Genomic DNA, 72,089 nt, shown 5'->3' on the forward strand with positions numbered 1-72,089 from the left:
ACTGGCTCTATGCATTTTGGTATCCTTTCAACTGTTATTTTTTTTCTATTTAAATAGATTGTCTCTAAATTGCAAAATATGAAATTTTGTCATATATATAAACTTTTGGGGAGACTCCCAATTTCTTAGTTTTTGTCTAATTGTTCCCGTATAAACTGACAACATAATATTATTTAAAGTTTGTCCATTTGTTAAGGGAGATGTCTGCTTTTGTTTTAACCTGCATTTTTTGATAAATTGTGAGGTTGAACAGTTTTTCCTATGTTTATTGGTTGCTTGTACTTGTAAGTTCTGAAGTCTCTTCACATCCTCCATTTATTTTTCAAAATAGGCTTTTGCTGAAATTCTTAACTAAACTGGTTATGCCCTTTATTTGTGTTATTCTAGTATGAATATTCCATTCATAATTTGTACTCGCATCAGTTTAGCTTCTCATGTAAGAGGACACATAAAATGCCCTGTGCATACAGTTTAGTATCTTCTATGTGCTTTATGATTTTAAAATATAAAGAAGCACCTATGACAATGGAAATTATCAAAGAATAAGTAAAGATTTTTTAGGAAAGAAATGCATGCTAACGATTAGGATTTTATATCTTAAAAGTGAATGTTTCTAATTCACTGAAATTATAGCAAATCGTATTTCCTCTCAACCAAAGAACTTAAAGTTACTTATAGTATTTCCCATGGTTTGAGCTTCTCTTCTTTATTTTTTAAAGATTTTATTTATGTATTTGACAGACACACAGCGAGAGAGGGAACACAAGCAGGGGGAGTGGGAGAGGGAGAAGCAGGCTTCCTGCGGAGCAGGGAGCCCAATGCGGGGCTCGATCCCAGGACCCTGGGATCATGACCTGAGCCAAAGGCAGACGCTTAATGACTGAGCCACCTAGGCGCCCCGAGACCTTCTTTTTTCTTAAGCTTAAACATTCTTTAGGGTTCATGTGATTTTTATTTGGCATGATGCAGTATAATTGAATGAGATACTTACTTCCAGATGATAGATGCCTGTGATTGAGAAGAAAGTGCTTTCTTTAAATTATATCTGACTTATAAAGATAAAAGGCTTGTTAGCCTAAGTAGCTTTAGATCTAGTCAAAAAAAGGCAGACTAAAATATCTAGCAATTCTAGAATATTGGCATGCTGAGTATGTGTATGTGGCTGTGTGCCATGGGAAAAGGGAGAGACTATGTGTGTAAACATACATGCACAAGCACGTGTGGGCGTGCATGAGCACCTGCACACATACACGTGTGCGCGCACACACACACACACACACACACACACTGTAGAGAAGGCAGTGCTCCATGGTAGAAATGCATACAGATACCCTACTGATATAATGGTGATTTTGGTTTTTAATAACCAAAAAAAAAAGCTGATGGACAAAGGTAAAACTCACTTTCTTTGCTAGGGAAAAACAGTAGTCAGTAATTTTAATTTATGGAGGTCACGAAGAGAATTATTTCATGTTGATATATGTCAGAGCATAGGGATATGTATACCATATGTGGAAGCTAGTTTCCAATGGTGACCACCATCAATTGCTTCCTTCCCTGTATGTGCTTGCTGCACTTCTCCTTGAATCCAAGCTTGACCAATCAAATGCAGTGGGAATGACATTCTGAAACTTCCCAGGCTATACCGTAACAGCCCTGTTAGCTTCCTCCTAAGTTCCTTGGAAAGTTGATCCTTGGAGTACTTTCTTCCAGAACCCATTCTTCATTTTGTGAGAAATCCAAGCTACATAGGAGAAGTCATGTGTAGGTCCCGCTGGTTGATAATCTCAGCCAACTGCCAACATCAACTGCCAATCATGTGAAAGAGCCATAATGGATATCCAGTTTAGTTTGGCCTTCTGTTCCTACTCAGCCTCCTGAGAGCCTCCTAGCTGAGACAAGTCAACACATAAAATTAAAATACTAAATTATTGTTTTAAGCCACTGTTTATTGGAATGCTTTGTAAAGCAGCAAAAGATAACTGATACAGTCTAAAACACTTTATGGTAATGATTTTATAGAAAATATATCAATAGGATCAGTAGGTTTAATATATCCCAGAAAGAAAATTTTTCTGTCTTTCCAGCCTCCACCAAAAATACCCAAGGAACATCCTCCTAACTTTCTCAGTGAGTGAGGTCTGGACCAGACCCTACAAGTTGGAGCCCAGAATCTAGATTCAGTGCTTCTCCAGGTATGCATTATTATTTTTTTATTTTATTATGTTATATCAATCACCATACATTACATCATTAGTTTTTGATGTAGTGTTCCATGATTCATTGTTTGTGTATAATGCCCAGTGCCCTTGCAAAACGTGCCCTCTTTAATACCCATCACCAGGCTGACCCACCCCCCACCCCCCTCCCCTCTAGAACCCTCAGTTTGTTTCTCAGAGTCCATAGTCTCTCATGGTTTGTCTCCCCCTCCGATTTCCCCCCCTTCATTTTTCCCTTCCTGCTATCTTCTTCTTCTTTTTTTTTTTTTTAAACATATAATGTATTATTTGTTTCAGAGGTACAGGTCTGTGATTCAACAGTCTTACACAATTCACAGCATTTGCAGGCATGAATTATTAGTGAAGTCAGTAAATAGTACATTGAATATAAGCTCACAGGGTAATTCAGACATCTGAGGAAAAAAGCACTATAAAAGAGTAATAAATTGAATAATTAGAAAAGATAAAGCAAGGAACCAGTTTAAAATATATTTAAAACACACATAATACTGGGGCACCTGGGTGGCTCAGTTGGTTAAGCATCTGCCTTTGGCTCAGATCGTGATCCCAGGGTCCTGGGATTGAGCCCTGTATCAGGCTCTCTGCTCAGCTGCAAGTCTGCTTCTCCTTCTCCCTCTGTAATCTCTCTGGCTTTTGGTCTCTCAAATAAATAAAATCTTTAAAAAAAACAAAAACACACATAATACTTAAAGAGGATAATAAAATTCCAAATTGACTATAATAAGGATCCCCCCAATAGAGAAAACATATAAAGAGGGAGAAATATATGAAAAAAATCATTGAAGTTTTCCCCAAAGTAAAGAAAGATGCTGGGCAGAAATGAACAGAATTCACAGGAACAATTAAAAATAAGCAACAAAATAATAATAATATTGCTAAAGGCAAAAAAGAGCAAATCATCTACATGGAACAGTGTCAGACTAAAACTAGAGTTCTCTGTGGCAATATTGGATTAAAGAAAAAGAATGAAATTAGCAGAATGACAAAGGAGGACTCTTTAGAGTTCATATCCAGATGATTTGTTATTTAAATGCAAAGTCAAAATACAAATACGCTTATTTGTAAAATGCCTCCGAGTTCTCTATACAAAGACCTCCATTGAAGTGCACTTTGAGGAAGCTTTCCAAAAAGGAGAGGAAAAGATTCAGGCAGATACTATGAAATATTTACAAAGTAAGAGTAAGAAAATAATTCAGTAAAATTTACTGTTTTCTAAAGAGTAAGCAACTGATCAAAAATATATTCAAAACAATGCAGAATAAAACTCTAGATCAGCACTATCCAAAAGAAGTCTCCGAGATGATGAAAATGTTCTATATTTGTACTCTATATATCTGTTGAACACTTGAAAAATAATTCATGTGACTAGGAAACAATATTTGTAACCTTAATTTTAATTAAATTTAAAACTAGCCACATGTGGCTAGTAGCTACTATTTAGTGAAGTTCTAGATGCTATCAACATAGTGATATTGGGATGAATAGAGAGGCTCAAGGGCGTAAGAGACCTGAGGGGCTGAGAGCACACTAATCAACCCTTGCCTAATGTAGAATTAAAATTAGAACCTGATAAGATTAAGAAATGTATAGAAAAGAGTAAAATGTAAGTATATCTTAATAGTCAGGGGTAAACACATAGAAACTTAAAAGATATAACTTTCCAACCAAGAGTTGGAAGTTCTATCAATATATACAGAGGATAAAAAGAAGATGAAGAAACACAAATGCATGATAAATAGAAACAAATAGAATGTCAAAAAAAGTCTCGCTATACCAAATTATTATGAATATAATATTATCATGAATATAAAGTTTAAACCACGATTTAAAGAAATTTTCAGGAGGCACCTGGGTGGCTCAGTTGGTTAGGCATCTGCCTTCTGCTCAGGTCATAATCCCGGAGTTCTTGGATTGAGCCCTGTGTCGGGCTCATTGTCCGGTGGGGAGACTGCTTCTCCCTCTCCCTCTGCCTGCCGCTCCCCCTGCTTGTGCTTTGTCTCTGTCAAATAAAGAAAATCTTAAAAAAAATAATAAATTTTCAGACTACATTAAAAAAATTCACCAATATATTGCCTACAAGAGGCATATTTAAAACAATAATATTCAGAAGGTTAGAAAATAAAGTGATAGAGAATGCTAGATAAACACAAATCTAATGTGATCTGGCTTAGCAATTTTAATATCACTCAATATGGAATTTAAGTCTAAAACCATGTAAGTAAAAGAATAATATTATATTAGGGGAAAAACTGGTGTATATCAAGATGTTACAAGTGGTGTCAAGAATCACAAAGAGGAAAGGATAGTCTCTTCAACAAAAGGTGCTGGGAATACTGGATATCCACATGCAAAAAAATGAAATTGGACTTTTTCCTTAAGTCATATGCAAAAATCAACTCAAAATGGTTTGAGACTTAAGCATAAGACCCAAAAGTAAAACTTCCAGAAGATAACATAGGGGAAAAGCTTCATGATGTTGGTCTTGGCAATGAATTAATGGATATAACACTAAAAGCACAGCAACAAAAGCAAAAATAGACAAATGGGACTACATCAAACTAAAAAACTTCTGCCTGGTGAAGGAAATAATCAACAGAAGTGAGAAAGCAACATTCAGAATGGTAGAAAATATTTGCAAATTGTATATCAGATAAGGGGTTAGTTTCCAAAATATATAGGAGCTCAAAAGTAAAAATACAAACAACCTGATTTTAAAAATGGGCAAGTGACTTGAATAAACATTTCTCCAAAGAAGACATACAAATGGCCAATAGGTTTATTAAAAGATGCTCAAGAGGTGCCTGGGTGGCTCAGTTTTTAAGCATCTGACTCGATTTCAGCTCAGGTCATGATCTCAGGGTCCTGGGATTGGGTCCCAGTATGGAGCCCTGCGTTGGGCTCTGTGCTCAGCTGGGAGTCTCCCTCTGCCCGTCCCCCCTGCTCATGCATGTGCGCTCTCTCAAATAAATAAAATCTTAAAAAAACCAACAAGATGCTCAATGTCACTAATCATCAGGGCAATGCAAACTGAAGCCACAATGAGATACCACCTCACACCTGCTCTGATGGCTATTATCAAAAAAAGGCAACAAGTGTTCATGAGGATGTGGAGAAAAGGGAACCCTTGGACACTGTGCAAGGAAATGCAAAATGGTGAAGCCACTATGGATACCAGTATGGAAGTTCTCAAAAAAATTTAAAATAGAACTACCATATGATCCAACAATCCCACTCCTGGATATTTATCCAAAGAATTGAAATCAATATTGATCTCATGGTCATGAGTGGGAACCCCACATTGGATGTAGAGATTATCTAAAAATAAAATCTTAAATCCTGCAATATTTGAAAACATGAATAAACATTTAGGACATTATGTTAAGTGAAGTAAGGCAGTCAGATATAGACAAATACTATAGGACTCCTTTTAGGAGGTATCTAAAATAGCCAAATTAATAGAAGCAAAGAGCAGAACAGTGGTTTCCAGGGGAGGGTGAGATAGGGAGTTACTAATCAATGAGTATAAACTTTTAGGAACGAAAGATGAATTACTTCTAGGGATTTTCTGTACAACTTTGTTTGCCTATAGTTAACAATACTGTATTGTACACTTAAAAATCTGTTAGGAGAGTAGATCTCATGTTAAGTGCTCTTACCGCAATAAAATAAAAATAAAAATAAGTTGTGACAATCAACATGACCATATATATAACTAAACTACAGCCTCGAAATACAAAAAGCAATAAATGATACAGACCAATAACAACCACAACTGAAGTGTCCATATCTTGTTTGTTTTTTTTTTTTTAAGATTTTATTTATTAGAAGAGAGAGAGCATGAGCAGCGGGGAGGGGCAGAGGGAGAAGCACACTCTCCACTGAGCAGGGAGGCCAACTAGCGGCTCAATCCCAGGACCCCGGGATCACGACTTGAGCCAAAGGCAGACACTTAACTGACTAAGCCAACCAGGCACCCCCATATCTTGGTTTCTAATAACATTCTTCAATGAAAGGAACCACAACCTTTGTAGAAATGACTTATTGTAGGACTGAGGAAGGAAATATATAAGATGAGCCTAGAGCATGTTGTAGGGCCACAAAATAAGAAAGCGCTTTGAAAATTCCCCAAACAAAACAAACAGCCACTGACCTCCACTGATGTGGATTTGTCAGGAGGCACAGGAGCCAACTGAAATAGTATCTGATGGCCAAACCTGGAACAACTAAAGCAACAAAAATAAAGTAATATTGGATTATTATGCAAAGCATAAAAATAAATATTCCTGAGTTCATACTGCTATAACTAAGTGATTGAATAAATTAACAAAAGGAGAAGAGACATATTATCCGTGCAAAACAATTTCAAATAATTCCAAATAGTTCATGCAGAAATTATGTAATGGTACAGTGGAGAAATCTGACAAACTCTACTTCAGCCAGGTGATCAAGGTCAATATCAACAGTCATGAATCATGTTGATAAGATGTGATGAAAATGTCACTCTACGCTATGACCTTCCTCCAAAAAATTCATAATGCCTGACTAATGAGACAAAGTCCAATAGAGGGACACCAAAACTGTCAAGGTCATGAAAAACAAGAAAGTCTCAGAAACTGTTAGTCTGGAGGAGTCTAAGGAAACATGACAAATAAATACAACGTAGAATCCTGGATGGAGGGCACCCAGGTGGCTCAGTTGGTTAAGCGACTGCCTTCGGCTCAGGTCATGATCCTGGAGTCCTGGGATCGAGTCCCACATCGGGCTCCCTGCTCAGCAGGGAGTCTGCTTCTCCCTCTGACCCTCTTCCCTCTCGTGCTCTCTATCTCTCATTCTCTCTCTCTCAAATAAATAGATAAAATCTTTAAAAAAAAAATCCTGGATGGAATCCTGGGACAGAAAAAAAAGACATTAAGTAAAAACTAAGGAAAGCTGAATGATTTAGTTAATAATGTATCAATATTAACTCATTAATTATAACAAATGTATCATATTAATATAAAATTTTATTAGTAGGGGAAACCTTATGCAGAGATATATAGGAGCTCTGTATTTTCTTTTCAATTTTTCTGTAAATCTAAAACTTTTCAAAACATAAGTTTATTAAAGAAAGCAACAAATAACAGTTCTACTTGGTAAAGCAAATAGGTCAAAAATTTACTTTGAAAAAAAATTACTTTGGATACTTTAACATATTCAAGGAACTTGGAGAACAAGCAGACAGATATTAACCAACATGCATGTGCAGAATAAAAAGAATGCATTTTTTGTGCACACATGGAATATTCATAAAAATGTGACCATATGCAGGGCCACAAAGGCTCAACCTCTGAATGTGGCATAGCACAGGACTCACCTCCAGACCACGTCCTTCTTTGTGTTTACTCCTCTCCTGTGAGACTGACTGAGTTACTGTCTTTAAATACCAGCCATGTGCTGATGCTGTGCAGTAGCTCCTCCCCTAAACTCCAGATTTGTATATCTGCAGCAGATTTAACATCCATGCTTATTTTTCTTTTTTAAAAGATTTTATTTATTTATTTTTGCGAGAGGGAGAGAAAGAGAGAGCTTGGGTGAGAGAGCACGAGCAGGGGGAGGGGCAGAGGGAGAAGCAGACTCCCCGATGAGCAGAGAGCCCAATGCTGGGCTCCGTTCCAGGACTCCGGGATCATGACCTGAGCCAAAGGCAGATGCCTAACCGACTGAGCCACCCAGGTGACCCCACGCTTATTTTTCTAATAGACATCTTGCAATTGGCATGTACCAAAACCAAACATATACTTTTCCTCCACAGGCTCATAAATGACCACACCACCCTTCCAGTTGTTCAGGCAAAAAGCAAAACAAAATAAAGTACATGTACAAATGAAAACCTCTTCACCTTACACACACCATGCAATGCTATTGGCACTGACTTCAAATTGTTAATGGCCCACTGAAGTTTGACAACCAAAGTGGATTTTTTTAACATCCTCTATCTACCTGCCAAAATTGTTTTCAGTAATAGTCATTAAATAAAAAGATAATAACAATGAAGTAAAAAGAATAATAGTAATGACCAGAAAAGAAATGCAGTGATTTCTTTTTCTTTCATTGAATCTTGTATATAAATTTATGCCAAAAATAAACATTACAAGAAGTAAAGAATAAAATAAAAATTACACTACAAAAAAGAAAAAGAAAGGATTAAACTATTTAATATACTAATAAAAGACAAAGAGCTAGGAGCACCTAGGTGGCTCAGTTGGTTAAGCGCTGACTCTTGGTTTCCACTCAGGTCATGATCTCAGGGTTGTGACATAAGAGCCTTGAGTTGGTTCTGCGCTCAGCGGGGAGTCTGCTTCCCCCCTCCCCCACCCCGGCCCTCTCCTTCTGCCCCTCCCCCCTCTTATGCATTCTCTCTGTCTCTCTAAAATAAATAAATATTTAAAAAAATTTTAAGACAAAGAACTATATATTTTTTGCATTAATGAAGTTTTGTCTCAACTTTTGCAAATTCATCAGTGACTTCAACAAAGTTGATTTTCTTTATCCCCTTGTGTTTGGTAGAGTAGAGCCAGATTTGTCAATCTTTATGGTTGAACAAAGAACACTTTATAAATTTAAATTAGATGAATTAATAAGTGCACATATGGCCACAAAAGTCTTAAAGATAGAATCCCATTTCACAATAAAACCCAGAAATTTTAAATGCAAAAACTTCACATGGTCACACTGAATGACAGACTTGAAGTCATTCAAGTTCTGCTTTTTCATCTTTATAATCACTGCACTTTTGTTTCTTTCGAATCTGTCGTTGAACTGCAGGAACCGGTGGTGCTCCTGTCCCACCCGGGGGATGGAGGAAGGAAGTGTTCCTAAGAGAGCACAGGTGGTTCCCAAACCCTCTGTGTTAAGTGTCCTTTCACAACCAGTGCAGGCAGCGGGGTCCATCTATGTGTGTTGAAGCCCAATTGGGTAACAGAGTTCTCTGAAATAACTTCCATCTGACATACAATGTTTATTAAAGGATAAGAAATAAGAATATATTCAACTGAAGCTCCCAGGTATATTATTAAGACTCAGCTGAACTACAGCAGTTGTTTAGAATTTGAAATAATAAAAGATTCTTTTCTCCGAGGAGTATTTTATCACTGGTATTGTTTAAAATTGCAGGGTCTTAATGACAATAAAAAGGAGACTCACTTTTAGTTAGTTTTAAAGTCATTTTTGAGTTCTCAAAAGACAATCCCCCACTTTATCGCCTGTACCTGGAGCAGACCGTCTTGGGATTCCAGAACAGATTATAGCTAGAATTCAACTTTTCTCCACTCCTAGTGCTAGTGGCTCAGTCCAGGAAGCCATCATTTCTTACCTGGTTGATTGCAGCTGCATCCTAACTTTATAAACGGACTCACTACTTAAACTTTTCCCTCTCTCTTATCCATCTGAACACAGTAGCTAAGGTGGTCTTCTAAATGCAAGTTAGATCAGCTACCTTTCTTCTCAGAGCTGAAATGGGATTGCATGTCATTCAGAGTAAAACCCTGTGAAAAGATAAGCCACAAACTAGGAGGACATGTTTGCATATTATATGTCAGATAAAAGACTTGTATCCAGAATACATAAAGAATTCTCTGAATTTTGTCATAAGAAAATGATCCAGTAAAAAAGAGGTAAAAGTCTTGAACAGACAGTTCACCAAAGAAGGTATAGAGATAGCAAATGAGCATATGAAAAGATGCTTAACATCATTAGTCATCATATAAATGAGAATTAAAACTGCAACATGATACCACTCAATACCCATCAGAATCTGGGTGACCATCCCCAGTGTCGGAAAGATATGGAGTAACTGGAACTCTCCTGCTGGTAAGGATATAAACAGGTACAACCACTTTAGGAAATAGTTTGGCAGTTAATTCAAAAATTAAACCTAGGGGCCCCTGGGTGGCTCAGTTGTTAAGCATCTGCCTTTGGCTCGGGTCATGATCCCAGGGTCCTGGGATCGAGCCCCGCATCCGGCTTTCTGCTCCGCGGGAAGCCTGCTTTTCCCTCTCCCACTCCCCCTGCTTGTGTTGTCTCTCTCTGTCAAATAAATAAAATCTTAAAAAAAAAAAATTAAACCTATATCTACCATTTGACTCAGGCATTCCTCTTTTAGTTATTCACCCAAGAGAAATGAAAATGTATGTCCACACGAAGACTTGAATGTTCATAGCAGCTTTATTTGTACTTACAAAAACCTGGAAACAACATAAATGCCCACCAAGGAGGGATGGATAAACCAATTGCAGTTTATTCATGTGATGAATACTACCCAGCATCAACAAAAAATAAACTATTGAAAGATATAACAAGGGGCTCCTGGGTAATTCAGTCGGTTAAGCATCCGCCTTCTGCTCAGGTCATGATCCCGGGGTCCTGGGATTGTGCCCTGATGTTGGGCTCCCTGCTCAGCAGGGAGTCTGCTTCTCCCTCTCCCTCTGCAGCTCCCCTTGCTTGTGCTCTCTCACTCACTCTCTCTCTCCAATAAATAAAAATCTTTAAGAAAAATAAAAGAGGGATAACAATATGGGTGAATTGCAAAATAATTATGTTGAGTGAAAAAAGCCACACAAAAAAGAGAACACATTGTATGATTGTATAAAATTATCAAAAGTGAAAACTAATCTATAGTGACAAAAAGCAAATAAATGGTTGCCTGGCTATGGGACAGGGCTCCCATGCAGAATTTCTTCTCTCTTCCGGGGCCCTAGCACCTGCCAGAACCACTGCCACTTTGGTCGCTGCCATTGCCGCTACCAATCTGGACCCAGCTGACTCTTAGGCCCCCAAAGCAGCCCAAACTGTCCCACTCAAACTGCTGTGTTTATGCCACGGACATGGGCCTGAGTGCACACTCGTGTGGGCTACACAGCCCACTACACAGCCACTACCGAATGTCTCCAGAGCTGACTACCCTCGAGTGTATCTCCTCCACTCACAGGCATGCTATGTTATCCCATCTGACTTCAGTTACAAAACACAAGTTCAAAGATAAAGTGATTTCAAGATGGTGATAGGAGATCATTAAGTCAAGCATGGAGCCCGTTTGGCTATAGATGTTTCACACCCATGAAGCCATTCTGGATTTTGTGATGTGAGGAAAATAGACTCATCATGCACTGTTGTATAAGAATCAACTAGTGCACACATCCCAGAGAAAACCTGATGTTATTTAGCCAGATGTACAGATTCAACAACCAAGTAATTCTCCTCTGCATAATAACCCAGAAAACATCCACTCTAGGTGCATAAAAACATGTATGAGGATGCTTATTAAAACATTACATATAGAAGTAGAGAACAGGAAGAAAGTGAGGCATCCATCACCACAGAATGAACGAATGAATGAATGAAAGAATGAATGGCAGTAGAAGCATGCTATGGAGTGATTGGAAGAAATGAACTTGATCAGTGATTCTTACCCTGGCTGCTCACTTGAGAAACTTTTAAAAATTCCTAATGCCTAAGTCCCTGTACCTGAATTAATTGGTCTAGGGTGGAGATTGATATTTAAAAGTTCCCCAGGTGATTTTAGAGTTGAAAACCAATGAGTAAGACGGTCATACAGCTATGTGCATTTTAAAAAATTAAAATATATATTTTACATTCTTTAAAAACCCAATACAGGGTATACATAAATCAAAGACACACACACACACACACACACACACACACACACACACACACACACATATATATATATTTACACACAAATGCACACACCCCAAAGGATGTTTCTCTAGGAAAAAAAAAAAAAAAATATATATATATATATATATATCTCCAAAAACATATTAAGCAGGATAGCATGATTGTCAGAGAGGAGTGAGGATAATAAGGATGTGTTGAGTATCAACCGAGGGAGGAAATGAGAAAATAGATTTATCCAAATTGTTGATAATGGAATCTAATTCTCTGAACCTAGGTATAAAATAAGTAATAGTCACTAAGGACTGGCCGCATTCAAGGAATTCTGCTTTCTAAGTACTTTAATTGTATTATTTCATTTACTCCTCATGTGATTCTGTAAGATAGGTGCTGTTTTATCTCCATTTCACAGATACAGAAATGGAAGGCCAGAGAAATTAAATGATGCATATGTCATCACCAGGCTTCGTGGCTGAGCTATGTGTGACCTCCAGGCAGAGGGCGCTAGAGCTCTGCTCTTGACCACTGATTGCGTTTCCTAAGAAAGATGGGGGGAAAGAGAGGAAAAGATACAGAAATGAGAGAGAGATATTCCTCACCTTTTATTTACTATCAAGTAAATCTTGGACAAACCATGGTTAAGAAATTAGCAACTCAAAGGTGAAAGTTGACAAGTATGTGTTTAGGACAAAGGAAAAATGAGAAAATGGCACTAATCTGAGCATAGAATTATCGTTAGAAAGACTAGAAATTAATGAGGGATAAAAAAGGCAGAAAGTAGACAGACTTCTTTGACATGAATATCACAGAGATGACCTGCTCTTCTCAGTGCATCATATAACAAAATGCATGACGTCAATATGGTTTTTTACTGGTGATGTGAGCCTTCCTCTTTGGGATTGTAGTATCTGCCTGGTATCGCCACTGTAAAGTTTCTGTTTTTCCCTTTGCAATTAATAACTATTCTGGGGGAGACACGTTATGATTTATGGAGATACCCTGCCTCCGAGCAAATGTTCACTTATTTTAGCATTCACCAGTGGACCTTGTCTGTTATATTTCCAGTTTTCTTCATTTCTTCTAAACTCAGTAATTGGAATTCATCTTCAAAGAAAAGCTATTCCATTTACTTACTTCCTTACTTCCTTATTAGCTTACCTATTGATGTCAGTGTGGCCTTGTTGATATTTATTTGATTCCATAGGTTATTTGCAATACTGTCATTATTTTTTGTTGTTCTTTATTCAAATTATTCTAGCTTTGGCATATGAGAGTTCTTCCTGTTTCCTGGGCCCTTTCTACAGGCCGTATCTTTTTGTAAGCACTTCCTTAATTTTTGACATAAAATACACCAGGCTCATTTAGTGTTTTCTGAACCACAGACCTGGAATCAGCTACATACTAAGGTGTCTTGGATCCTTTTATTTAGAACCCAAGATCTGGGAGCTAGATATGTTCATTACTAGTGAGGTGTAACTACTTCTAGATCCTCTTTGCAGACACAGCTTGAATATGTGTGTGGGTACTAATCCATGAGAACATGCACATATATTAATTTCACTACCTATCTGCATATATAATAATAATAATAAAAAGAAATTTATATTGATACTGCCCATTCCAATCCAACAACTCAAGTTCACTTTAGCTTCCCCTGTCCCTAGTTTTAACTTCTTTCTCCAACAATAAGAAGCCTACAGTATTTTTAGTTATTTGTTCAAATCTGATATATTCATAAAATAGTTCCAGAATTCCCAGCCCATACCCTAGTTAGAAAGAAAAAAATAATTCCTTGAGGGAGCCTGGGTGGCTCAGTTGGTTAAGCATCTGCCTTCGGCTCAGGTCATGATCCCAGGGTCCTGGGATCGAGTCCCACATCGGGCTCCCTGCTTGGTGAGTAGACTGTCTTTCTCCTTCCCCCTACCCACCCCCGCTCGTGCTCTCTCTCTCTTGCTATCTCTCTCTCTTAAAAAGATAAATAAAATCTTTTAAAAAAATACTTCCTTGAATACAATAATTGTGTTTAGTTATTTTTGCATTTTACTTTATACCATCTAGTTTGGCTTTTTTCACTTAGCAAAATGTATTCAAGATTCATTCAGGTGGTTTCATGTATCAATAATTTATTACCTCTTATTGCTGTATATTGCTTATCCATTTTATGGATATACCATTCTGTTTATCCATTCATCACTTAGAGGACATCAGGGTTGTTTCTACTTTATGACAATTAGGAATAAAACTGCTGTAAACATTCACATTATAGGTTTTTATGTGAATGCATGTTTTTATTTCTTTGGAAGAAATACCTAGAAGTAGATCTACTGGACCATTGGTAAGTACATGTTTAACATTTTAAAAAATTGTCAAATTGTTTTCCAAAATGGCTGAGCCAGTTTGCTTTCTCAAGAGTTCATCAGGGTCTACATCCTCACCAGCATGTGGTATTATAGCGATTTGAAATTTAACTACTTAATAGACATGTATCTCATTGTGATTTTGATTTACACTTCCCTAACATGATTAATGATATTGAGCATATTTTCATGTGTTGATGTCCCATTTGTATACCTTCTTTACTGAAGTCTGTCCAGAACTTTTGTCCATTTTTACATAGGTTGTTTGATTTCTTCTAGTCAAGTTAAAAAAAATCTAGATGGCAGTTATTTGTCAGAAATGTGATTTAGTTTGCAAATATTTTCTCCTTTGCCATGGCTTGTCTCTTCATCCTTTTAACAGTGCCTTTTGCTGAGCAAAAAGTGTTAATATTAATAAGTATAAATTATCAGTTTTCCAAAAAAAAATTTGACTCATGCTTTTGGTACTATATCTAAAGAACTCTTTGCCTAGCCCAATGTCACAATTATTTTCTTATATATATTCTTTAAGAAGTTTTTGTAATTTTACTTTTTATATTTAAATCTATGACCTATTTTGAGTTAATGTTTATTAAAGTAGAAGGTGTGGGTGTAGGTCATTTATTTGCACATGTATATCTACATATTCCCATATATGTTATAAAGATTATTTTCTTCCCGTTGAATTGTCTTTGCACCTTTGTAAAAAAAAAAAAAAATCAGTTGACTACACGTGTGTGGATTTATTTCTGGGCTCTCCATTCTCATATTGATCTCATGTCTGTTCCTCCTGCCAATACCACACTCTCTTGATCACTGTAGATTCATATTAAGTCTTAAAATCAGATAGTGTGAGTCCTCCAAATTTGTTTGTCTTTTTCAGAATTGTTTTGACTATTTCAGCTTCTTTGCCACCTTCCACACAAATTTTAGGATTGGATTTTCAATATCTACAAAAACCTGTTAGGTTTAGATTAGAATTGTGCCGAATCTATAGATCCACTTGGACAGAACTGATATTTTAGCACTATTGCACCTTCAATCCACAAATATCTTTCTATGTGTTCGTCTTAAAAAATTTATTTGGTGTTTTGTCATTTCCAGCATACTGATCCTACGTTATTTTTTTTTTTTTTTTTTTATTCGAGAGAGAGAATGAGATATAGAGAGAAAGCATGAGGGGGGAGGGTCCGAGGGAGAAGCAGACTCCCTGATGAGCAGGGAGCCCGATGCGGGACTCGATCCCAAGACTCCAGGATCATGGCCTGAGCCAAAGGCAGTCGCTTAACCAACTGAGCCACCCAGGCACCCCCTACATATTTTTTTAACATTTATATCTAAATATGTCATTTTTATTGATTGCTAATTGTAAGTTTTTTTTTTTTTTAAGATTTTATTTATTTATTTGACAGAGAGAGACACAGCGAGAGCAGGAACACAAGGAGGGGGAGTGGGGGAGGGAGAAGCAGGCTTCCCGCAGACCAGGGAGCCCGATGCCGGACTCCATTCCGGCGCTCCAGGATCATGACCTGAGCCGAAGGCAGTCGCTTAACCCACTGAACCACCCAGGCGCTCAGCATTCAGCTTTTCATTAAATGATGTTAGCTACAGATTTTGTATAGATGTTTTTTATCAGGTTAAGGAAATTCCCTTTTATTCCTAGTTTGCTGAAAGTTTTTTTTCCTAATTATGTTGAAACTTATCAAACGTTGTTTCTCCATCTATTGATGTAATCATTTATATTTTTGTCTTTAGTCTGTTAATATGGTAAATTGTTTGTTTTAATATGGAAGAAGCCTTGCATCCTTGGGGTAATTTCACTTTCAATCATGTATTATCCTTTTTATATTTACCTGGGTTTGATTGGCTAATAATTTATAGAAGATATTTGTATCTTTGTGAGGAATATTGTTCCTCTCTAGTTTTCTCTTATAATGACTTTGTCTAGTTTTAGTACTAGGGTAATGCTGACTTCATAAGATGAGTTTGGAAGTGTTGCTTCCTTTACCATTTTCTAGAAGAGATTTTGTTGAACTGGTACTATTTTTTTCTTTAAGGCTTGGTAGGACTCACTGTGGAATCACCTGGGCCATTAGTTTTCTTTGTTGAAGGTTTTAATATTTTTATAGATTTGGCCTATTCCGGTTATCTACTTATTTTTTGAGCAAGTACTGGCACATTATATCTTTCAAGATATTGGTTAATTTTATCTAAGTTTTTAAATTTATGAACATAGAATTTTTTTAGTATTCTCTTATTATTCTTTTATTAACTTTGAGGGATCTTGTATAATATTCCTTCTATCTTCCATTTCTGATATTAGTAACTTGTTTCTTTTCCATCTGTTACTTGGCTAGTTTGGCTAGAGGTTTATTAACTGTAGTGATGTTTTTTTTTAAAGAAATAGCTTTTGGTTTCACTGACTTTATTTTTCTATCTCCAATTTCACTGATTTCTTTTTTTTTTTAAGATTTTATTTATTTATTTTTGTCAGAGACAGAGAGAGTGCACAAGCAGGGGGAATGGGAGAGGGAGAAGCAGGCTTCCCGCTGAGCAGGGAGCCCGATGTGGGACTCGATTCCGGGACTCCGGGATCATGACCTGAGCTGAAGGCAGACGCTTAACCAACTGAGCCACCCAGGCATCCCCAATTTCACTGATTTCTGCTTTTATTGTTTTCTTCTATTTGCTTCCTTTGGGTTTAATTTGACCTTCATTTCTTAGTCTGTTGAAGGGGAAGCTTAGATTACTTACTCTTTTTTTAATACAAAATTCCTATCTTATGAATTTCACTCTAAGCACTACTTCAGCTTTATCCAACAAACTGGTATGTTCAATTTTTACTATTATTGAGTTAAAATATTTTCAATTTTCCCTGAAATACTCTTTTTTTTTTTTTTTTTTTTTTTTTTTACTTATGGGTTATTAAGAACTTTGAATTTTGTTAAATCTTTAGAAATACTTAGGGATTTTCCGGATGTCTTTCCATTATTGATCCATAGTATAATTCCACTATTGCCCAAGAACTTAATTTGGTATGGTTTCAATTCTTTTAAATTTGTTAAGATTTGCTTGTGACACAGAATATGGTCTATTTTGATGAATGGTCCATGTACACTTGAAAATAATGTACATTCTGTTGTTGGCTCAGGTGTTCTGTAAATATCAATTAGATCAAATTGGTTTGTAGAGTTATTAATTTCTATCATTAATTTTCTGTCTATTCGTACTAAAAGAAGAGGGTTATAGTATTTGTGGGTTTGTATATTTTTACAAACCAGGAATTTAGAAATATTTGCTTTATGAATGTTGAATTCTGTTGGGGCATGCACCAGTATGGAATTGTTATGTTTCCTGGAGAATTGACCTCTTTATCCTTCTGTAACATTTGTCCTGGATAATCTTACTTGTTTTGAAGTACACTTTGTCTGATAGTAATGTAGCCATTTCAGCTTTCTTTCTTTTTTCTTTTTAAGATTTCATTTATTTGACAGAGAGGGAAAGAGAGAGAGAAAGCACAAGCAGGGGGAGCGGGAGAGGGAGAAGCTGGCTCCCCACGGAGCAGGGCCCAATGCAGGGCTCCATCCCAGGACCCTGGGATCATGACCTGAGCCGAAGGCAGACACTTAACCAATCTGAGCCACCCAGGTGCCCTACACTTTCTTTTGATTAGGGTTTGCATGTTTTATCTTGGCCATACTTTTATTTTTAACCTATCTCTATTTTTATATTTCTAATGGATTTCTTGAGACAGTGTGCCACTGGAACTTGCTTTTCTATCCTATCTGACATATCTTTTATTTAGTGTATGTGTTTAGACTAGTCACATTTAATGTAATCATTAATGTGCTTGGTTTAAAATCTATCTTCTTGATATCTGTTATTGATTTGTTCCATCTGTTCTTTGTTTCTTTTTCCCCTATTTTTCTGCCTTGTCTTGGATTAGGTAAGTATTTATTATTATTCTATTTCATCCCAACTCTTAACTTATTATTTATACATTTTATTATATATTTCAGGGGTTTCTGTAGGGTTTATAATTTTAATCAGTGTCTACCTTCAAATACTATTGTACTACTTAATGTTTAATTAAGGACTTTAAGATTCTTAAAAAGTAGATTCCAAATTCTTTCCTCTCAAACTCTGTGTAATTGATATCACACATTTTAGACTTATATTTGCTATAAACACACAATACCTTGATATTTTGTTCATCTCATATTTTAGATGAGTGGAAAAATTTAACAGAAGGGAAGTCCATTACATAATTCTAATCCTAATAGTCTTTTTACTGTAGTAAATAACAACTAATAAAATGGTTTACTATTAATAAAAGCATTAGCAAATATTTTACAATTGTGAATGGGAATCATATCTATTAATGATAATGGATTGCAGTAGGGTTAGAAAATATAAAATACAGAAATTTTAGAAATTATTTTAAATCAACACATATATTTTGTGAATTTTATATCAGTTGTCTTTTATATTACTACATGGAGCTAATATATACAATCATATATGAAAAAACCTGTTGAAAAATGACCCTTTTTGAGTTTTAATAATAAGAAGACAGAAAATATATCTCTAGACCCTTGTTTTGAACTGATGCAGTCTATTCTTCTCCAAAGGTCAGATGATACATTAAGAATTCTCCATTTTGGGGTGGGGGGGTTCAATTTTCTATTGAGCAATGTTCCCAAAAGTAATAGAATGAAGTAGGGAGGGACAAGATTGAGAACTCTTCAAGGCTGGCTACAATTATGGGAATAAGGAAATATTTTCATTTTTAGTTCTTATCAGAGATTCATTGTATTTAGATATAAAACATGATAACTATCCCACCATCAATTTAAAGCTATAGTTAGATCAGAATATTAAAAACTACTTCAAAATGAAATTATTTTATCATTTTCAGTTCTTTATTTCTTTTACAGAAAAATAAATGCTAGTTGGGCTGCAAATTATAGAGGATTATCTTTTCTCCTTATAAGAGCTAGCAATATGAATATTATTTTGTGGGGCATTTGATTTGGGAATTGAGAGAGTAATCTTATTAGCATCAGACTCCATTGGCCAATAATCTCATGACTATGGAATTTATGGAAAATAATATATATATTTAATATATATTAAATCCTTTTCATATTCTTGAATGCTCTGTTCTTTTTTAAATTATTCTATTCTTATTTTTATATTTTTTTCAATTTCGGTTTGGATAATTTGTAATGACTTGTCTTCCACTTTACTGATTCTTTCATAGTCTATATCAAGACTACTCATGAACCTATTAGTTTCATTGTCTCTGTTACTGTGCTTTTCATTACTAGTATTTCCATTTAATGATATCTTATAGTTTTTGAATCTCTGCTGAAATTTCCATCTGATCATGTATACAGGTCTTCCTCCTGTTCCATTAGATCCTTTAGCATACTAATCATAATTAATATTAATTGTATTATTTGACATATTAATCATAACATTTAAATTACCTCCCAGTTCCAACATTAGTGTCATTTCTAAGTCTGGTTCTGTTGATTGCTTTGTCTCTTGGCAATGTATTGCTTTGTCTTGCCTTTTTATATGTTTCAATTTTTTTGGTTTTGTTTTGAAAATGGGACATCTTGTGTTGGACTATAGAGGAAGAGATAAATAGCTTTTATGCCTGCAAATGGACATGATGGCTTTCCTTCTGCTAGGCCTTTTTTCTTTCCTCTTCTAGTCCTTTATATGCATGTTTAAATTAGTCCAGCCAAGAGTCAAAATGTAATCCAGGTTTGTTGTTATTATGGTTACTCTCAGTGCTCCACAGGCTTCAAATTCCTGTAAGGATACTTGGTTTTACATGGGGGCTTGTTTGCCAATAGGTTTTTATTTAATATCTGCTTCATCCTCAGCTTTAGACCTTCCTTTTGCATTGCACCTCAGACGGTGTCTGTCTCCATATTCTTTCAACTACTTCAACAGTATTCTTTTTTTACTTTTCAGTGTATGGTTGCTAGTCTACGCTCTGGTTCAGTCTCAGTCATAGCAGGTGCTCTGTCTGCTGATCTCAGGTGGAGCCCTTGACTGTAGTTCTAAGTCCAGCACATATTTCTGATCTTTTCGCAAGGGTAGAAGGCTTTATTTTCTTTTCCTTTCCCATGCTGCAGTGGGTTTTCACCATTGCCCTCAGGGGAAGAGTGCTGGCTGTTCTTCACCTCCTAGATTACAGATTTTTTTTTTTTCCACAGAAAATACAGGGAGAGGGTGTGCTTCTTCCACAGTGGCTGTTGCTTCCTCCCCTAGGCCTGTATGCTTTCTTGGGACTCTCCCCAGTCATTTTTGTGAGATCGAGATATAGTCTGTAGAGGAAATTTGGAAAAAAGGAGGAACTCCTCCACATCTTCTCTGGCTCTACAGTTTCTCATGAGCCCCTACTCAGCCTCTACCAATCCATTAATTATTCTAGCCTTATTCTTCTTACCAGTGTCCACATGTATCTGCCAAAGTAAACAAGTACTGAAGTCCCACCTCTCCCTATATATATCTGTCTCTAATTAGATTCCAGCTGCCTGGTTTCCAGAAACATCAGCTTTCTGATATGTTCAAAAAAGTCATGAACTTTCAGTTGGTTTGGCTTTTTAAAATTTTTTTATTGTTGTTGTTGTTCTAAGCTTGGGAGTATAGATATTCCCAGGCTTTTATACCCAAGTGGAAACTAGAAGTTTCTTGACTCTTTTGAGATAATTTCTTAAAGTCAGGTTCAGACTAGGATAGGTAGAACCACTGGGAAGAGAGCATTTTTAGCTGTTGGAGAATGAGTTTCTAGCAAGCAGAAGAGGGCCACAGCTCTACTTTTTTAAAAAAGTAAGTTTGTTCCACAGGCAAGTGTTTTTTTTTTTTTTTTGTCCTTTGAATATAAAAGGTTGTAAGACATATTCCACGGCACCATCATGAAAAGAAGAGAGTAAAACTAACCAACAATTTTGCTTAACAGAGGAAAGCAGAGAAAAAAATCCTTGAAAAAGTGAATCCCTCTCTTTGTCTAAAATATCAAATGTTGAAATGTCCCTGGTTTTGCCTTGTACCTACCATTATTTACATTCTACTTGGGTGACCCAGTCACATCAAAATTATTACTGAGTAATGTAAAATTTCATGTTGGTTTCATAGAGGAGAAAGGATTTTCCTTGTACGTTATAATTAGATTTACATTACATTTCTCAGTCTGCACAAATCCCACTAGACATCTGTCTTTCATGGTCCCTCTTATTTCCTGAATTTTCTTTAAGCAATGTTTATTATCTTCCCTATTAGGTGGAATGATTCTGTTCTGCTTTCATATGTGTGAGACCCACTCACCACAGTGCTCAACAATTAAAATCCCTCCTCTCCACTTTTGGAGATATTTTGTTGACCATATATTGCCTTCAGTATGCCTGTTGGGTTTTCTTTCAACTTTAAGTGATTTAATAAAGGATATTTTCCAAATACACACAGTATTTTCCCTGAGAGGAATTCTGGGTCATAGTTTTATCCCTATTATTACAGATATATGCCACAAATTAGGAATTAGGAATTTTAGAAGAAAGAAAATAGACTTCTTTCATTATCCCCAGGATCTGGCTTACATAAATGGAGGAAATATCCTCTCCCACATGGTATGCATATACTGACACCTGGCTCAATATCAAGGCCACCTGTCGGAGGTATAAGGAACTGATCTGTGTGTGATGGTTTGATGAGAGTCACAGATTCAGATTCACACATGAAGTGTGGTACCTAACAGATGGAACAGACTAGTTTAAAATGTGTCCTCATTGCCATCACTGTAGGAGATGATTTCCTTTCAAAAACATTTATATTGATGCACGATTATCAACCACCCCCCCCCCCCACATACACATCCCACCCTTTCTCAACAGTTTTCAGTATTGGGGGTCCTTTGTACTTTTTTGTACAAAGTTCTTTGTGCTCTAAGGAAAAAAACTGTTAGGAATAAACAAGGTAAAAATATCTTAGTAAAAGGTAACGATTGACATTCAAGGTTTAACAGCCCTTCGTTCCTCTAACATCTTACAAAAGATATAACACTGCATCATTGGCCCAATGACATACCCCAAAGCATTTGAATTTTTTAAAGAAGGTCTTAGAATAAAAGAAAATCATTCTGCATCATCACTTGGGATTGTGGTATTTAAAGGTCATCAGAAAAGCATCTTCCTGACACATAACATCAATGGCAAACTCTTGGTATATGAGCTGAGGATAATATGTTGTTAAAAGCATTGTGTGACAAATGGAAATAAGAATGTTTGTCGTCAAATATTTTCTGCTGCTTGTACGAATAGAAAAGATAAGGTTCATGGTATTTATTCTTCTGTCTCCTAGTATATGTGAACACTCCTATCAGAATTTTATCTTCGTAGAGGTATTCCTGTAAAGATATAATAACCTTGAGTGGAGTTTTTAACTACTGGTAAGGTAAATTTTAGTGTTTGTGACTGTCAGAAATAATAATGAACTACACTTCTGGCACTAGGGTGGCAAAGGAAAAGGTTTAAATAATAAAAATAAAGTAGCTGCGTGGTATCACATATAATTATGTGGGCCTTCCCATGGGCTCCTGGATGATATGACATTACCTTTACAAAATCATCTGTAAGCAGTTTTACTTTTGTGAAATGATAAATGATAGAAATTTTTAGATGATTTTTAAACATGAATCTATGTGTTTTAGAAATATATCAAAGGGGAACTGCTACAGAAATTAGGATAAATTAACAGATAAACAGTTTCAGTGTATCCTCCGTGAGCAAATTTTTAAGTTTTGTAAGTTTTATTTTATATATAATATAGTTTATTTCTCCAGTTAAAATTAGGTTGGAGCAAGAAGGTTGTGAAATCTCGTGTTCCACAAGGGTCAGCTGAGCAAATCAAAATAGAGTATGGTCTCCATGATTCAAAATTTCCCAATGGGTAAGTCATTTAACCTGTCTGTATTGAGAAAAAAACAAATATTTGCAGCATGAAGCATTTAAACTGGGTGTTGATTGTTAAGGGCAGTTCTAGTTTTGAAAACTGCAGTTTAATTAGAATCCAAAATATTGTTTAATATCTCATTATTTGATATTAGGTTTCAAAATATTTGATACTTTTCCTAATATGCCCCTTTTCCCCCAGTTATTCACTATCCTATAAATATAGGTTGTAAGACTGACTGACATAGTCTAGGCCCTGGGGGAAGATATGCAACACACTAAAAAATTTAATTGAAGGAAGTTATCAATGAAGGACATATTTTACGGGGTGTGATCTGGGATAAGAGAACAAACATGAAATGGTCAAGAACCCTGCATGAAACCATTGTTACCACTAAGATGGAAGGCGCAATGATGAGGGAGAAGCATTTTAGGAAACTGGAGAGAGTTTTGAGCTGTGAAAGAGGCACGTCCCTCCGTCAGGAGCTGTAACCCTGTTACTCAGCCACTGCCATAACCCCTGTAAGGAAGAGATGGCGAAGGGGATGAATATTCCAACTTCAATTTCCCCTCCACTTTCCCTTGGTCAATTCAACCTAACGTCATAGAACTAGGGAACATGAATGATGTAGTACATAGAGATCAACCACCACAGGGCAGAAAACAAGGCAGAGAATGGTAGAAAATGGATTTGAGGGAGCTGACAAGTGGATGTTTAAATATATTATCTGCATATGAATGAGATCACTATGTTCACTTGTGTGTGGCGGGGGAGAGAGGAAGGTGGGAGAGGGAATTCTCTTTAATGTCAATTTGATCTCTCTGGGCTTTGACCTCACATGTCCATGTTCCTTTGCTCTGCCTCACTTAGCCACCACTCTCAGAGTCATACTCAGGGGTTTTTCAATATCAATAATGCCCCTACTTCTTATTCCAATTTCAAGCATTCCATTGCTTAATGACCCTCTCCTATATTTCCAGTATGTTTACTCTAATATGCCCACTGCAAGATTCTCTAATCTAGTTAAGACCTAATATGATCTCATATGACCTCCCTCCCTCCCAGTTTCACTTCTTCATCATCTTGCTTAGTTTCCAAAATTCTCATTATTATAATCTTTTTTTAAACCCCTAACTCCCTGTTCCCCTCTCCCTTTATTGTACTTAACTGATAAAACCCCAGCCCTTGTGAACCCGAGCTCACGTCCAAACTGACTCACCTGAATACTGCTGAAAAAAATATCACACAACTCATATGACTGGTTTCAATTTATGGTAATGATCATAAAGTTTTGATAGGCATGCAAATAACAAAATAACAGAAAAACAAAACTATCAATAAGTGTAAAAAAGAAAGTCATACTTTTCTCATATACTAAGAAATCTGGAAGCAGGTAGCTGCAGGCTAATTCCAGACTCAACAAGGTCAAGATGCTAGGTAGATCATTGTCCAGAACCGGGCTCATGCCCATTCCTAGACCAAGGACTGACTGCATCTTCCCTGAAATCAAGTCTTCTCTTCCTAATTCCTGAACATAAAGGAATGATCTGTTAGCAAGGATAAAACATATGGAAATAACTTACATGGAGAAACATGTCATCAGAACAAACCATCTTCTGGTATAAATATGTTATAGTTCTTTCCTTATGGGACATACACATATATGCACTCTCATTTTCAGACTTAACAGTAACTAAGTTTGGGCAATGTATAATAGCTGTAGCAGGAAATAAGAATAAGGAATTCTGAGAAATCATGACAGCCTGTACTTATCAGCATCCACTTTTTGTCCTAGGTTCTATAGGAAATATGGAGAAAGTCTTTCATAGTTAGAATTTGAATCTAGAGAATCATCTTTAAAGGTAGTCTTATAATTCATGAATCTAAATATGACCTTAGCTTTTTTCTTCCTTCAAAATATGTGAAATTCATTTATGATCAATACTATTGATTTTTAATCAAGTTTAGCTAGTTCATTTAAAGTATAATTAATAGGTAAATATATAAAATTTCCGATTGAACCTCTGTGAATGCATTTACTAATTTTTAGTGCCTTTTGTAGACAATAACTAACATCTAACCATTTGCTATAATATACATATTGTTTTATCTACCTAGTATAATATTAAGACTATACAATACTTTGATAAAATTGACGGGAGCTGGAAAAGATAACAGAATCTCCTTAAATATCAGTGATGAGTAGCAACTGAATTTTCACTGGCACCAGTCTTTGCTGAGTATATCCCATGTCACCCCCTGTTATCAAATTAAAGCTAAGTCTAAAGAAAATGCTAATTTTATAAAAGGAATCTCAGGTAAAGGGAACAGAACAGGTACAAGTGTGGTATCAAAGTGCATTACTTGTTCTGAATTCTTACAATAAGTGAATATCAAATAAATGTTACTCCCTCTCTTGACAAAGATTTGTAACCCATAATTACATTGATACATGTGCTATGTCAAGGGCAGCAGTGAAATTCATAGTATTTTTATGTGAAATGCACTGTTTTATTGCATTAATTCACATTTAATGTGTACACAGTAATAACCATAAAGTATGATAACCAAAGTTATATATTTTCTTCAGAACATTCATTCAGAGAGCTTTCAAAAGAGTCTGAGGAAATTAAAATATCAGTCAGTTTACCTGCAGGATATAGAGCAAAAGCAGAAAGCAGTATGATATCTTTTATAAGCCACCTGTTCCTCCCCATGTAATGCTCTTACTTCTGGCTGATAAAATACAATAGTCATAACTCTGTACATATTTTTTTTAACTATGGTACACAAAACAAAGGTTTCTGGAGTGAAGGAAAATATACCTCCATCAGTAAAATTGCATTACTCACATGATTACAAGCAGGAGGCTTAAAGGTAAGAGAAAGCAGTGAAGGTAGAAATCCCAAAGCCCTTTCTTGGTAATGGGCCACAGAGAGATGACATCCATAAAAGCATGAAATCTCTTATAGGACGTAGTAGAAACCCAAGGAGTGTTGAGAAATAACAAATGAGCAGGCAACCAGAAAACAGAACAAGAATGAAAAATCTTGGGGCCATAGCAAGGGCCAGAAAAATAAAACAACACAGCAGGATATAATGTTCTAAACTCTGTGAAAGAGGAAACTGAGTAAAGCCAATTTAAACTGGGTGAATACAAAATGGTTCCAGAAATACTGGAGGCTGCCTGTGCCTTTTTTCTTAATCTTCTAATATTTGAATATTCTTGCTGTCCACCACTCTACTCTGGTATACATAAAGCTGATTGTTCCAAATCAAGGCATACTTTAAGTCCCAATTTATATTCTGTATCCTTCAAGTCATGACAACTACAACACCTACTGATTCTTCCCGTAGTTGAATTCCTAGTACCTTCATATTATTTATGCAGTTTGTTGCTTAATTCATTCTTTCATTCATTCAACATTTTAAGAAGCATTTTCCATGGGTCAACTGTGGTTTCAGTTTATCACCAAATCATGTTCTATCTAAGACATGAATAGTAGTAAAGTATATACAGTTGGATATTTTTGTCATTGCTTAAGTCATTTTTAAAACACAAATCATGCACACAAATTTGTTTAAAATTTCACCAAAAAGAAAGAATAAATCCTCTCTCTTCACCACAACCTTAGTCTCCCTCATCAAAATAATGTTATTATTTTCTTGAAAATAATAGAAACACTTTACTCATCTTTTACTCATCTCTACCCCTTAGAAAACAATATACATATTGGTATATGCTTTTTTTTTTTTTGAGAGAGAGAGAGAGAGAGAGAGATAGTGACAGAGAGAGAGAGCAAAAGCAGGGGGAGCAGCAGAGGGAGAAGGAGAAGCAGGCTCCCCATGGAGCAGGGAGCCCGACGTAGGGCTCGATCCCAGGATCCCGGGATTATGACCTGAGCCAGAGGCAGACGCCCAACCCACTGAGCCACCCAGGCACCCCAGTAAATGCTTTTCTAAAACTATGTTTAAAAATTTAAGGAAATGGGAAATACATATATATATATATACATACACATTCATATGCTGTTCCATACATTGCATTTTTCTCTTAACTCTCTGTTTTGGGAGTTGACTTATTCTAAACCATCATGCCCCTCCTGTGAGTTCATCATCAGACCCATTTCCTCTCCCTCCTGTGTTCATAGCCAGACTACATTTCCAATACCTCCTAGGAGTTAAGAGTGGCCAGTTGAGTGAGTTCAAGCCAGTGGAAGGGGAGTTGAAGTGATGTGTGCCACTTCTGTATCCAGTCCATAAAAATATCCATGCATCAGCCTCTCCTCATTTCCTATGTGCCAGCTGGATGTTAATGACCGTGGAAACCAGGTATTGATGGTGGCAGAGCCTCCATCAGCCTGGATGTGTGAAGGATTGCAAAGAGCATATCCCCTTGACCCCTCCTCTATTCCTGACTAGGGCACTCTCATTGGACTGTAACATGAGCAAGAAATCAATTTCATTGTGTTAAGACGCTGAAATTCTAGGATCAGTATCAGCAGTTAGTATTACCACAAACCTATCACACAGGCGGAGATAATTAATTGTTTTGAATGTCTAAGGAGAACATAGTTTACTGTTTGCAAGAACCATTATTTAAGCTATCCCTTGTTGATAAGCATTTAAATTGCTAGCAGCATTTATTATTAATGATATTATGAATAAACTTGTACATATGTCTTCATTTCTGAGTATCTCGTAAGATAAAATGCAGCAGTAGAATTGTGGATCAAAGGTACATAATTTTAAAAACTCTGGTACTTTATAGCTATGCTGACTTTTCCTTTACATTATTTGTTTCTTTCACTATTGTTTAGGTATGGCTCCTTCTTCACATCTTCTTGGACACTTAGGTTTTATAAAATTGTTAATACTTTTCCAATCTATTTGGTGAAACATAGATTTAATTGTTTAGATTTGCATTTTTACAATTTTGAGTGAGATTGGGTATCTTTTTCGCATGGCTTTGGCCATTTATATATCTTTTCTATAATCTGATTGCTCATACCCTTTGCAGATTTCCCTAAAGGACTATTTGTCTTTCTTGTGTTGATTTATAACAGAACTAGAAGCTGGTTAAGAGAGATCTTGTCATATATTTCTTGTTTTAACTCTTAGCACAGGAGCTAAATACATTTGAGCAGTTTTTGCATAATTAAAAATATTTACAGTGTTGCAATTCTTACCACCACTGTATAAACAGTTATCTTCCCCATTCTATGGAAGAGGAAACAGAGCTGGAGAGAGTTAAATGGCTTGCAATGGTCAAATAAGCACAGAGGGGTAGAGATGAGTAAGGACCCAGAATCTCCAGCATGAGATCCTATGCTTTTTCCAGTACATCACTAACTTTTATGGAGTGATTTTTCTGTGCACACCTACTAATTTGCTAAGCCCAAAGTACCCCATATTGTCATCATCATTATTATCCATCATCTACCATTTATTATCAATTGTTATCGAACAACTATACATGAATGGCGATAGCAACTAAGTAAAATGGCTTACAAGGGGGATTCTTTACAGATACCTACAAAAGACCTTTAAAAATACAATACTTTCAGGATGCCTGGGTGGCTCAGTCGTTAAGTGTCTGCCTTCGGCTCAGGTCATGGTCCCAGGGTCCTGGGATCGAGCCCCGCATCGGGCTCCCTGCTCTGCGGGAAGTCTGCTTCTCCCTCTCCCTCTCCCACTCCCCCTGCTTGTGTTCCTTCTCTCTCTGTGTCTCTCTTTGTCAAATAAATAAATAAAATCTTAAAAAAAATAAAATAAAAAAATAAAAATACAATACTTTCTAAGAAGATGTCCAGCAGTGAAATCTAGGTAAATTGTTAGCAATAGCCACTGGTTGATTCCAGATGTTATAAAAATTGAAGGAACTGGGGCGCCTGGGTGGCTCAGTGCCATTAAGCATCTGCCTTCGGCTCAGGTCATGATCCCAGAGTCCTGGGATCGAGTCCCGCATCGGGCTCCCTGCTCCTCAGGAAGCCTGCTTCTCCCTCTCCCACTTCCCCTGCTTGTGTTCCCTCTCTCGCTGTGTCTCTCTCTGTCAAATAAATAAATAAAATCTTTAAAAAAAATTGAAGGAACTGGTGAATCTTATTTCAGCCATTCATAATCCACATGAAAGCACGCTTTATGTACACTTTATGCTAGGTGCTTAGGATACAGTGAAGAACTGTTAAGTTTGCATCCTGGAGGAGCTCATATATTTCTGGGGAATATTTTGAGGCAAAATTATCACTAACATACAATCCAGTATTCCTTTTCTGTAGTTCTCTATAGAATATGGTGGGGACGCTCAGAAAGGAGTTATTCATTGCAATTGGAATTTCTGGGAGCAGGTTCAGCCAAGAGATGGCACTTGATCCAGGTATTGGCAGAAGAGTAGATTTCCTACATAGGAGATTTTAGATGCTTTGCTGAAAACTGAGCTATTGTTTTGATCATTAGTTATCACCTATGTTAGACCAAATGTCCTGAGACACATGAAGCTAAATATAGTATGACAGCAATGTCAGACATCACTTGCCATTATGAGTTCCCAGCATTTAGAATTTAGAAGGAGACAGAGTGTTCTATTTTTAATTTGCAAGGTCTACAGCATAGAAGGGACTCAATAAATGTTTGTTGGATTGAATGGGTTTATGAGATTCATATACACTATTCTTGGAGCTAACTAGAATTTGGGGTGCTATGTCATTAGTTATATCTTCTAATGAAACAGAATCAATTTAGAAGGGAAAAACTAATAGCAAGGAAGACATCACAAACCTCCCGGTGGCACTTGTTCTTCTTAGTGGCTCTCAGGAGGTAAAAATAGAAATCACAAGTGGCAGAAGGTAGATGTTCACCAGTGATTTACATTTTCCTTACCGCCTATTGCTCATGATGTAAAATTGTCAGGGGACAGTGACTCCCCAGCCAGGAGCTACATATCCCAGTCTCTTTTGCATCCAGGTGAATCCATATGGCTCATTCTCAGCAATAGAATGTGCTTTGAAGTGATATCTGTCATTGCTGGTGCCCCTTGCTCTTAAGTACATATCCATCCAACTTCTAGCTGCTAGCACCTGTATTTCTTTTCCTGAAGACTTTGTCCTTTGGGGCCTGCCTTGCCCACTCACATAAGCACATTGGAAGTGCATGGAAATTAGCATCCCTTGGAAATAGCTATAAACAAATACCTGACAAGATGGGTATAAACCTATCTTCCTTATTCCTCAAGTGGGATAACTCTGGGTCATGTGATTTGCACTGTGTCTCAGAATTTCTCCAGGAGGATCAGGCTCTGGTGGCCCACAATGGCACCTTGTTTGATAACATACCCCATATTAGTTACCTTTTCTTTCCTGTCTCACTTCCTTCATTCCCCTACCGGCACTCAATCCCTGTCTCAGAGTCAGCTTCTGGACAATACAAACTAAGATAATACATTTCCCCTAGATCCCACGTTTCTTTCTCTTGTTTTACTTTCTTGATTTGTTGGAGTACAACCTCTAGTAGCTTTCTAGAAAGAATCAATAGAAAGAATAATTTTTGAGATCTTGTGTGTCAAAAAATAGCCACATGCTGGGCTTATAATTTAGCTATCTGCACGAAGTGATAAAAAATTATGTTATATATAATATGTATATAAAATTATAATAATTTCCAAAATTATTATCCCTTCAACCATTCAATGTATTATTCCATTGTTTTCCAGCTTCCAGTCTTGTTCTTGAGAAGTTCAGTATCATTATAATTTCACTTTCGTATATGATTTGTTCTCTTTATGCAAGATTTCAGAATCTTTAACTGGATTTCCTACAGTTTAATGATTATATGCTTTGATGTTGTTTATATGATTGTTTCTTCGTTCGTTGATCTGGGCTCTCAAGGAACTCTTATAAACTAGTAACTCTTATCCTTCAGATCTGCCAATTATTATTTCTTTATAATTTCCTCCCTTTTTTTCTTGTTTTTTCTCCCTGAAACTCTCATTACTTGTATGTTTGAACTCCTGACTAGTTCTAAAATTACCTTTATTTTAAACTTTTTTAAATCATTCTTTCATTAATTTATGAGACACTTTCTCAACTCTGTCAATCTTTCTATTAATTTAAATCTGACATCATATGTATGATTTCAAATATCTACCATTAAAATCAGATGTCCTGGAATTATGATATCTAAATATTTGTGTTTTTAAAGGGAGCGTCATTGAAGAGGAAACAACAACGTGTTTTCAGGTGTACACCTCCTATTGACAAAGATGCAGTAGCCACTCCTACTCCCCTTGCTCACCTCACTCCCAGCCCCCCCAAATTGTTACTGTCAATAATAATGATAGTGATAGCTGTCAGTCTAGTCAGGAAGATGGAAGCCATTCTAGTTATTTCAAACAGAAGGAATTTAACAAAGGGAATTGTATATAAAAGCGTTGGAAGGACCAGGAAATCAAAGAGGGAAAGGGCGAGATGTTATTCAGAGAAGAGTTCCTCAGAGGTACAAATATCTAGATTAGTATGCCTCTAGAGCTGGAGGGACAATAGGGTCAGTACTGTCTCATGGAATCTACATGGGTTGTGCTGCTAAGGGTGCCAGGGTGTCCTTAGTATCATAGCTATTATCAAAACCACCACCACTGTTGCTCTGCAGGAAGCCAGGAGTTGGCACTCCTGCTGACTCTGCGGGAGCCCTGGAGCCCGGTCTTGCTGATGCTGTTAGAATTGCTGCTGAGACTTCTGGAGCACATGGTTGTTTATTTCTGCTGTTACAGCTGCCATAAACATGCCACACATGTTGCACCTGGCAGTCACCTACAGTTGCTTGCCATGTTACAGCTGCTGCAATCAGAATCAATGAGCCCATGTTTCTGAGGCTTTGGGGATTCTGCTGCTGCCACTTCCAGAGACAGAAGCAAAGGAAGGAAGAATGGCTTATCCTTTCTCCTGCCTTTTATTCTTCCACCAATATCTCCCAATGGTTAGCAGAGGCTAATCACAAACTAGCTGGCAAGGCAGTCTGGGTGATACTGCTCTGAAGCTGAAAAGTTGGGAATGGGAGCTAAGAGTCAAAAGATAAGTACCGACATCTAAATTTCCTGCACACTATGTAGATACTGGACTATATTTACATTGTCTCATTAAATCCTCCCAACATCCATTGAAAGTAGGTAGTTATTGTCCACATTTTATAGATGAGCAAATAGTCTCAGAGATGTTGAACAGCTTGCCTGGGATTACATAGCTAAGAAGACAGTAGATTCAGGACTCTAACTCAGGTCAGTCTCATACTAAGTCTTGAGGTCATAACCATTTTGCTTCCTACAAACCTTTAGTGAACTACCCTTGGCAGTGAAATCATCCCGTGCATTAGTGATCACTCTTGGGCTATCAGTCTTCTATGCTCTCCAGACGAAGGAAGATCCCTCTGCTCTTTATGAGCAGCCTTTTCACACATTACAAGCTATTATCCTAAGTGACACAACAAGTTTCTTGATCCTTACTATTCCAAGTGGAGTCCATGTATCAGCACCTGGGAGTTGTTAAAAATGCTGAATCTCAACTTCTCTCCACCCTATCCCAGCCTGTTGAATAGGAGCCTACCTTTTAACAAAAACTCCAGTTGGTTCTTAGGTTCCCTAGAGTTGAAGGAAGGCTGCTCTATGCCTCCTTTTTCTGCTGCCCAGAGAATACTCCTATACCAAGGGGAAGAGAGATGGTGGGGTGGGAGTCACAGTCTTACATCATACTTGAAATCACTGCCTTCTTGTAAATTTTGTCTTGACCCTTAAATCAGTCCACTCTGTCAGAGTTTCCCTTCATTTTACTGGATTTTCTTTCAGTGACCCCGTTGTCTATGTTGTCAATCTGGCATGTTTGGGGAATCCCATTTCATCAGGTGGTCTTCCCTCAAGTGTGCACCAGGTCAAGGTCTCTTTTGTGTGTATGAGAGACCTGTCCAATTTTCTAAAGATATGATTCAATGCTTCTGAATATGGTATGATTGAAGAGAATCCCACCCTCCGGCATCTAAGACAGCAGAAAGCTTTTTCTAACTATAACACACTAGAGCACACAAGCTCTTCCCTTTAGCCACCTAATTCCCACTCGAATTGCACTATTCGTTTCCTATAGACAGGAAACAGATGGTTGTGAACTAGCAAGCAAAGAGAAATGAGAGAACATGTCCTCAACAGCTTTCATTCTCTTCTGTTTCTTGTTCTTTTGTCTGCTCTGCATGTAACACCAGTCCTCAAGTCCTGACTGGCCCTCCACCGTGCATGATGGAATTACTACGTTCTGCTTATGTGATCACCTCCACTCGGTTTCTGGGAGCTGCTGCCAAAATCCAGACATCTAAAGAGCATGATATGAATAGACTTTTCAGGAAAGCGATAGTCATATTCTCAAGCAATACATCAATGTTTATTCTGTTTCTTGAACAGCTTTTTAATTCTCACTGGAGTTTATTAGTCACCCTTGTTCTCAGTTGATTAAATTTGTTTGTAGTTGCCTCCAAGATTATTTGACAGATATTCCTCCATACAATTGAATAGCAACATTTTTGCAGGGTATGAGCTGACATGATAAGACAAATGGAAAAAGTGCATCACACTGTATAGATCAGATTCATTTTTCCTCCTGCCTCCTTATTTATTTCCGCCATGATTGGGAACCAAATGAACAGGGTGACATTTGGTTTTAGTAAGATAACTATTGTTTTTGATTTATGGCTTCATTTTTTGAAAGTAAACACAATAAATATAAAAATAAAAGTTATTGGTATAATTTGTAGAGCAACTATATTTTACGAGTTAATTGTTTTAGGCTACATTATGACTGGCACAAATTAAAAGGATGTGGAGGAAAAATACGAGATTCTTTTAAAAGTATTTCTGGTTATATATAATTGGTTCTCTTTAAATCTGGACATTTCTGAGAAGGAGGAAATGTGTAAGATATGCATCATAAGAAGGCTCTTCAGCAATTCTGATTTAATTGGCCTAACATAGTAGATGTTTTACAGAATCATTGATAATCTTTGTAAGGTTGCAAGGAAGAAACAAAAATCAAATAACCTTTAGTAGGACAGAAGAAAAATTTTGGCTGTTTCGTGGTCTTACAGTCACTTTGAATCACTGTACTTCAAGATTAGGTTACATATTGCGCCATGTGGAGAACTGAGCAACACTCCACATCAATCATGACTGTCTCTGTATTCTAGCAGGTAGATCCACAAAAGGTGTATGAGTGGTTGATTTGCTACTAAACACCATGAGCAGCCCGAAGGACGGAGCCTGTGGACTTGGTTAACTAGCTCAGCATTTGCCTTTCTCTGGGGTTGTTGACCTGATGCCCACATTAGCCGACTTGGTGTCTCTGCTTGGCCCAAGTCACCAGCCATGGCAGCTTTGCATGGAAAACACCACAGCTTGTGATCATGAGTATGATTTTATAGATTCTTCTCTATAGATTCTTCTCTCTAGAGGCATGTATGGTTTTCCAGATTCTTCTCAGTCCAGAGATCAATGAATCTTTTTTCCTCCAGAGTAGAAGAATTTAAATATTTTGACTTAAAAAAAAAAAAAAACAACAAAAAACGTGCCATTTGGGTATCATGTGGATCACCTATATCCAAATACAATGTTATTCCTATTAGAGCAAGGATTTGTCAGTTTTAGTCACTGCTGTATTCTCAGTGCCTAGAGCAGAGATTGGCTATGATGGGTACTCCATAAATATCTGTGGAAGAAATGAGTAAAAATGAAGTGATAGTTATTTAACACTTGGCTAAAACCAGGAACAGGACATATAAGGAAACCTCAGTAAATAAGAGAGCCTGTGTGTTCTGCCTTTTTTAGTTACTAGGATGAGGAGCGTTTATAATTGCCTGCCTCATAGGTGTGCTGAGAGGATTATTTAGGTGCTTTAAGTACTACAGAGTTAGAAAATGCTCCACTCAATTGAATTCTGCTTAATTGGTTGATTGTGTTTGCTAAGTTCTTAGGGGTATGGAGAAATACAAGACCCTCATAAGGCCCTTAAGGAGATTATAATCACATTATTACTCTGATATATTTACCCCTATAATCACTCTTTCTCCACCACCTCACTCTTTCCTCTGTTCTCTCTCATGGGGCTAGAACAAGATGGATAAGAGCACCATCCCAGTTAACTTGTGTGTGGTGGGGATTCTAATGGGAAGGTAAAGATAGCTGGGTCCTGAGCTGTGTCAAATAGGCTTACCTTGTTGTAGCAGTAGACAAAACAGAACCCGGAAATAAGGTGCATTTTTCTATATACTGTGCAAAAATAAAAATAGGAAAACAATCTTAAGATCAATATCTGGAGGATCTAAAGAAAGGTAGAGGCAATGCCTGGAAATGATTCAAAGAGAAATGTCAGAAGTAAGGTTTTTGATAAAGAGTGTTGGCTGATATTTTGGGACAAAGGTAATAGCTTAAAGTTGCCATTCATGGGTGGACACTATTAACTTAATCATTCACTTAAGAATTTGGGTTCTACTCTCCTCAATTCAAACTGTCTCTCCATGGGTTTCCAGCAACATTCCCAATGCAATGGCAGTTTCACTCTTGCTCCAGTCCCTTCTTTCAAAAAACCTTTTCAATATTTCCTTCTCAGTTCTTCTCACCACCATATAACGGTCCTATCTAAGATGACAGCCAACTTTCCTTTGCTCAAAAATCAGTTCTTCAGATTCTAGGTAAAGATGACTAATTGAGAAAGTGCATTTACCTTCCACCCCTTCACATTAAAGTCACAGTAAAGGTATAAAGCTTGCAAGAGTGAAGAGAATGAAAGGAGTGCTATAGTGGATAAAAACATCTGTTCATTACTGTAATTGAAAAATGAGTCAAGAGTGATGACAAGTGAAACTAAATGGAGGAAGCCACCACCTTGAATGCACACTGAAGAGCTCCAAAATGGTGAAAAGGACAATCTTCTCAGCAGAATCCCAGGGAAGATTCAGTACATAGAGCACAAGAGCAGAAGTGAAGTATGTAGCTAAAATGAAGGGAAATAATGAAAAGTCTGAACAGGCAACTCCCACCACCCTCTACAACCTGCAGAGGTGGAAAATAGGCACCTGAGCAATTATTCCCAGACCAAAAGATCAGGAGAATACTCTCTTTAAAAAAAAAAAAAATCAGAATAAATCCTAAACACACGCAATGTGAATGGGTGAAAGTACCTTAGATGAAAACTCTTCCCGCTCTGGCATATGGAATAGGCACCAGAGTCATAATAGATGCCTCCCTACCTGCTCCCTCTGAGAAGGCTGCCATTGAAAACTCCACCCAAATCCCCACAGCTAATAATCAAGCTTCCATCATTTACACCTATGATTGGATGGCCAAGGCCATGGAAAATTTGAGGAAAGCCTGGATCAGAACAAAGACTGACAACCTGACCCCAGAAAACATTTTTATAATATTAATTAGTATTCTCAAAGAAGATTTAATAAGGCAGTACATCCATAAAGGAAGAATAAAATGGTCTTTCAAAGTTAAAACACAAAAAAGAGCTCCTAGAAATTAAAAAAAGAGATTCAAGAAATATTTTAAAAATTAAAATTCAGTAAAGATTTTGAATGACAAAAATATAATATTCCTGAGTATAGCTATGCATATAAAACTGAATCCCTACTTGCTAGCATATACAATAATAAATTACATATGGGTTAAAGACTTAAAAGGAAAACTAAAAAGTATTTAAATAGTTTGAAGAACAATTTAGGAGTAAAACTTTGTGACTTGGAATATAGGTCAATTTCTTAAACCAGTAACCCCTCTCTTATTGTCAGTACATTGCAAAGTATCCACAATGGACAGTTGGTGTAAGTGTGTCTAGAAGATTTTCCTAGTCACGCAATATATTTGTATGCATGTAAGTCCACTCACACACGCACTCCCCCATATAGATCTCTTTTAATTTACTCAAATTATATCATACTATATGCATTTTGTGGGCCTTGTTTTTGTTTTTTACTTAATAACATAGTTTAGTAATCTATTCAACATGTATGAATGAACCACATTTTAAAAAATGTGGTTAAATAGGAATCCATCACTTATGTGTCATACTTTATATACCTAGTCTCTTACTGACTCACATTTATGTTTCAAATTTGTGGTGTTATAAACTCTTCAATTAACATCTTTGTAAGTGTATAATGCTAAAATCTTAGAAGTATATTCCTAGCTGTAGAATTGCTGGGTTAAAGGATCTGTTCATTTTCAGTTTGTACAGCTACTGCCAATTTGTTATTCAGAAAGCCTGCACTGATTTGTGATGTGTGTGAGATTGGTTCTCACACTTTCTGGACCATCATCAACCTTTAATTTTGCCAACTCAGTGGATGTAATGTTGTATCTCATTGTTTTCATTTGCATTTAAAAAATTTGAGTGAAAAAGGACATTTTTTTAAAATGCCATTCATAGATTTTCTATAAACCATCATACATATATTTTGCTAATTTCCTTTTTGAATCACTTATTTTTCCTTATTCACTTGTAGAAACTTAAAAAAATAAGAAATAGAACATTGTTCTATATTGTGATAAATATTTCCTATAGCTTGTCTTTTGTCTTTTTATCAACATTTTTAGGGAATAATTACATAGAATAGACTGTATCCATTTAAAATGTACAATTAGGGGCACCTGGGTGGCTCAGCCATTAAGCGTCTGCCTTCGGCTCAGGTCATGATCCCAGGGTCCTGGAATCAAGCCCCACATCGGGCTCCCTGCTCCGCGGGAAGCCTGCTTCTCCCTCTCCCACTCCCCCTGCTTGTGTTCCCTCTCTCGCTGTGTCTCTCTCTCTGTCAAATAAATAAATAAAATCTTAAAAAAAAAATAAAGTGTACAATTAGATAAAATTTCAAGAGGTACATAAAACTACTAAATTTTAAAGATGTCTTAAAACTACTGACATAATAAAAATACAGAATTTTATCATCACTTAAAAAAAATGTCCTTGTACTTCTTTGCTGACCATCTCTCCTCCCTTCCCAATTCCGGGCAACCACTAATATTTTTGTCAATGTAGATTTGTTTTCATTTTCCAGAATTGTATATAATGGAATCATAGAGTATGCACTCTTATAACTGGCCTTTTTCTCTCAGTATAATAATTTTGATTTTCATACATATTGTTGGGCAAAAAGGAGTCCATTTCTTTTACTACTGATTGTATTTCATCATACATGTTTACTGCATTTGGCATTTGTTTCTCCATTGACCTATTGATGGATATCTGGGTCCTTTCTAGATTTTGGTTACTGTGAACCAAGATACATCATGAACGTTTGCATATGAGTTTTGTGTGGTAATAGGTTTTTATTTATTTTTGATGCATAGCTGGGTATGGAATAGCTATAGAATGCACAATGTACAATGTACGGTGGGATAGTGTAGATTCATGTTTAACTTTAGAAGGAACTGCGCAATTTTCCAAAAAGTGTGCATTATTTTGCATTCTCACTAGCAACATACGAGAGCTCTAGTTGCTTCAGCATTTACCAACAATTGGCATTATCCATCTTTTAAGGTTGTAGATCTTACTGTGGCTTTAATTAACAATTCTTTGTGATTAATTCTGCAGAGCACTATTTTATATGCTTAGTAGCCTTTTGTATGTCTTTTCCTATAAAGTTTCCATTGAAATCTTTTGCCCATTTTAGCTCTTCATATATTCAGAATAGAAAACTTTTGTTAAATTGCATATATGTAATAATCATAATATTATAGAATATGCGCTATTTTCCATTCTATGGCTTGTCTTTCAATTTTCTTATTAGTATATCTTGAAGAGCAAAATGCAAGTTCATTGACTCTTTCCTCAGTCATCTCAATTCTGTTATTAAATCATTTCAATTTTGCTAATGAGTTTTCTCTTTTAAGTACTCTATTATTCACTTCTAGAATTTTTGTTTGATTTTTTGGATAAATTTTCTTTTTCTATGCTAAATGTTCTATCTTTTTAATCATTATGATATTTTCCCTTGTATCTTTTCTTTACTTATATCTATTATAAAGGTTTTGAACTCATTACTTAGTAATTGTAACATTTGACTTATGTTGGAGTTTTCCTCTTTTGATCATATTTTCTCTTGAGAATGAGTTATATTTTCTTGGTTTTGTATATTTTTATTGTTTTGGATTCTATCCTTAACATTGTGAATATTATGTTTGAAAGGCTCTAAATTTTGTTATATTCTTCCAAAGAGTATTGATATTTTTGTTTTAGAAATCAACTTGGTTAGAGGCACCTGGCTGGCTCAGTCAGAGGATCATGCAACTCTTGAGCTCGGGGTCATGAGTTCAAGCCCCACGTTGAGTGTAGAGATTACTTAAATAACTAAACTTAAAAAAAAAAAAATCAACTTGATTAGCCTCAAACTGAAAACTCTGTCTTATGTCTGGTTAATAGTACATCAAATCTAAGTTCAATTCCTGTAACATTAACTACAATTTGCATTGAGATTCTCCCACAAATACATAATTTAAGGATAGCTGAAAGACTTGGACATAGTATATGTTCAGAATTTGAAGGTTCTTTTCTCTGGCATTCTCTTTTCTAGGATTTTGTCTTTGCTTTCAAATGGCTGATATTGTCCCTGTTTGATTCTTTGGAACAGAAAAATGACAGGTTTCCTGCTAGAATTTTAGCTGCCCCTTGCTGTATCTTAATTCTTGTCTGCCCACAAGCAAAAGCTATAACAAATGGGAAAATTTATCTCATGCCAGTCACTTCTTCTAAGTTTCATTTTCCATACAAAATATACTTCAATTTTTTTTTTTTACTTTCCAGAGGATGAAGGAATTGATTTCAATTTTGTTCATAGTTTATAGTCATTTTCTGTAGAAGAATCAGTCTCTTAGAAGTTTCCGTAAGAGCCTGACTCCCAATTAACTTGCGTGGCCGAAGTCTGCCAAGAACAAAATATAGATGGTGTTGTAACCCGTGTGTGTGTGTGACTCTCACACCAATATTCTCTATCCTTTATATAAAAGCAGCCCTGTCAGGACTCAAGTAAAATAACAGTACTCTAGCAAGAGGCTGCTGAGTAAATTTGGAAATGGGAAATCTACCAAAAGAATGATTTTTTTCTCTTAATATCTCATTTAACACAATTGATTTAAAGGATACAATCCAGGATGAAGTCCCAGATGATAGTATTTTATTTAAATAATTCATTATTAATCATGGTGATTACATTTTCGCAGGTCCCTGCTCTCTCAGGGGTGACAGAAAAGTTTGTAATAATTGCATCATTTTTTACATGTGTCTATAGCTTAGGAAGTATTGGAGACTGATGAACCAACTGCTCATATTTTCTTTTATTGCAGTTCTCTTGCACTAGGGATTTCAAACTGACAAGAAGTTTGTAAGATTTTCTTCTTTTGGAGGTAAGTGTAGGGGGAGGAAGAGATGGAAATTCAGTTTTCTTCTGCACACGTGGCCATTAAAGAAGTCATTTCACAAGTGTGCCTGTGGGAATATATTACATCAATTTCATTGAAGCCAATCACTGTACACTCATCATCTCCTAGGTGTTCATTCGATGTTTAAACAGCACTACCTTCATCCAAAGAGGGGATGCTACTGCTTTTTAAATCTAGTCACTTGATAGAGTTCCACATACTATTTATACCCTTGTGCTAGAGCACCACGCAAGGGCACTTGTAGATTACCTTATACACTTCAAATAAATGGAGGGCACAGAACTGACAAATCCACCAGGACTCTTTTTCCCACTCTCAAAATGCTGCCATATGACTTGGCATCATGCGATTTGTCCATATTTTAGATTAGTCTGAATGAGGAAAAAAGTGTTCTATCAGGTAATAGACCTCTTTGTATCTTTCATGTAAGGGGTCTCATATATGTATGCCACACATTGCATGCTGTTTGCACATTTGGACACCCCTTCAAATTGCATTTGCATAATTTTACTTTAAAAAATGTGTAATGGGGCCAGCCATAGCTATCTTTCTCAGAGTCAGTCTTATCTACAGAACACGTCTATTTGTTTGATCCTAGAGGGAAAGAACTAGTCCAAGCCTGGTCCATCATCCCCTGGTAGGGCCCTGAGATGAGATTCAGAAGGCCTTATCTTAAGAGAGGGAGTGGGTGACCACAGCTGCTGGATGGAAGATGCCTCACAAGAGATGTGCCTATAAGAGGCATAGGCAAGTTATTGGTAAGGGAGATACTTATCAATAACAGCAAAAGAGGGTTCCCACTTTGAAAATAAAGGCTAAAATGCCCAGCATGTTTTGAGAATAAAAGAATTGGTGGTTTAGCCTCACTCCTTGGCAGCTGCCGAAACTCTTTCATATATGTGATGGAAACAAGGATCTGTCTCTTACCAGGGCCTTCTACCCTCTCCTCACCACATATCTTTCCTGGCTCAGTCCTGCCCCATCTTCCCAGTAAAGGTACCTTCACAGTGATGAGATGCAACATTTTAGTCCTGTGTCTCTACATGTGCCCTGTGCTAACTCACACATGATGAGAGAGCTGGGGGTGGTCTGGATAAGTGGCACTACCTTGGCATTCTCAGGAACCTGCCATGGCATTTCAATCTGCTCTAACTCTGTGCTGATGTGTTCAACAGAATGCAGCTACTGAGAGCCTTCAGCTTTTATATATTGCCAAAATGATAGGTAATTAAGTTTTAGTAATTAGGCTCAGGGATCCAGAGGCAAATACCAAAGTAAAAAAAAAAAAAAAAAATTAATCAGAACGTCTTAACCTTCTGTAAATAAAAAGAGCACACAAACCTACCACACACACATGCACACACACACAATGATAATTAAAGGTATGTTTCAAAATAAGTTTTAAGGCTCTTGACTCCAATTAAAGACTCTCAGGAATGCCTGTCCAGTTTAAGATGTGGTGGAATGAAGAGGAAGGAAATGGTGCTGTCAATGTCAAAAGCCTGAATGTGACTGTGAGATGGACATCATGTTGTTTCCCTCTTTTGAGAAGAGAACTGAATTAAGTACATGGTGTTTAAAAGTGGCAGAATGTTTAGATATGCATAACAAAAAAGTTATATAATGGGCTAGCTTAATATTGTCATTAAAATGGTTAAACATAAACATAAACATTTTTCAGATTCTTATTTCCTTCCTTGTGTCTTTCCAAAATACTATATTCATCATGCTATACTCCTACTCAAGAATTTCAGAGGCTCTATAAGATCTGCAATAAAATATTTAAACTCTAAAACCTGGCCAGCCACCAACTACCTCAGTTTACCGTCATATGTATACTTCCCTTTATGGATTTACATTAACAGTTTACTTTGATTAAATGTCCCATGTACTGTAACCTGGTCACATTGTGTCTATTTCTATCCCTGAGCCCCCTTCTAGGATTTTTCTGTCATTTTTCAACCAGCCTAAATCTTACGAGCAGCAGGATCCTGGAAGCTTTGAGTCAAAGATCAGACCTGATCCTGACTCCACCCCCAGCCTTTGGACCTAGGACAAGTTACCTAATTTGGCTGGACCTCAAATTTCTCATATATAAGATGGAAATCATAATGATTAATAATGTTGAATGAGATCATGCTTATAAAGTAGCCCAGTAGAGGGTCTGGCATAGAGTGCTTAATGAATCCTATTTGTCTTCTTTGAATTGAGAATAAATTCCACCTTAGCTATAAAGACCACTCCCTACCTCCACCTTCACTTTAGACCATGCTAATTTCTTCAGCTATGTTGCTCTGTGGCACTTGTCAGGTGTGTTCATTTCCTTAAACTTTAAAAAAAAAATTTGGAGCTCTATTAAATGGCAAAAATCATGTAGAGTGCTTCACACAAGACTTGACACGTAGTAAGTGCTCCATAAATATTTCTGTGGCCGCTGCTGCTATTGCAAAGGCAACAGTCCCTCATACCCCTATGGTAACAGCACTTTCACTGATGAATTACGTTTGTTCCTTGGGGGGAAGAAAAAGAGTCAGTAAAGAGTCATGGCTAAGGGCTCACCCTCTGGATCCAGATTGCCTATGTTAAAATCCTGGCTCAACAATTTCAGGCAGTGTGACCTCTGGCAAGTTACTTCACCTCTTTTGATTTAGGATGACCATAATAGTTATCCATCCATAGATTTGTTTTGAGGATTAAATGAATTAAAATGTAAAAAAGATTGTAAACACCTAACAAATAGAAGTACTTTATATGCATTTGCTGTTGCTAACACATTTTTAGCCTTCTCAGACCTGACCCCCATCCACCAAGTATTTTGAAAGCTGCTAAAGACAGAAATGTATATTCATACTGATTTTATCATCTCACGAGGGAAAAATGAAATAACAGATGGCATAGGATAGGTCTAGTACAAAGCCTGGAACACTGTAAAGCTCTAAAATAGCTAGTTCCCTTCCCCTTATCTTACCTGCCCCACCTAGTAGTAGTTCTAGGAACTGCTCTTTGAGCATTTTTTGAAAGGAATAAATGAATATTGATTTTTCCCATATGCCAGGGAGCATCATTAAATATAGAGCATTATAATTCAAAGGGCTTCTGTTACTTCATGGAAATCTGGTTTGGTAAAATTATGTCATCTTTATTTTATTACTTACATCATTTACTGTATCCTGACTGCCCCCAAAGCTTCTTGACATTTTGTTCTGGAGCCCTGAGTTGAAATATACTATTTAAATCAGACATTGTCTTAACTTTCTTTTTGATTCACCTTCATTTCCCTCTATTAGCTCTTGTCCTTTCCTTCTCTCCACTGTTTACTTGCATTCGTATTTAAATAATGCAACTGTCACTAAATGACAAAATAGCTTTCCTTTACATAGGCTAGCTAGAATTGTTCTCTGCTGCTTCCATCTGCAACATTTTCAACATTTCAACATTTCATAGGTGAAGCTGTGAAATCAGCATGGGGGGGAGCAACCATCCTTCTTCATGCCTTTGATCTTGAAGTTATCTCCAATTTGACAAGTATAATAATATACAGTTAATCCCTGAATAAATATGGAGGGTAATAACGTATAGGATGACACAGAGATTGTTAGGTTGACTTCATAATTTTTTCTCTCTCTAGCATTATTGAGCTATAATTGAGATAAAACGTATGTAAGTTTAAGGTCCAGTGTGATGATTTGCTATACCTATTATTGCAAAATGATTAGCACAATGTTAACACATCCAGCACCTCACATAATTGCCAATTTTTTTGTGGTAATAACATTTAAAATCTATATTCTTAGTAACTTTATATACATAATGCAATATTGTTTACTATATTACTATATGCTATATATTAGGTCCCCAGAACATATTCATCCTATGACAGGAAGTTTGTTTCCCCCAACCCTTAGGCCCCCAGGACATTTCTATTCTCTATCTATATGAGTTTGGCTTTTTTAGATTCCACATATAAGTGAGAATATTCAGTATTTCTCTTTCTCTGCCTAACTTATTTCACTTAGCATAATGTCCTCAAGGCCCATCCATGTTGTCACAAAAGTCAAGATTTTTTTTATGGCTGAATAATATTTCATTATATGTGTATATCATGATTTCTTTATCCATTCATCCTTTGATGGGCACTTAGGTTGTTTCCATGTCCTGGCTATTGTGAATAATGTTGTAATGAACATGGAGGGGCAGTTATCACTTTGAGATAGCAATTTCCTTTCCTTTGGATGTATACCCAGAACTAGGATTGTGGATCATATCATAGTTCTATTTTTAATTTTTGAGGAAACTGCATAGTGATTTCCATAGTGGCTGTACCAATTTACATTTCCACCAACAGTGCACAGGGTTACCTTTTCTGCACATCCTCATCAATACTTGATATTTCTGGTCTTTTTGATAATAGCCATTCTTACAGGTGTGAGGTGATATCTCATTGTGGTTTTGATTTGTATTTCCCTTATGATTAGGGATATTGAGCAACTTTTAATGTACCTCTTGACCATCTTTTTTTGAAAAAGGTCTATTCAAGTCCTCTATGCATTTTTTTATTGTTTTTTTTTTTTTGGCTAATCTGTTACATGAATTCCTTACATATTTTAGATCAGCACCTTATCAGATAGATGGTTAGCAAATATTTTCTCTCATTTCTTAGGTTGGCTTTTCATTTTATTGATTGCTACTTTTCCTGTGCAGAAGCTTTTTAGTTAGATGTAGTCCTACTTGTTTACTTTTGTCTTTTTGTTGTTTGTACTTTTGATATCATATCCAAAAAAACATTGTCAAGATCAATGTCAAAGAGCTTTTACCATATGTTTTCCCAGGAGTTTATAGCTTTGGGTCTTATATTTAAGTCTTTAATTCATTTCTAGTTAATTTTTGTGTGTAATATAAGGTAGGGGTCTAATTTCATTATTTTGGTTGTCGCCATCCAATTTTCCTAACACCATTTATTGAAAAGACTGTCCTTTCCCCATTGAATATTCTTGGCTCCCTTGACCATATGTATGTGGGTTTATTTCTGGGCTCTCTACTCCATCCTGGCATATAGTTTTGATAATTATAGCTTTGTAATAAGGATTAAAATCAGGAAATGTGATGCTTCCAGCTTTGTTTTTCTTTCTCAGGAATGTTTTGGCTATTCAGAGTACTTTATGATTTAATATGATTGTTTTTGTACTTCTGTGCAATACTGGAATTGGAATTTTGATGGAGATTGAATTGAATCTGTAGATAATTTGGGGTTGTATGGATATTTTAACAATATTAATTCTTCCAATCCATGAATTTAGGATGTCTTTCCACTTATTTGTGTCTTTTTCAATTTCTTTCGTCATCTTGGGATGTTCAGTGTACAGACCTTTTACCTCATTATTAAATTTCTTCCTCAGTATCTTTGATGCTACTTCAAATGAGATTGTTTATTTCTTTTTCAGATAGTTCATTATTAGTGTATAGAGCACAACTGATTTTTCTATGTTGATTTTGTATTTTACAACTTCACTAAATTCATTTATTAGTTCTAACAGTTTTTGGCGGAGTCTTTAGGATTTTCTCTATATAAGATCCCCTCAACTGGGAAGACAATTTTACTTCTTACTTGTTTGGTGTCTTCAGGCTTTGTTGACTAGGAGTGCTGAATGTAGACACTCTTGTCTTGTTCCTGATATAGAGCGGAACTTACCCTGTTGAGTATGATATTAGTTGTCAATTGGTCACATATGACCTTTATTTTGTTGGCCTATATTCCTTTTATACCTAATTTGTTGATAGTGTTTATCACAAAAGGTTGTTGAATTTTGTCAAATGCTTTCCCTGTATCTATTGAGATAATCATAAAATTTTTCTCTTTCATTTTATTAATGTGATATATCATATGTATTGATTTGCATATTTGAGCCAAGCTTACATTCCAGAGAGAGAAATTCCATTTGATTGTGTAACTGAACCTTTTGGCTTCCAATGAGATATCTGTGAATGGAGATAATAATAGTTCCTACTGTAGAAATTAACTAACACTACACACATTTATAATGTATATGAAACACTCAGTATATTAGTTATGACATTGTAAGAGCTATACAAATGAAAATTCTAATAAGAAAAAGAACTCATTCTAGTGCAATGGGTTTTCAGTTAGGTTAGATGGCCTGAAACACAGACTCTAAGATGGAGGTTTGCCTGGAGATAATTTATTAGGGAATCACTTGGAGTCAACACCCACGGGGGAGTAAAAATGAAATAAGTTTGGATAAAGTGGAGCTCTGATTCAGTCTCAATAAAGACTTCAACTGGACTCATAGGGAGCTCTGAAACTGGGATGACCTTCAGAGAGGTCCGCATTGAGGCAAGAGGGCTGGTTCTTTATTCTCCTTCATAGACCAGAATAGAGTATGAGCTTCCCCCCCAAGAGAGGCCAATTCTTGGGTAAGATAGTTCTCTGCTGCTGAGGGTAAGCCCCAAAGAAAGATTTAGCTGTCAGCTTTCAGCCATCAAAACTCCTGATACTTGGGAAAATGTGTATCATGGTCCTTAAGGGGGGGCCGGACCATGCACAACAGTATCCACTAAGAGTTCCTAATGGTAAATGTATAATAATTATATATGGCATACAACTTTATTGTATTGCTTTTTCTAGGCAGTATGTTCCTGGTAGGTAAGAGCTGTGTCTGTCTTCATTGCCTGCTTCACAGAAGGAGCTCAATATATAGGTCTTAAATAAACAGAGTTGTTTATAAAAACTACCCTTAAAAAACATATTCTATCTTCCATTTAAGGAGTTAGAAAATCTATCTTCAGATATGGAGAAATTACTGATATTTTCATACTGTAGTGACAATTTTTTAAAATTTATTTTTATTATTTAAAGATTTTATTTATTTTTTGACAGAGAGAGAGACAATGCGAGAGTAACACAAGCAGGGGGAGTGGGAGAAGGAGAAGCAGACTTCCCGTGGAGCAGGGAGCCCGATGTGGGGCTCCATCCCAGGACCCTGGGATCATAACCTGAGCCACAAGCAGACGCTTAATGACTGAGCCACCCAAGCACCCTTATAATTTATTTTTAAAAGATTTTATTTATTTATTTGACAGAGAAAGAGAGAGAGAGAGAGCACAAGCAGGGGAAGCTGCAGGCAGAAAGAGAGAGAGAAGTAGGATCCCTGCAGGGAGCCTGATGAGGGGTTCGATCGATCCCAGGACCCTGGAATCAAGACCTGAGCCAAAGGTAGATGCTTAACTGACTGAGCCACCCAGGCGCCCTAATTTTTTTATAATTTAACTAGAACATAAAATGTAGTGAGCAAAACATACCCCAGTTTCTCTTATTTAAATAAACAATGGCAAAAGATAAACTATGAATCTTCCCAGTTTATTATCATTTTTGTTAATTTAATCCCATTTACAATATTGTTTTTAAAATCTCTGTCTTCTGAATAGAAAGGAATAGAGAGGTGGATAAATATCAATGTGATGTAGTGAACTGTTATGTGGAGAATCTAAGAAGTGCCCTTACAGGTGATCTATATATTATTCTTTCATCTTTGCACATTTGAAAACTTTCATAATAAAATTTTTGAGAAAAAAAACCATTTTCTTTAAGTTGGCTATCTATTTATGAAAATATTGAACTGGGATAGTCCCTCAGTGAAATAAGAGACAAGACACACTAATTGTAAGCCAAGCATTTTGATATGTAGAGGGCTATAAAAAGGTAAGGATATCTCTGTTTAAACAGAGTACCATGAGTTCCTAACAATAAATGTATAATAACCATATATGACATATTGCTTTATTACATTTTCTAGATAATATGTCTTTGGTAGGTAAGAGCTAAGTCTGTCTTAACTGCCTGGCATATAGGAGGAACTCAATAAATAGGTCTTAAATAAATGGAATTGCTTATAAAAAGCTATCCTTTAAAAGAATATATTCCTGGGTTTTTATTAGTTATTCCTTTTTGAGGGTAGTAGATGAAGAGATGTCTTACTATAGTGACAGGTATATTATGGAAGGAGACAGCAAAAGAAGATACCTCATGTTGAAAATGACAATCCCAAGACTGAATAAAGATTGATAAAGAGGCTTAAAGATAACTGGCTCTAGGTCACTCATGTTACAGGTGTGGAAACAGATTAGGCAGTTGAAGTAACTTGTTCAAAATTGTGCAAGTAGTTAGTGTCAGAGTAAGACTTTATTTTGCCCAGAAACACCCCTTCCTCCCACGCCCACCAACACACAAATAAGGATTGTAAGGCCACAAACTCTCATAAATTCTCCATTTGGGGAAGAGCAGAGATTCATGGGGTGCCATATGGAGCTCCCCTAACTGAGTATGTCACTCCACTGGCCAAACATAATTACTTAAATTATTAAATTTTTTCTGGGAATACAAAGCCTGATAAATATTAGTTGAGTAAGTTAGTCAGTGATTATGCAAATGATTGAAGGAATGGTTATTTATTAAGCCATTATCACTCTGGGCCAAATTGGTTACCAGGTTAACTAATATGTCACAAAGAAATGAGGAAATGGGCCCCAGGGCAGGTAAATTTTGATAAGGAAGAAGGAAAGAAAGTAGGATTTAGTGGAGGCTTGGAGTGATGCTGGATGGGTATAGCCACTGAAAGGCTTTGAGAAGTGTGGGTGGTAATGGTGGGGACTATCATGAGGATAGGAGAAAGTTAGAAAGGTGGTTGGACCCAAAGCAAGGAGATAGAGAAGGACTTCATTTATTTATTTTCCAGAAATCTCACTGTGTTCCAGAATCCACTATCACAATGGGGAGCATCCTTTGAGAACTTATGTTAGAGGAACACTGATTTTCTCAGAAGCAGAATTTGCCATAGAGGCCAACTCTAGAGTAGGTTGCTCTCCTTCACTTAGTTTTTTCTTACACTCAGTGGTTTTGTTTGTTTGTTTTTGCTTTGGCCACTGCCTTAGATTAGTGATCTTCAAACTTACTTTTAGCTGGAACTGCTCTTTTCATGACATCTTATTTATAAATTCTGCATGTGAAAGATGCAATTGAGGTAGTTCTTTTTGGAGTAGAATAAGGTGGGATTGGAGAGTGAAGACCCAACTCTTCCACCCCAGCTTTGCCCACTCTTGAAGAATTCTGAGGAACATAGAGACTCCAAGGAGCATGGCTAGAAAAACACTGTCTTAGAAAAACAGAAAATGCATCATGGTTTCCTGAGTTCAGTAGAGAAGCAATTACAATGTTATTTCTTTAAGAACCTTGAGTTATCTCTGTATGAAACTTATTTGAGGAGAGGGGAGGAGAGGAGAGGGAGAGAGGACCAGCTGAAGTTGGTTCTGTGTTGCGTGTACAAGGAAAGCAATGAACATTTCTCATATTCTGAGAGGTTAACAGCATCAGTTCAGAAAAAAATTTAAGAAGACTTTATTCATCTCTAAAGTAAGAACTGTTTTAGTGGTAGTAGAACTCAGTTCAAGAGTTTGTAACAGAAAAATGTTACCACTAATTGAAATACAGTTGGAAGAGGAAGGAATTTAATGAGCAGTTACACCATATGCTCAGAGAAACTACTGAAGAGTAGAAATACATGGTTGGGTAAGATGAAAAATCTAACTGTACTTGAAATATTGGATTGAAAAGCAATACAGAAGGTCTTAAATCTTGTGAACACTGTTGTTAGTACTGTGCTTGCCAAAGAATATGCAATGTGATATGGAGCTATATTTGGTATGTAAGTATTTGATACATTTAATTTTCATTTTACACAAGTGATTTTCAAATTTCCTAATGCCATATATTGAGGAATTTTACTGTTTTGCTGATACCTAATATCCAAACCACTGGTATTACACAAATCAAAATAATAAAACCGTTACTCCTCTTAGGAAGTTTTTGATTTTTATTATGTGTACTTTAAGTTGAAATGTAAACCAAGATATCTTGACACCCTCTCACCAAAGAGTAGGTTCATGAACAAAATATGACAATATGACTTTCCCTTCACTTTAATTTTCACCAGAGTGATATAAAACCAGAATAAAATATTTGGAGCTGATTCATTCCAGTGGCAGACCTGACAAGGCTGTTGTGATGGTTTCAAAATATGTCTTGAAATCCTTTGACACTTCTCCCTTTAGAAGGTAGAATTTCATTCCTTTCTCCATGAATTTGGGCCAAACTTAGTGGCTTACCTCTAATAAATAGAATCTACAATTTCTATCTAACTCCCATAGCTAGATCATAAAAAGGATATAGCTTTTACCTGGTTCTCTCTCTCTCTTTCCCTCTTCCCTCCCTCTTGTTTTCCCTTCCCTCCTCTCCTCTCCTTTCCTCCCTTCCTAGGAGGAATCAGCCACCATAATGTAAGGATACTCAAGCAGAGCTGGAAAAGTCCACATTGAAGAACGGAGGCTCCTGCTAAAAGCTATCACCAGCTGGATAGTCATATAAGTAAACCAACCTTAGAAGTGGATCCTCTAGTGCTGATTAACCTTCAGACGATTACAACTGTGACCAACACCTTGAAAACGACCTCATGAGAGACCCTGAGCCAGAAATACTCAGCCGAGTTACTCCCAAATTACCATTCAAACTGTGAATGATTAGTCATGGTTTGACAGTGACAGAAACTGCTTCTTTTCATTTCTTTGATCTCCTTCAGTCTTCCCTATGATTCTATTAGCATCCCCCCGACTCCATTCTGCTAAAGTCAGTTTCAACTGCTTATTATTAAAGAACACAACTATAAAACAGTGTAATTTATTATTAATTAAAAAAAATTTTTGGTCTGAGAAATTTTAATTCAATATCTTGGTTTACTGTGGATCACACATTTTCGCATGAGGGGTAAAAGATTGCTCTTTATCTACTGGCATTTTATAAGTCAAAAGTGATTTACTACTGATACATATGTCTCTTGATGAATATTCTAAGATTATGCAGAACATCTTCATCACATATCATTTATAAAGAATTATGTGATCATCAGCTATAAAGAATGCAAGCATAAGCTTGTAAAATGAAATTAGATGCTTGGTAATTTGAAAATATATTCATTGTAGATTTAATTGTTGAATCGTTATTTTGATTTATCCACACAAGTTGTTATTTCAGATTTACAACTTTGGATATCCTGAACTTTAGCATGTTACCCTCATGAGTCTGTGTTAATATTTTTTTTCTTCTTCACCGCAAATAGATGAAAACTAAAAGGGAAAAAACAGAAAGCCACATACAATAAAAATGTATGCCCCTTATTTTAAATCAAATGATTTTGTTTAGTTTTTTTTTTAAAACAGTTGTGTTTTCATCAAACTCAAAAATTTTGGTCATTATTCTTTAAATATTTTTTATTGCACTATTATCTCTCATTCTTCTTCTCTGCCTTTTCCTCTCCTCAAACTCCAATTATGTTTGTGTTATAACTTCTGATATTGTTCCACATGTCCTACATTGTTCATTTTCTTTTATCTTATTTTCTCTCTGTCATTCAAATTCATGAAAGCATATTGCTTTCGTTGAGCTCAGTGATATTTCTTATGTTTCCAATCTATGATTAACACTACCAGTGTTTTTTCTTCAAATGTTACACTTTTCAACTCTCTAACTTCCATTTGGTTCATATTTATGATTTCCATTCCTATTCTGAGATACTCTATCAGTGTTCATTCATCATGATCATATTTTCCTTTACAATATTTATAAAAGCTGCTTTAAACTCCTTGTCTGCTAATTTCAACATCTAGATATTTGGTATTGATTTACATAGACTACTTATTCTCTAAAATATTGTTCACATTTTTTTTCTGTTTTCTTACTTGTAGTAACTTTTTGCTATATGCTGGACATAATGGATCATAAATTATAGGGAATTTGGATTATGTTGTCTTCCTTAAATAATGTTGACTATTTTTTTTTTTTTTGGCTGATATAAATCACTGGTAGGTACTTTTGTTCTTTTCAGGCTTGATATTCTTTATTAGAGCTTATTTATATTTAGCTTTTAACTTTATCCCAGGGAATATCCTTACTCTAGCATGATCCTTACACTTAAAATATAATTTCTCGGAATTTCAACTGAATGATGAGTTTCTTCACTTCATCTGGGCTGGGACACCAGTGAATTCTGGCATGGTATGCCCTCTAGTATTACTGTTTGGTTCTCAGCCCTGAAAAAGCAACCTTGTAGGCCTGTGAAATCTCACTCCACATATATGCAGCCCAGTCCTTGGCTAAGGACCCACAGTCAATCCCCACACAGACTGTTGGGTCCCCCATCAGCATAGCTTCATCTCTCAGGTAACAGCCTTGTAAATGCTAGATGTTTCAGCATCCTGGATCACCAGTTTCTTCTTCTGATCAGTTAAGACCATCAATCCTCTTAACTGTACTTTCCTGACTTGGGGAAAGATGAGGTGATTGTGGAGTGATCATGAGGCTCATGTCTTCCATTTGTCTTGTTTCAAGGATCACAGTTTTATCCAGCCTTCATTCAATTTCTGACACAGTGACTTCATGTATTTTTTCCAATTTAATAGTTCTTTTTGTCAAGAGGACGTGTCTGGTACCAGTTACTTTGTCATAGTTAAAAGCTGAAGTTGCTTTCAAATGTGTATCTTAAGTCAGTTTGCTATAACACTTCTGGACTTAATAGTAAAATCAAATAGCAATGTTAGGATGTTTTAAATAACCTTCCAAAGAAACAAACAAAACGTAATAACCCCTAGTACACATACACATGCCATATATTTTATCAAAATAGAGAACTCCTGCAAACTTTTTGTATAACAGGAATTAAATAAATTTAATAAAATAAGTTAGCCTACAAATTGCTTCACAATTTGATTAATGTCAATATTTTGTAGGATAGAAATATGTCATGGGAACCCTATATATTTATAGTTACTCTATAGTATTCATTATATCTTAAAATATTAATACCTTACTTTCAGTAAGAAGAACTCAATTACTTTGATATCTCTGCAAATCACCTGCATAGAGTCCACAAATTATGCCTAATTTAGGTGTAGACCTTTGTCTCTTAAAGACAGGGTTCAACTTACCAAACCAATTTCCACCAGGACCTTTACTCTCAGTAGAGAAAAACTCAATAAATGATTTTGCCATTAAGCTTTCTGTATTTCTATATTACAGTAGCGATCTATCAAAAATTTAAGCCTATATGAAAAATAATGTGGTATCTCAAATATTTAAGCTGAAATTTAAGTCAGAACACTACCTGAAGGAGTTTCAAAAGTATTTACAATATATTTTACAGATTTTAGCTAAGAGCTTTGTGCAATTCATCTTCCTGATGTAGACACGTTAATGAATTTAAGTGTATTAATTTTCCTCTAGCATTTACAATTTATTGTTGGCTTGGTTTGGCACTGAGATGTTAAAAGGGGTTCAAGGTCCAAGTGAAATGATTTTTAAGTGCATCAGGAATGATGAGTTATATTCATTTTAACATCACCGCATCCTTTTAAAGGCTCCGTGTTGTCAGTTAAGGTTTTTAAATCAGAATTTCCTCTGATAAATGCCTCACTGAAACACAAAAGATTAGGACAGGCATTTAACAAACAAGGAAATACATTAGGCCAATAAACTTATGAAAAGTGCAATATTTTAAACATCCGCATCAATAACCAGGAAAATGCAAAGTAAAACTAGACTGATGGATCATTGCCTGCCCAACAGGTAGGAAAAAGATTTTTAAAGTTTGGCAATATGAAATGTTGCAAAGATGTGAAGCAATACAAATGCTCATGCACTTCTTTGGGATTGGTAAAATTGGTAAATCACTTTGGAAAATAATTAGGCTTTTCTTTTTCTTTTTTTTTTTAGTAAAGTTGACTGTATGCATACCCAAGACCTAGCAAATCCACTTAAAGTATATATCCCTGGAAAAGTGATGAATATTCAGATCGGGATACATATGTAAGAGCAGTCATAGCAGCATTGTTTGCAAAAGGCAAACCCTAGGAACAATTCATTATCCATAGTGCAATGGGTAAGGAAATTGTACGATACACATGCATTGAGATACTATACTAAAAAGCAATAAAAGATTAACTGCAGCTACTCAAAATAACATGGATAAATCTTAAAAACATAATATTGAGTGAAAGGAAGCAGTCTTAATATACGTTGTATATTTATGATCATTTAAATTCAAAAGTTAAATCAAACTACATTATTTATGAAGCACCTAGTTTTCCTATTGTTAACATCTTCTATTAGTACTACATATGTTACAATTAGTTATCCAGTATTCATACATTATTTTTTAATACTGATACATTATTGTTATTAGCTGAAGTCCATACCCTTCAGATTTCCTTTCTTTTTTAAAATTTTATTATGTTATGTTAATCACCATACATTACATCATTAGTTTTTGATGTAGTGTTCCATGATTCCTTGTTTGCATACAACACCTAGTGCTCCATGCAGAACGTGACCTCTTTGACACCCATCACCACGCTAACCCAACCCCCTACCCCCCTCCCCTCTAGAAACCTCAGTTTGTTTCTCAGAGACCATAGTCTCTCATGGTTTGTCTCCCCCTCCAATTTCCCCCCACTTCATTTTTCCCTTCTTGCTATCTTTTTTTTTAAACATATAATGTATTATTTGTTTCAGAGGTACAGATCTGTGATTCAACAGTCTTACACAATTCACAGTGCTCACCACAGCACATACCCTCCCCAAAGTCTATCACCCAGCCACCCCAACCCTCCCACCCCCAACCAGATTTCCTTACTTTTTATCGAATATCCTTTTCTGTTCTAGGATGCCATCCAGGATAGACCATTGCATTGAGTTGTCATTGTCTTTAGCTTCTCTTGACTATGACAATTACTCAGACTTCTTTATTTTTGATGACTTTGACATTTTGAGAAGTGCTGGTCAGGTATCTTATAGAATCCTCCTCAATTGGAATTCGTCTGATATTTTTTCATGATTGGACTGGGGCTGTGAATTTTGGAAAGGAAAACCACAGAAGTAAAGTGCCACTCTCGTCACATCTTGTCAAGGGTATATACTATCAGCATGGATTATGACTGTTGATGTTAGCCTTGATCACCTGGCTGAGGTAGTGTTTGTCAGGCTTCCCCGCTGTATAGTCATTCTTTTTATAGCCTATTTCCTTACTATACTTTTCGAAAGGAAGTCCCTATGAATAGACCTTCCTTTAGAGTGGGGATTTATGTTCTTCCTTCTTTCCTAGAGGCAAAATAATCTACACAAATTATTTAGAATTTTTTTAATGAGAGATTTGTCTTTTCTGTTTATTTATTAATTCAATCATATATTTATATTTGTACAGATATATTATTTTGTATGTTGATTTTTGGTTCTAATATAATAATACTTTATTTTATTGTTCAAATTGTTCTAGCTTTGGAACTCTTTCAGCTGGTTTCTGTCTTCCTTTTATACATCCCCAATATTGTGGGCTTTAATTCCCTTTTCTCTAGCACTTCATTACTTTCTAGCACTTCATTACTTTCTGGTAAGATACTCCGGGCTCATCTTCTATATTTTCTGTCCCAATCCTAGAATCATCCATTTCTCCAAGAAGCCCTGATTCTGTTTATAGGGGAATGCTGTTAGAAACCAAGATCTGGGGGCACCTGGGTGACTTGGTTAAGCGTCTGCCTTCGGCTCAGGTCATGATCCCAGGGTCCTGGGATGGAGCCCCACATCGGGCTCCCTGCTCAGCGGGGAGCCTGCTTCTTCCTCTGCCTCTCCCCCTGCTTGTGCTCTCTCTCTCTGTCAAATAAATAAAATAATAAAATCTTTAAAAAAAAGGAAAGAAACTAAGATCTGGGAGCTAGGTGTGCTAATCGCTACCAGGGTGTTTTTGCCTCCAGTTCCATTGAGCTGACAGAGCAAGAAGATACACATGTGTATACTAATCAGTACACATTAACATTTCTCTAAATATTTCTATATTTAACTATCATATATATACATTAAGCTAGACAGGAATTTATACTGATGTCTCCAACTCCAATCCATTACCTGATGAATCATTCAAGCCTCCTCTCCATGCTTATCTATAACCTCCTACTCTAACGGTGAGAAAACTGGCTCCCACAGATCTGCCATCCACTTACTTAGTTGTTTAATTTCAGTATACATGTATGGTAGTAACAGAATTGTTTAGTCTGTACTCCAATAGTAGGATTTTTTATATTTATTGTTTTACTTTAATTTCAGTATAGTTAACATACAGTGTTATATTAGTTTCAGGTATACAATGTAGCCATCCAACAACTGTATACATTACTCAGTGCTCATCATGATGTGTCCCCTTTTAATCCCCACACTTATTTCACACATTTCCCCCACCACCTACCCTCTGATAACCATCAGTTTGTTCTCTATAGTTAAAAAGTCTATTTCTTGGTTTGTCTCTCTCTCTTGTTTTCCTTTGTTCATTTATTTTGTTTCTCAAAGTCCACATATGAGTGAAGTCATACGGTATTTGTCTTTCTCTGACTGACATTTTGCTTAGCATTTTGCTCTCTAGCTCCATTCATGGCAAGATTTCATTCTTTTTTATGGCTGAATAATCTTCCATTGTATATGTGTATACCACTTCTTCTTTACCCATTCATCTGTTGATAGACACTTAGGCTGCTTTCATAATTTGACTATCATAAATAATGCTGCAATAAACATAAGGGTGCATGTATCCCTTTGAATTAGTGTTTTTGTATCTTGGGGGTAAATACCTAGTAGTGCAATTACTAGATCATAGGGTAGTGCTATTTTTAATTTTCGAGGAACTTCCATACAGTTTTCCACAGTGGCTGCACCAGTTTGCATTCCCACTAACAGTGCACAAGGGTTCCTTTTTCTCCACATCCTCACCAACACTTATCGTTTCTTGTGTGTCTGATTTTAGCCATTCCGACAGGTGTCAGGTGATATCTCATTGTAGTTTTGATTTGCATTTCCCTGACGATCAGTGATGATGAGCATCCTTTCATGTGTTTTTTTGCCATATGTATGTCTTCTTTGGAGAAATGTCTGTTTATGTCTTCTGTCCATTTTAAATTGGATTATTTGGTGTTGAGTTATATATGTTCTTTACATACTTTGGACACTAACTCTTTATTAGATATGTTGTTGTAAATATCTTCTCCCTTTTAGTTTTGTTGATTGTTTCCTTTGCTGTACAGAAGCTTTATATTTTGATATAGTCCCAATAGTTTATTTTTACTTTTATTTATGTTTCCCCAGGAGACATATATAGAAAGATCTTGCTATGGCCAATGTCAGTGAAAATACAGCCCATGCTTTCTTCTAGGATTTTTATGGCTTCATGTTTCACAGTGAGGTCTTTAATTTATTTTGAGTTTATTTTTATGTATAATGTAAGAAAGTGGTCCAGTTTCATTCATTTGCATGTAGCTGTCCAGTTTTCCCAACACCATTTGTTGAAGATACTGACTTTTCCCCATTGCATATTCTTGCCTCCTTTGTCAAAGATTAATTGATGATATAATTGTGGTTTTATTTCTGGGTTTTCTATTCTGTTGCATTGATCTATGTCTCTGTTTTTGTGCCAGTACCATACTACTTTGATTATTATAGCTTTGTAATGTAACTTGAAGTCTGGAATTGTGATACTTCCAGTTTTGTTTTTCTTTTTCAAGATTGTATTTGGCTATTTCAAGATTGTAGTTGGCTATTTGGCTATTGCATTCGATGTGTAGATTGCTTTGGATAATTTGATAGTATTTGTTCTTTCGATCAATGAGCATGGAATGTCTTTCCATTTCTTTGTGTTGTCTTCAGTTTCTTTCATCAGTGTTTTATAGTTTTCAGAGTGTAGGTCTTTTACCTCTCTGGTTAAGTTTATTCCTAGGTATTTTATTATTTTGGGTACAACTGTAAATGAGATTTTTTTTAAATTTCTCTTTCTGCTACTTCATTATTAGTGTATAGAAATGCAAAAGATTTCTGTACATAGATTTTGTATCCTGCAACTTTACTGAATTCGTTTATAAGTTCAGTCTTTTGGTGGTGTACTTAGGGTTTTCTATATATATAGTATCATGTCATCTACAAATAGTGAAAATTTTACTTCTTCCTTATCAATTTGGATGTCTTTTATTTCTTTTTGTTGTCTGATTGCTGTGGCTAGGACTTCCAGTACTATACTGAACAAAAGTGTTGAGAGTGGACAGCCTTGTCTTGTTCTTGACATTAGGGGAAAAGGTCTCAGTTTTACCCCATTGAGTATGATGTTAGCTATGAATTTTTCATATAAGGCGTTTGTTATGTTGAGGTATGTTCCCTCTAAACCTACTTTGTTGAGGAATTTTATTATGAAGGGATGTTGTACTTTGTCAAATGTTTTTTCTGCATCTGTTCAAATGATCACATGGTTTTATGCTTTCTCTTGTTCATGTGATATATCACATTGATTGATTTGTGACTATTAAACCATACTTACATCCCAGGAATAAATCCCACTTGATTGTGGTGAATGATTTTTTTAAATGTATTGTTGGAATCAGTTTGTTAATATTTTGTTGAGGATTTTTGCATCTGTGTTCATCAGAGATATTGCCCCATAGTTCTCTTTTTTTTTTGGTGTCCTTCTCCGGTTTTAGTATCGTGGTAATTCTGGCCTGATAGAATGAATTTTACAGTTTTCCTTCCTCTTCTATTTTTTGGAATGGTTTGAGAAGACTAGATACTAACTCCTCTTTAAATGTTAGATAGACTTCTCCTATGAAGCTGTCTGGTACTGGACTTTTGTTTTTTGGAGTTTTTTGATTATTGATTCAATGCCATTGCTGGGAATTTTCTATTTCTTTCTGTTTCAGTTTTGATAGTTTATATGTTTCTGGGAATTTATACATTTCTTCTAGGTTGTCCATTTGGCATATAGTTTTTCATAATATTCCCTTACAATTGTTTGTATTTCTGTGGCGTTGGTTGTTACTTCTCTTATTAGTGATTTTGTTTATTTGGATCCCCTCTCTCTCTCTTTTTGTGAGACCAGCTAGAGGTTTATCAATTTTGTTGATTTTTCCAAAGAACCAGCTTCTGATTGCATTGATCTGTTCTATTGATTTTATTAGTTTCTATATCATTTATTTCTACTTTAATCTTTATTATTTCCTTCCTTCTGCTTGTTTTGGGTTTATTTGTTCTTCTTTTTCTAGTTCCTTTAAATATAAAGTTAGGTTGCTTATTTGAGATTTTTTTTGACCTAGGCCTGTATTTGTATAAACTTCCCTCTTAGTACCACTTTTGCTGCACCCCAAAGGTTTTGGACCATTGTGTTTTCATTTTCATTTCTCTCCATGTAATTTTTGATTTCTTCTTTGATTTCCTGATTGACCCATTCATTGTTTAGGAGCATGTTATTTAACCTCCATGAATTTGTGCTCTTTCCAGTTTTTTTTTTTTTTTTTTTAGTTGATCTCTACTTTCATAATGTTGTGGTCAGAAAAGATGCGTGGTCTGACTGATCTTTTTGAGTTTGTTGAGACTTGTTTTGTGGCCTAAAATGTGATCTATTCTGGAGAATGTTTCCTATGCACTTGAAAAGAATGTGTATTCTGCTGTTTTAGGATGCAATGTTCTGAATATGTCTGTCAAATCCATCTGGTCCAGTGTGTCATTCAAATCCAGTTTCCTTGTTGATTTTTTGTTTAGGTGATCTGTCCATTGATGTAAATGGGGTATTAAATACCCCTACTATTATTCTATTACTATTGATTTGTTCCTTCATGTTTGTTATTAACTGTTTTATGTATTTGGGTAATCCCCTGTTGGGGGCATAAATAATTTACAATTGTTATATCTTCTTGTTGGATTGTCCCCTTTATTATTATACAGTGTCCTTCTTTGTTTCTTGTTAGCCTTTGTCTTAAGGCTATTTTGTCCAATGTAAGTATTGCTACTTTGGCTTTCTTTTGACATCCCTTTGCATGATAAATATTGCCCTCACTTTCAATTTGCAGGTGAATTTAGGTCTGAGATGAGTCTCTTGTAGGCAGCGTAGAGATGGGTCTTGTTTTTTATCTATTCTGTCACCCTGTGTCTTTTGATTGGAGCATTTAGTCCATTTTCATTCAAAGTAATCATTGATAGATCTGTATTTATTGCCATTTTGTTACTTTTTTTGTGCTTGTTTTCCTCTGATTCTTCTCGCTGTCTTTCATGATTTGCTGGCTTTCTTTAATGATATACTTGAAATTTTTTTCCCTTTATTCTTTGCATATCTATTACAGGTTTTTGATTTGTGGTTACCATTCAGCTTATATATAATGTCTTTTGCATATAGCAGTCTATACTAAGTTGATGATTGGTTGAGCTTGAACCCATTCTTTACTCTTCTTCCCCATGTTTGAGGTATATGGTGTCAGACTTCACATCCTTTTTTTTTTTTAATCCTTTAACTAATTTTTAGAGATATACTTATTTTTTCTGCTTTTGTATTTCATACTTTTTATACCTTTACTTATGGTCTTTTCTTCCCATTCAGAGTCCCCTTTAACATTTCTTGTAGAGCTAGTTTAATGGTCATGAACTCCTTTAGTTTTTGCTTGTCTCTGAAACTCTTTATCTCTCCTTCTATTCTGAATGATAGCCTTGCTGGGTAGACTCTTCTTGGTTACGGATTGTTCCCATTCAGCACTTAGAATATATTGTATCACTTTTTTTCTGGCTTGTAAAGTTTCTGCTGAAAAATCTGCCAATAGCCTTATGGGGTTTCCCTTGTATGTAACTGTCTTTTCTCTTTCTGCTTTAATTTTTTTTCCACTTTAATTACTTTTTACCATTTTAATTACTATGTGTCTTGGTGTGGACCCCCTAGGGTTGATTTTTTTGGGGGGATCTCTGTGCCTCCTGGATCTGGATGTCTATTTTCTTCCCCAGATTAGGGAATTTTTTAGCTGTTATTTTTTCAAATAAATTTTCTGCCCCTTTTTTCCGTCTGGAATCTGGGATCCCTATAATGCCTATGTTATTATACTTGATTGAGTCACTGAGTTCCCTAAGTCTATTCTCATTTTGGATATTATTTTTCTCTCACCCGCTCAGCTTGATTATTTTCCATTACTCTGTGTTCCTTCTCATTAATTTTTTTCTTCTGCTTCCTTTAGCCTGATATTTATTTCATCTTGTGTATTTTTAATTTTATTTATTGTGTTCTTCATGTCTGATTGGTTCTTCTTTATCTCTTTGTTAAGGTTCTCACTGATGTCCTCCAGTCTTTTCTCAAGTCCGGTGAGTATCTTTATGATCATTATTTTAAATTCTCTATCAGGCATATTACTTCTATTCATTTAGGATATGTCTCTTGCTGTAGTTTTGTCCTGTTCTTTCAGTTGGGACATATTCCTCTGTCTCCTCATTTTGTCTACCTCTCTGTATCTGTTTCTGTTTGTTAGGAAAGTCAGCTATGTCTCTGGCTCCTTCTGCTTGAAAGGAGTGGATTTATTTTTTTTAGGCAAGCTCTACACCCAAAGTGGGGCTTGAACACATGACCCCAATATCAAGAGTTGCAATGCTTTACTGACTGAGCCAGTCAGGTACTCCTGGGGTGAACACCTTTAACAAGGTGGTGCTGGTCCTCTTCCACAGGGGATGGGCAGCTTCTGTGGAGACCAAGGCTGGCCAGGGCTGCTCTGCAAGCGGGTGTGGAGGTGCAGTTTTAACAAGCTGTGCTCATCCTCCCTGGGAGGTGACCAGCTGCCACTGTTGAGACTGAGGGTTAGCAAAGCACGTGGATCAGGAAATATGGTGTTGGTGAAGTTTTATTGGTCTTCTGGGGGAGGGGACCTGCAGCCCTGGGACTGAGGCAAGCATGACTGGGAAGGGCAGATGTGTGGAAGTGCAGGGAGCGGGGCTTGGTGTAAGCGATTTAGGTTGTGAGTATAGACACCATACTTGTTCTCTCAGGTGGCTGTGTGTTTATGCTATGGGAGGAAATGTCACCTGACAGCTCCTTTGTTCCTGGAGGGTTCTCCCTTCAATCCCTGCCTCTCTGGACATGCTCTGAGATGAGTAAATAACTCTCCCTCCCATATGCCCCAGGCATTTTTCAAACTGCACCTTCTTCTATATCTTAGTGAGCTATTTTCCAAGCTATCTCTTTAAGGACTAGGTCTCAGCTTCCTACCACCCTGGAGCTCTCCAAGACCCCAGCCCACTGAGTTTTAAAATCCCAGGCTTTAAGACCCACAGGTTGTAAGAACTCATGAAATTCAGCCCTTTTCTCTTTCAACATCAAATATTATGGGGATTCATCTTCCCAGTGTGGACTCTCTGGTGTGATACCCTGTTTTTTGCTCTTCTCTGTGCCCACAGTTCCCTCCCCCACTTAGAGGGCCACAGTTTGTTTCACTCCCCACCACTTCTCTGCCCTTTCTACCCCCTTTTATGTTCCCTTTTCCCTACCTTTTGTTGTGGAGTTTGTTCTGCCAGTCTACATATCATTTTCTGGGTTATTTACACTGATATAAAAGTTGTATCCACGGGATGAGGTGAGCTTAAGTTCCTCCTACTCCACCATCTTCCTGGCCTCCAGTTCCTATAAAAGGATTTTGAGAATCAAAACAGATGTGAAATGTACTTCTTAGAAGAGCAGGTACAGAATTCAAAACATAATAATAAATATCCAGATCTCACCTTCTGCAATTTTTTTTTTAATTTGGAATACTTTATGGGGAAGAAGAGGGTATATAAAATTATCATCTCTCAGTATCATCTCTGTCTTTAATAGAGATATTTAATTCCTGACAAAGATAATGAAATATAGGTTAAGATGTGAATTAATAATGTAGAATAAAAATTGGTCATTATTACTTCCAAATCCCTAGGGAGAATTAGAAGGGAAATATTTAATCCTTCTAGTGAAGAATAGGAATTTAGGGTGCCTGGATAGCTCAGTCGGTTAAGCAACCGACTTGATTTTTGGTTCAGGTCATGATCTCAGGGTCATGATATTGACCCCCATGTCAGACTCCATGCTCAGTACAGAGTCGGCTTGAGATTCTTTCTCTCCCTCTCCATCTGCCCCTCCCCCTGCTCATGCGCTCTGTCTCTAAATAAACAAATAAAATCTTTAAAAAAAAGAATAGGAATTTAAAAAATTAAAACAAGATTTTAATGTCCAAATTGTCTTTGTAACAAATTAATAAATAAAATTTTAGTTAAAATTCCCAAATAATTTTTTTGGCAATTTACAGTTATAATTTTAAAGTTCAACCAACTCCCCCCACAGATTCATGATAATTGTGAATGTAAAGAAAAAATATGTATCATTTTGGAATATGCCGATTATGAAGAATTACCACCTTCATCTATGCAAGAGTTTATACACTCTGGAATTAGGGTCCTAAATCCACAGTGAGCAAGGAGGGCTGTCCTTGTTCATCTTTGTGATGATAGCCATAGCACACAATGAGCACTTAGTGAATGTTAAACTGAAGATGACCTTCCTTTATTCTAATTTAAGCAAAGACGCATGATTGTTTATAGCTTTATGTAAAATCAAGGTAATCGTCCTTGTTGGTATATGTGTTGCAAAAAATATATATAGTTTAGAATCACCAGAGATTTGTGATGGACTTCTACACCATTTTGAAATTCAAGCAGAAAAGTGTTTATAACTTAGAAGTAATTATTAACAGTAAAACAGAATTTACTCCTGGGACCTTTTAAATTGGTGAATACCACAAGTGCATTTATGTGTTGGTTTTACAGATCTTTAAATACTTCATGAGGAGACTTGATTTGATTGTAGGCAGATGTCTGAGAAGGAGAGCAGGAAAAAGGAAAAAAAGACACTTGAAGTTGAATCATCAAGATTTGAATATTGTCTTCTAAAACTCAAGTTAAATTACCTGAGTATTGTAATAGAAATCAATTACATGGCTGGTATATAATATATAGAAATTTGACAGACAGATGTTCTCAGATACATCTTTTTGTGTTAATTGAAATTGACTTAATTTCACCCTCTTCTTAAAAGCTAAAAAAATAGGGGTGCCTGCGTAGCTCAGTTGGTTAGGCGACTGCCTTCGGCTCAGGTCATGATCCTGGGGTCCTGAGATTGAGCCCTGCACCTGCTTGTATTCCCTCTCTCGCTGTCTCTCTTTATGTCAATTAAATAAATAAATAAAATCTTTAAAAAAAAAAAAGGTAAAAAAATAGAATAGGGGCCCCTGGGTGGCTCAGTCATTTGAGTTTCTGATTCTTGGTTTCAGCTCAGGTCATGATCTCAGGGACTGTGGGATCGAGCCCTGCCTCCGGCTCTGTGCTTAACAGGGAGTCTGCTTGGTGATTCTCTCCCTCTGCCCCTCTCCCCTACTCTCTCTCTCTCTCTCAAATAAATAAATAATTTAAAAAAAAATAGAATAAAGTCTTTTTAGTGTTTTGTGTTTGCTGCTCCCTAAGACCAGGACAGTGCTAATCATGCATGATTCATGGACTGGCAGCATCAGCATGATCTGGTACTTGTTAAAAATGCAAATTATTAGAACCTACCCTAAATCTGCTGTATCAGAGACTCTGGGGTGGGGTCCAGGTGTCTGTATTTCAACAAGCTTCCAGGCAATTAAGATGCATGTTAAAATTTGAGAAACACTGGCTTTTTGTGTGTCTGGCTCTTTCCCAAACTTCATGTTCTGGCATAAATGTCACCTCCTCAGAGAGGTCATCCCTGACCATCTTCTCTAAAGTAAAGCCATTTCAATCATTTGTCTTTTTTATTTAGTAATTTAAAAAATTTTGAAATAATTTTAGATTTCCAGAAAAGATGAACTAATAAAAAATTCCTATATATACTCAGATTATCTAATAGTTAATATTTCACTACATTTGCTTTCTTACTTTTCACACACATGCACATACACCTATATAAATATTTGAGAGTTAGGTACACAAATATTCTTTCTCTATCCCTAAATACTAGGTGTGCATTTTCTAAAAGCAAGGACAATCTCTTTCATAACTATAGTATAATTATCAAAATCAAGAAATTAACACTGATATAACCATTTAATCAGTAGGCTTAATTATCTCATCACGTGTTTAATATCCTATAAAGCAAAAAGAAAAAGACTGATCCCAAATAAATATTATGCTCTCAGTTTTTACTGATAATTAACACAAGGATAAGAGGGGAAAGAATTGCTTCTTTATTAGCTATTAAGTTATTATGAAAAATACAATCCACACAACTTTTAATATTTCCTCTCTAAGAACCCAATTATAAGTTGCTTTTAGAGCTTAGTACCAGGAAAATATTTGTATCTCTTAAAAAATCTGTGCTTCTTCCACAGGATGGGAAATTTCCCTTTTTGTCCTGTCAGGAAGCTCAAAACTAATTTTGTGGCTTAAAAACCTTAACAATATTAGCTTTTTCTCTGTGGAAAGAGCCAAGATGTCCATCGACAGATGAATTGATAAAGAAGATGTGGTATATATACACAATGGAATATTATGCAGCCATCAAAAGGAATGAGATCTTGCCATTTGCAGCGACGTGGATGGAACTGGAGGGTGTTATGCTGAGTGAAATAAGTCAATCAGAGAAAGACATGTATCATATGACCTCACTGATATGAGGAATTCTTAATCTCAGGAAACAAACGGAGGGTTGCTGGAGTGGTGGGGGTGGGAGGGGTTGGGTGGCAGGGTGATAGACATTGGGGAGGGTATGTGCTATGGTGAGCACTGTGAATTGTACAAGACTGATGAATCACGGATCTGTACTTCTGAAACAAATAATGCAACATATGTTAAGAAAAAAAAAGAAGAAGAAGATAGCAGGAGGGGAAGAATGAAGTGGAGTAAGTTGGAGGGGGAGATGAACCATTAGAGACGATGGACTCTGAAAAACAAACTGAGGGTTCTAGAGGGGAGGGGGGGTGGGGGGATGGGTTAGCCTGGTGGTGGGTATTAAAGAGGGCACATTCTGCCTGGAGCACTGGGTGTTATGCACAAACAATGAATCATGGAACACATCAAAAACTAATGATGTAATGTATGGTGATTAACATAACAATAAAAAATTATTTAAAAAATTTAAAAAAATTAGCTTTTTCTGCTTTTTCATAGTTTTGAAATTATATTTCTATTTTATCAGCAATCATCTATCCATTTGTCTCTATGCATTCTATTGTGAGCTAGATCTAACCCTGATAGAAACAAATACAACAAATAATATAAAAATAACATCTCCATCATTCTACATATTCTTATTGTTCTTTAGGCTAGAAAAATACTGAACTCCAAGGATTGCTTTGCATTTTAAAAATCTTTCTTACATGCTTATTGGAATTTGAAGTTATCAATATGCCCTTTAAATTGACTTTAAGAATGAACACATAAAAATGGTCAAACAATTTAATAATAACTGAACAGTATTATTTACCAATTGTTGCATGACATATTGCTGTGAAAGTTAGCAGCTGAACAAAAATTATTTATTATTTTGCACCATTTCCGAGGGTCAAATATATGGGGTAGGTGGGTAGTTCCAGCTCAGACTGCAGCCAAAGCTGCAGTCATCTCAAGATGGCCAGGGCTGGAGAGTCCATTTCTAAGGTTACACAGGTGGTTGTGGGCAGGCCTCAGTTCCTCACCACATAGGTGTCCCTGAGGACTACTCACAATGTGGTTGCTTACTTCTAATGCAGAAAGAGAGCCCAAGATAGAAACTGCAGTGTTTTATATACTAATCATAAAGGTTGACAACCATCACCACCTCTAATTTTACAATTTCAGCGCTCAAAAAAAGAAACCCTAAAAATCTTTTGCTCTGTCAAAGACACTGTCAAGAGAAAACACAAGCCACAGATGGAAGAAAACACTTATGGAAGATTTATCTGATATTCAAGGTATACAAAGAACTCAAAACTCAGTGATAAAATGAACAACCTAATTAAAAAATGGGCAAAAGGTCTGAACAGACATATCATCAAAGAAGAAATACAGTTGGCAAATCAGCATAGGAAAAGATGCTCCACATCTTAAGTCACCAAGGAAACACATATTAAAAGAATGATGGGATACCAGCACATGCCTATTAGAATGGCCCAAATCTGGAACGCTAAAAACACCAAATCCTGGCAAGGATGTAGAGCAAAAGAAATCTCATTCATTGCTGGTGCTTTAGAAGATACTGTGGCAGTTTCTTAAAAATACTCCAAGATATGATCCAGCAATTCTGCTCCTTGGTATTTACCCAAAGGAGTTGAAAACTTATGTCCTCACAAAAGCCTACACATGGATATTTATAGCAGCTTTTCTCATAACAGTCAAAACTTGGAAGCAACCAAGATGTCCTTCAGTAGGTGAATGGATAAATATACTCTAGTTCATCCAGACAGTGGACGATTATTCGGTGCTAAAAGACTATGAAAAGCCATGTAAGACAGGGAGGAAATTTAAAATGCACATTAATACACAAAAGAAGCCAATCCAGAAAGGATACACATGATGTGATTCTAACTATATGGTATCTTAGAAAAGGCAAAACCATGGAAACAATGAAAGGATTAGTGGTTGTCAGGGGTTAGACTGATGGAAGGGAGCCTAAAAGATATTTAAGGCAGGGATATAACCCTGTATGCTACTATAATGTTGGATATATGTCATTGTACTTTTGTCCAAACCCATAGAATGTACTACAGCCACAGTGAACCCTAATGTAAAAGTGTGGACTTTGGGTGATATCTCAAGTGTAGGTTCATCAATTGTAACAAATGTATCACTTTAGTGTGGAATCTTCATAATGGGACATTCTGTGCATGTGTGAAGGTAAGAGGTATATGGAAAATCTGCATCTGTTGCCCAATTTCTCTGTGAACCTAAAGCTACTAAAAAAATAGTCTTTAAAAAAAATGAAGCAAAAAAAGAAAGAAAAAGAACTTTGAACCTATTAGCAATTACTCACCATTCATTACCTGCCACCACTAGCCCCTGGAAAGCACTAATTTACTTTCTGTCTCCTTGGATTCACCTATTCTGGGCCTTTCTTATATAAATCGATCTAGACAATATGAGCCCTATGTGTCTTCTTTCTTTAACTTAGTGGAATGTTTTGAAAGTTCATCCACGTTATAGTCTGTATCAGTACTTCATTCCTTTTTATAGCTGAAGAGTGTTCTGTCGTATGGAAATGCCACATTTGTTTATCATTCCTCACTTTATGGACATTTGTTTCCACTTTTTGGCTATTATGAATAATGCTTTCAAAAACACTCATGTACACACTTTTATGAGCAAATGTTTCCTATTCTCTAGGGTATATATCTAAGATTGGAATTGCTGGGTCATTTGGTAACTCAGTTTTTAACATTTTGAGGAACTTCCAAACTGTTTTAAACAATGGCCGTGCCATTTTATATCACCCACCAGCAAATGTATGAGGGTTCCGATTTCTCCACATCCTCACCAGCACTTGCTATCGTCCATCTTTAGAGAAGTATTATTATTCTTATTATACCCATCCAAGTAGATGCAAAGTGGTATCTCACTGTGGTTCTGATTTGAATTTCCCTGATGACTAATGATGTTGAGCATCTTTACATGTGCTTATTAGACATTTGCATATCTTCTTTGGAAAAATGTCTACTCAAACCTTTTGCCAACTTTTTTTTTTTAAAGATTTTATTTATTTATTTATTTGACAGAGAGAGACACAGCGAGAGAGGGAGCACAAGCAGGGGGAGTGGGAGAGGGGGAAGCAGACTCCCGGCCGAGCAGGGAGCCGGATGCGGGGCTCGATCCCAGGACCCTGGGATCATGACCTGAGCCAAAGGCAGACGCTTAATGACTGAGCCACCCAGGCGCCCCACCTTTTGCCAACTTTAAAATTTGGTTATTTGTCTTTTTTTCCTGTTGAGTTGTGCTATTTATGTCTTCTACATACAAGACTCTACCAGATATATGATTTGCAAATCCTGTATCTCTAAGCGTTAGGGGGGGATTAAGAAGGAACTAGAAAACAGCCTATCTTTATGGCATTTTAGTAATGCTACAAACCACTCCACTTTTACTTTCATGATTGATGATGCTACTGAGCACCCTCCATGAGATGACTGTACTTTCTTGAATCTCAAACTGTAGAGCATTCATTATGCTGTATATTTTTTACCCTGACCTAATATTGATGTACACTGTGTTTAATGAATCATATTTATCACACTCGGGGTCTGGCACAGGATGAGCTGTGTATCTTAGAGTCATGGTTCAAGTGGGAAGTGAAGCAGGTGAGGTCTGGGAATAGGATTGGCTAGAAGGCAGGTGAGGGAACTCAGACAGGAAGGAGGAAGAGAGGAAGAGAGAAAACTTGAGCTGGACTGTCCAGCTGGACTTTGCAGGGCATGCCAAATACTGGTGAAAACCAAGAGTGGGCTCCTGCCATCTGCATGGTGGCAAAATGACAATGTCTACAAAACCGGAAATCCTCCCAGCTTCAGATTAGCATCTGAATCAATTTTCAACTGATGGTGTAACAATTTCCCCAACCGTTGAACCCATGTGCATATAACCAGAGCCAAACATTCTAAGCAAAATAAAAAAGTATTTATATAGACATTCTAAAGGAAATTACAAATGAAAAGTAAGAAGAGGAAACCATCCTATGCAAATTTCTGAACTAATTTCTTTGAAAAAAAAAAGCAAAATAATTAGACTTACACATGGTGTTTAAGCACTTACATTATAGCTTTTCCTTTGTGCCTGGCCTTGCTAATATTTCCAACATTTCAGGGCATATGATAATTGGGCAGGATATGTCGTCAGGCAGTGGACAAGCCTTGCCAGGCCACAACCATCCCAGCAAACACTTGTGTGGAGGCTCACCTAAGGTAGAGGAAGTAACTTGAGGATACAACACAGGAGGCAGCCAGGAAAAGTAAATAATTCCAAATATAACTAATTTATTGTGCAAACTGAAGTGTAAACACTGAATGACTATATTTTTTCTCAAACCACTGGTCCCAAAAGCATATGTCAAATCTCTCTTCTTTACCAGGTGCAAGACCTCTTAAGAAGACCTTGGGTAGATTCCATAACTTCTGGGTCACTTTCAGGTATTCACCTTCACTTATTTAAAATCCATCAAGTTTAAATTTCCATTGCATCTCCAATTCAGCTCTCTCCCTGATCACAGTCCAGGTTTAGGTCTAAGGAGCTTTAATTGGGAAGAGCTTATTTCTCATCTCAGAACTGTGCTTATTTCTCACATCAGAACAGCACCTAGGATTCAATATTTGGTTTTGGGATATCCCTTTTTCTTCCATTTCTCAAGGCATAACTCCCTTCTCTTCTGGTCTTGGGGGCTGGGAGGGGAAGAGTGGAGGAAGGGCAAATTCTCAAAATCTAACTGCTTTTGTGTGGGTTGTTGCAGCTTCTCTGGCTAAGATGGGCCATCCATACATTCTCATGCCAGGCATCCAAAAGCTGGCTCTCACAGTTGACAATGTTAGGAGGACACTGCCAAATCAGCCAATAACTCAGTGCCCTGATATGACTTGAGGTTGTCCAAGCCTCCTCAATACCCCTACTTCCTGAACCCATAGGATATCGCATAGCTGTTTGCTGCTTTCCCAGTGTTGACCCCTCTTGGCTGGGGTTTCAGGCCCTCAGCTCATGCTTGGTACATGAGCTGGGAAACTTCACGTATCAGAAGTCACACACTGAAACAGACCAAGTCAGTGCTCACCTCAGATACTCTTGAATCCTTTTTTAGTATTTTTCTGTGACATCCCACCTCCTCCATATTTCTGAGTTGCTTTCAACAGCAACGCTGACTTTTCTTTAAAGGACTACCCTCAAGCTACTGGAGCCTACTTAAGTGCTAAGGAGTTTATTTCCCCTGGGAGGTTGTTAACCAATAAACTGTCCAGCAAAGGAATATGAATGCCCAGCTCTCTTAGCTCAGTTTGAGACAAATTAGAGGCTAAAACTCCAGAGCTTCCCTGCAGCATGAGTCCAAGCCCTACTCACTGTAGGACTTGTAGACTCTTGGTTGGCTTTCTCCTCTTCCCAGTTCTGCTCCCCCATCCTCACCCCCACCCCCAATTCCCTTAGTGGATTCCCCTGGGAGTACTTTCTTCATAAATCACTTGCACATAAATCCTCAGGGCTTGCTCCTTGGAACCTGACCTAAGAAACCTACCCTTGACAAACAGTTGGGTAAGAATGGAGCTCTGCTCTTGATGCACCATGATAGTTTTATGTGTCATTTGACTGGATCACTCAGTGCCCAGATTTATCATTATACATTACTTCTGGGTATGCCTGTGAAGGTGTTTTTGGGAAGAGATCAGCATTTGGAGGGGTGGACTGAGTAAAGCAGATGGCCCTCCCCAGTGGGAGTGGGAATTCTCTGATCCCATGAGAGCTTGAACAGA

This window comes from Eumetopias jubatus, unplaced genomic scaffold (assembly GCF_037043125.1).
Source record: "Eumetopias jubatus isolate StellerSeaLion01/CBP00866 unplaced genomic scaffold, mEumJub1_p1.0 scaffold_1, whole genome shotgun sequence".
In the NCBI taxonomy this organism is placed as follows: Eukaryota; Metazoa; Chordata; class Mammalia; order Carnivora; family Otariidae; genus Eumetopias; species Eumetopias jubatus.